The 72,089-nt window shown below is 37.6% G+C and overlaps 1 long non-coding RNA gene and 1 pseudogene across 1 annotated transcript; one reads left to right on the forward strand and one right to left on the reverse strand.

Moving 5' to 3' along the window:
* Positions 1-9,936: 9,936 nt before the first annotated feature.
* Positions 9,937-10,977, reverse strand: LOC140233648 (uncharacterized). Its single transcript, XR_011901557.1, has 3 exons — positions 10,737-10,977; positions 10,339-10,433; positions 9,937-10,030 (listed from the first exon to the last, which is right to left on the reverse strand). It is a non-coding gene; the product is annotated as an uncharacterized lncRNA (long non-coding RNA).
* A 4,654-nt stretch (positions 10,978-15,631) lies between these two features.
* On the forward strand, positions 15,632-52,262 carry LOC140233933 (uncharacterized; annotated as a pseudogene).
* The last annotated feature ends 19,827 nt before the right edge of the window (positions 52,263-72,089 follow it).

The following is a 72,089-nucleotide window of genomic DNA, read 5'->3' on the forward strand; positions in this document are numbered from 1 at the left end:
ACCTTATTTATGAGTCAGTGTGTTTTGTTTTGAATAAAAGTTCCAGTTCAATGCGATACATTGTTACATGTTGAGAGTTTCATTCTGGTGCAGTCTTTCATCCAAATATCCAAAGCTGTCTCATTTCCATAGCTTTCTTAACTACTTTCTTTTCCTGATAACTTCACAAAGTTATTGTTACAAATAGAATAACAAATAATATAAACAAATGAGTAACAGGGTGGACTATCTGTTACTCTAATAACTGCACTAGAGGATTATTCTGCCTCTGTAATAGTACAGTTATCCTACTGGTACATACTCTTATAACTTTGGCAAACATCAACTATTCTAAAAAACAACAACAACCATATAACAAATAAGGGTGAAGGGGTGGACTACCCAACACTCTTAACTGTACAAAGGGGATTATTCTGCCCCTATACCTTGCACAGTTACTATATGTACAAATTTAGCCTGTTTGGACGTCTTCGCTGTCTCAGTGGATAACGACGTTCGCGTTGAATCACTGGTTTGTCGTCACCTGAACTTTCCTGAGATGACGCGATGTTAGTTGCCTTCTCAGACGAGCCGTCGCTCTCCTCAAGGTCATCATAGTATCGACTTTGTTGCTGTCCTTGTCTCTTTTGGAGATGGCGTCTATTTCGTCGATACCATACTCCTCCTTCTCCCTCTATGATGTAAGAGCGTGGTGATTCACCTTTCTTGATGACAACAGCTCGTCGCCACACTTTGCCGTCCTGATACGCCACGCTGTCACCAGGTTTGAGCACAGACAGGTCTTTCGCGCCCTTGTCGTAGAACTGCTTTTGACGTCTTTGCAGCTCTATTCTCCTTTTCATGATGTCATCTCGGCTGACAGGGTTAGGCTGCAAGAGTTTGCTGGTTGTGGGAAGAGTTGTGTTCGTCCTTCTGCCCATCAGCATCTGTGCAGGCGAAGGTAGGCCATCTCCTGGCGTATTTCTGTATGCCAGAAGAGCTAGATGAACATCTTCACCATCCTCTGCCGACTTCTTCAACAGATTCTTGGCTATCTGCACAGCCTTTTCCGATTTCCCATTGGACTGTGGGTATCTGGGTGAAGAAGTCTTGTGTGTCACTCCATATTCGACACAGAATTGCTGAAATTCTGCACTGGCATATTGTGGTCCATTATCCGTCATCATCTCATCAGGAATGCCATGTCGTGCGAACTGCTGCTTACATATGGCAATGACTGCTCTGCTGGTTGTACTAGTCAGCTTGTTGATCTCAAAGTAGTTGGAATAGCAGTCTACCAAGATCATGTAAGTAGACCCATCAAACTCGAACAGATCACTTCCGACTTTCTGCCACGGTCTTTCTGGTAAGTCATGACCATGCATTGGCTCTTTCGGGTTGCTGGCTCTATGTCTGCTGCAAATTTCACACCTTTCAACCATCTCTGCAATTTCAGCGTTCATGCCTGGCCAGAAAAGCACATCTCTTGCCAATCTCTTGGTCTTTTCCACTCCTTGGTGACTCTGGTGGAGTTTCTCTAGCATCAGTCTCCTCATTTGGCTAGGGATTATCACTTTCTGCATCTTGAAGAGCAGGTCACCTTCAGTAGATATCTCATCTCTGTACTGCCAGTACTGTCTAATGTCTGCATCTACTTCCTGCTTACTCTCAGGCCAGCCTTCCTCAACTGTTGCTTTTAGCTTCCTGAGAACTGGATCAGCTAGAGTCTCTTTCTGCAGCTCATCAAGTCTAGCTGGAGACATTGGTAGATAATCTACCATGCAGACTGTTATCTCTTGGCTCTCCTCATCTTCTTCACTCTCTGGGATGAAGTCTCTGCTGAGGGCATCAGCAATGTACATTTCCTTGCCTCTCTTGTAGCTCAAAGTACAGTCGTACTTCTGTAGCTTCAGTAGCATTCTCTGTAGCCGTGGTGGAGTATCTGCTAGAGGCTTCTTCATGATAGTCTCCAACGGTTTATGATCAGACTCGATCACGAACTTTCTCATGAAGACATACTGGTGGAACTTCTCTACTCCGTATACCACTGCTGCCAATTCCTTCTCTATTTGTGCATACCTTTTTTCACAGTCCGTGAAGGCTTTTGAAGCATACGCAACTGGTTTTTCGTTCTGCAGAAGGACTGCGCCGACACCATTCTGTGATGCATCCACACTCACAACCACAGGTTGTTTCACGTCGTAAAACTGAAGAATGGGAGCTTCAGTTGCTAGCTGCTGGAGCTTCTCAAAGGCTGTAGTGTGCTCTTGGTGCCACTGCCAGTCATTCTCTTTCACCAAGAGTTTCCTCAGGGGTGCCGTGACTTCAGACAAGTTGGGAAGAAACTTGCCAAGATAGTTGATCATGCCTAAATACCTCTGAAGCTCTTTCTTGTTGGTAGGCTGCTTCATCTTCTTGACAGCTTCAACTTTCATCATATCAGGTTTCAGTCCATCAGCAGTCAGCAAGTGACCGATGTACTTCACTTCGTTCACAGCAATCTTGCACTTGCTCTCATTCAACCTGACATTGTTCTCTTGCAGTCTTTTGAACACTGCTTCAAGGCGTTCATCGTGTTCTTCCTTGTTTGTTCCCCATATCAGGATATCATCCATCACCACGTCAACGCCTTCTAGGTCTTCCAGCATCTGTGACATTGTCCGTTGGAAAATCTCTGGTGCCGAGTTAATGCCGAAAGGCATTCTGATGTACTTGTACCTGCCAAATGGAGTATTGAAGGTACACAAATCCGAGCTCGCCTTGTCAAGGCGAAGTTGCCAGTACCCGCAATTCGCGTCGAGAGTGCTGAACACTTTAGCGTTGGGGATACACGCTACAACCTCCTCAATGGTTCGCATGGGGTAATGTTCCCTCTCAATAGCTTGGTTCAGTTCCTTCGGGTCGAGGCAAATCCTCACTCTGTCACTGTTCTTTTTCGCTACTGTGACCATACTGTTCACCCAAGCTGTTGGTTTCGTCACCCTTTTAATGACGTTCAGGTCCTCCATTCTTTTGAGTTTCTCTCTGACCTTCTCTCTCAGAGCCACTGGAAGTCTGCGAGGAGCATGGACTTTGGGCACTGCATCTCGTAGCTTAATCTGATGCGTTCCTGGCATACATCCAAGTCCCTGGAAGAGGTGAGCATATTTGTCCTTGACTGCGCATGGCTCCTCACGCACAGCATAAGTTCTTTTCACCAATCCGAGCTGCTTACAAGATGGCAGACCAAGTATCGGTTGCGCCTTCTGTTCCACAACCTGGCACTCTAAATCGAAGAACCTCTCCTTGTGCTCACAAATAAGAAGAGTCTTGCCTAGAGGCTTCATCCTGTGTTCTGAATAGACCACCAGTCTTGAATTTGACTTCTGCATTGGGGACTGCAATTTCTTTTGCACAACCTCTGGTATGATGTTGCATTGCGAACCAGTATCTAACTTGAATCGCACCTTCCTCGAGTTCACTGTCAAGTCGATGAACCAGTCGTCAGAATCATCTGTTGACTTTATGACGTCTACAAAGAATTCCTCATCCTCTGTTTCGTCCTCGTCAATCGTATGCACAGACTTTTTGTCACGTCTGCCCTTCCCTGTTGATTTATCCTTCACAGCTTTGCAAACACTGGCGAAGTGATTCTCTTTCTGACATTTGTTGCACTTTTTTCCATATGCAGGGCACTTATTTTTGTCCAAAACATGCGTTTTTCCACAGAACTTGCACTTCTGTTTTGGTCGAGCACCACTCTTAGAACTGGCTTTCTGCACTGCATGGACATCCTGAGAATGTGTCTTGTCAAAAACTGTCATCCGTTCTTTTGACAGCTCAGCAGCCCTGCATATCTGGATTGCCTTGTCTAGTGTCAAATCAGACTCACGAAGCAGCCTTGCTCGTACAGAATCATCCTGAATTCCACCAATAATTCTGTCTCTCAGTAGGGAATCATGCAGGTCTTTGAAGTTGCAACTGCTCGCCAGTAGCTTCAGATCAGTCAGGTACTGCTCCAGTGTTTCTCCAGCAGCCTGTTGGCGGCTGAAAAATTTATACCTGTCAACAGTCTCGTTCTTTGGGGGGTTGCAGTGCTTCTCAAATGCATCTAGCACTGCCTTCAAGGTCACAACAGGTACAGCTGGTGTTGTTGAGTCAGTTGAATCAGTTGAAGGAGGTGAGGTAGACTCCGGCTTCAAGGTCTTGTAGAGCTCTCTGCCTTTGGATCCCACCAGGTAGAGAAAAAGTTTCACTTTTTTCCCTTCATCGCCAGTAACCGAAAGTTCCGTATAAAGCTCAAACTCTTCCCTCCACAGTTTCCATGCTTGTGGAAGATTTCTCGCCTCCAAATCCAACGGCGATGGAGGTTTCAATTGTTCCATAGCGACTATAGCTATATCGTATCACAGCCACTATACATGCACTAAACAAATGCAAGCTTTCTCGGCGGGTATATCCGGTCACTCGACGATCGTGGAGCCGTTCCCCTCAGACTGGGAACGCAAAATTCATGTCTTTAGGCATCGCAAATCAGACAATCCACAGTCACTTTCACTCCTGACACCATCTATTAATCTCTGATACGGTAATGACAATCATCTACTTCACCAGGTTTGCGTGTATGTCATCGACATCGGTGTTTATTAGACGTCTCCTCACATCGTGACTTTTACATGACGATCTCCATAGGCAATGCCTATAGGCAATCTCCCCATAATATAGGTGATCACATTACACACCTGCCACAAGGTGGCGCTATGTCACTTTCATGACTAGCTGTACCAAATCATCACATCATTACAGTATGGACTAGGTCTACATGACAAACTCACGTGCGTATAAGTACAGTGTATGTGATCAAAGTTCCGAATATGAATATGAGTTCCTGGCGAAGTCTTTGTTTGAACGCGATTTTGTCGTGCGCACGGAAGTTGTGGCTATTGCGATATGACGTGGACTGGAAAGGAAACTCGTGAAGTAGAAGATGATGTAGAGTAGAGATGAAAAGGGGGTCTCGACAGGCGGTGATGAAGTCGATAATGATGACGATGACCGCTGGAGATGCTTAAAGATGCGACGCTCCGTACATGGTGGGACTGAAAAGTCAAGACGGAGGTAGGAGAATGATGTTGATCTCAACCAGCGACGGTGGAGTCGTCGTGCCGGGAGATGTGATGTCTCAACGTTCGTAAAACAAAAGTGCTGAACGGAGAAGAGAAAGGAACGATGTCCCTGACGATAAACAGCAGACCCAAAACTGCAGTGAATGAAGTGTGAGAGCTTGATGCGCTCGACGAAGGTAATTGATGCGGGAGCGTAGAGATTGTGTCTTGACTCGAGCAGGATCGAGGTGCGAGTGATTTGAAATAGCGTGTCGAATGTGTTCAAGAACTGATGTTACAAACATGCACGTGTTGAGATGCGACGTCGGGTCGCCATTGGTTTAAAGTGAAATATGCAAATAGGTACTAAGAAACTTTACGCATAAACAATAACTGTGATTGGATTTATCACTACCATATGAATATTAAATACGCCTATCTACGCAATCTAGACCTGACCGTGAACTGGTCTAAACTGGAATGAGAGGTCAGCAATTAACTAGGTCGGCAAGCTGACATGGAATTTTCCACTCTCGCTATCTGAGGCTGGGGGAAATTTCAGTGAAAACTAACGATACATGTGGATACAAATACAAGAAGTAGCGATGCCGCTACAGTGGCTTGCAAAACCGTGCTGCTTTGTTATATTGACTATTGATGAAATTGTATTTAAGGCTTATTGAACTTCATGATATTTCATTATGTATTTTCTAGAAATGATAAGATAATGAGTGTATAATGCTTACTTTATATGTTTTACGTTGTTGTTTATTTTTGTGAACGAATGGAACTGCAGTGAATCTCAGTTCAGCTGAATTCAATCGAATGTAAAGTGTGTGTATATTCATATGTAGCAAAGATAATAATCTTACCAATTTGGATACTGCAAATGGTATTCTTGTGCTTCCGGATTTTCTGTAATACTTTCAAACTGAATAATGATATCCGGCGTAACCGCAACACTAAAAAAAAAAAAAAAAAATGATAGTTGTCAATACCCTAACACAATGACGTCGTTGTCAAAAAAATAAGGAATTCATTATTTTCCCACCATTTCCACGGTCCTGAGATATGGAGCAATTTACCTCCTGCAACAAAATCGTCTATATTTCACTGAATATTTCTGAACATGAATGAACAAATTAAAAAAAAAAATCTCATCGTTTTCATAAATTTTGAAGAATTAAGATTACGTTCAATGTGCTTTGTATGTATGTATGTAGGGACCATGTATGTATGTATGTATGTATGCATGTAAAATCAATTTGTATTACATCACTTTTTTTTAACTCTGTACTTTGTCTATGCGGGTGAACGTATGATAAGAAATCCGTATACTTTTCTTTGTCCATCCACTCTATTTTGTTTTCCTTCTGCTCATCGGTATCTTGTTTGTATATTGTATCATAATTTCCACTGTTTCGAAAATGATGAGTGTTGCATTAATGTAAAGTTGAAGTTCATCACAATCTATTCATGGAAAACTTGATTTTACATTCATTTGCACACGATGAAGTTCATACTATGTAGAAATTCTTTTAGTATTTTATATCATTATCACACCCACAAATGTATATTAGCATTCAAGTGTTTGTACTATCAGTTCCACTTACTTCCATTGATATCCTAGTTTCTTTCATAATGATGTTTTCTTAGCTAAAGATTAGTTTCGATCTTGAAGTCTAAGGTCAAATAAATTACTTTACTTTTACATTTAATGTAAAATGGTGAATCCAAATCGCATATGGATTGATAGAAATGAGTTTAGGAACACACCTCTAACCAGGAGTAACAAAGTGTCATAATATGGAGCTGTGTCTATGAATAGTAACATTACAATTTGTTTCTTTGTTTGATTTATTTTTCTTGTATTGTAACATTACATTTCGACGGGTTAACCACGAACCGTCCTATCTCAAATAATGACGTTTTGAGAAAATCGCTTCTAAACATTTGATCTCTCTTTATGCCTTACTTTTTCAGAAATGGCTTATTACTTATCTATAAAACGCAGGCCATAAGAGAGAAGAGTACCTAGGGATAGTTTGTGCCAAAGAACACGTCACAGAGCCGACAAAGTTTCTATCAAGAAATTTGTAAACTTACATATTAGTTAACGGTTTCATAAAAAAGCAGTATTCAGCAGTATTTATGTGAAGATTCTTTGCACGATCTGTCCTATCTTGCGCGCACTGCAGTACCGAGTCTTCGCACTTTACCACGATCTGTTCCATAGCTGCGCGCTCTGATGAGCTGGTCTCTATGTTCCACCACGATGTGACCTAGATGTCAAAAGCACCGGAGAATCGAGTGTCGATGCTTTAACACGAACTATCACATGTTCACGCACCGTATAATATGCATGGGGCGGAACCAGAGATGGATTTTTTTTTTTTTTTTTTTGGTGATCTTGATGCCCCACTTGGCCCTTATAAGTTAGGCTATGGAATCGCACTTTTTAAATACAAATATAATCAAATAGGCCAACATACCAATCAGGTTTTCATGGTTTGGGATAGGCCTATATTGGAGGGAAAATTCGTAGTTAGCAATGATTTTTCATCTATGTTAACTACACCGTTCATGCTGATTGTTTCTTTCACCGTATTAAATGAATCTTGAAGGAAGGGGGGGGGGGATGCTTCTCAACTTGTCCTTTCAAACATATTTTATAATGCAATGTCCTTATCGAGCAGTAGTGAAGTGAGCAATGCTTGAAGCATTTTCTGTAATAGATTTCACTGAATACCATCGGTTCCAACCTTCAGAAATTTAACGACCCTTAACCAAGAACTTGGATAATTATAAATAAACAAAAATGCGGGCACAACCGCACACACACTTAATTTCACACATACACACATATCCCTCACACGCTTACTCACACACACACACATACACACACACACTCACACACATATATATATTACATATACACATACACAAACAAATAAAGATATACACACATACATAATAACATCTAGATAGCAAAATTCTATACCCATATATAAACATACACCAACATGCATACAGCCAACGCACATACAGACACAACGCGTACACGCTGACAAAACCATACATGCACATACAAAAATCATGTGCCTAAAGTGCACGACGAAATATATTAAATGGGAAAGAAAAATGTACCCTAACTAAAACACGTATACAAACATCTGTAATCTTACATAGAGAAACATACAGAGAGACAGAGAATGACAAATAATTTGAAGCACAACTTTTTTTATTTGTTTACTGAGTCACACAATATCTTTTTGTAATTAGTCAATACATTGTATCGTCATCAAACAAAATAATTATAATGCATTAAACGTGAAATGAGAAAATAATTGCAACTCATGCAATGGGAAACTTTTACAACAGAATTCATATCTAACGAACTGCATGTTCTTTAAAACAATAATATTTCGATTCCTGTTAAGTTGCATTGTCGTATAGAATCACATAACATGGCATGAACAGTTAGTGTACAAGCATTAACAAGTGAGAATATATGAAAATTGTTGCACTGCAAGACTGTAATTTTTTAATCAAGAAACAGATTTATCATTATCGAAATTCGACAGTATATTCAATTTACCCCTTTTAATGTGATCCCATGCAAATACTAGTTAAGCATTAGTGAACAGAAGTTGCGGTTACGCTGTCAGCAAAACATTGAAACCATGAAGTCCTGCAATGCAATGAAATGAAATAACTGCATGCAGTGCATGTTCTGGTGATAACACATTTACATTTCCAGCTTAAGATGAAAACTACAAATCCTCACAGAAGGGATGATAATTCAGCAATCAATAATGGTGTACAAGTCAGATTATGTTGATCTCCTAGGATGTTATATTTAGGCTATCAAACATACATGAAAAACACTTTGCAACTGAAGCATCGTATGTACAGAAATCACTAATGTGCAAAGCTTTATTTTATTTTTTCAGAAATGAAAAACGATATTGCATGGTTTACTTTAAGTGTGAATGCATGATAAACAAGGACATATTACCATTGGCCTTAAAAATTCATGTATCAACCTGAAGCAAATGGTTACACAGTAGCTGCACAATTGCTGAACAATAACAAGCTCCTAAATTCTTCATGTCGCAAATACGTTGCTTTTCCTCAGGTATTGAGGAATAAGATTTTGCACGCTTTTAGCTTACTGCCCGCTAGAGGTAGAAGATAATGAATAGCACGTTTCTTCTTTAGTGCCATGTCATTTACTTTTGTTTCCGTGTGATTAGCGATCCATAGCCTTTCCTTCCCAAGTCCTCGAGGTCGAGGTACGTCTTCCGGATTTCTTCAGTTTGCTGTGCTGAATTTATGACAGCCATGATTGGCACGTCGACATGAGGTGGATAAACATAGATTTATCGGAATGAACTTTCTCGTACGGATTAACCTGTTTGTCTTTTCAATGTGGTATAACATTTCTTTTCTCTTGACAACTTTATACCGAGTTCCTGAGCGTTTTCTCTTACAAGCGGCTACCCTTCCATCCTCTGGATACCTTCTACATCAAAATCTTCGGGACGAATCGAACTTCGTGCAGAAATCTAATAGGCCTGCGTCCTACGCTACGTAGCTGCTCCTACTGTTATCAAAGATCAGTCATGGACGGCTTTACACTTCACCGCAGATCAATTCCAAGGAATGCGGGTGGTTTTCAGTTTATAATAAGACTAGACTAGGTCTGAGGACAAAAACCATAAATATTTGGAAAGAAAATTCATGAATTCGTCCCCCCCCCCCCTCCTGTTTCGGCCCTCCTTTCCAGTCCCCACCCAGCACCCTGCAGTCCGTGGCTAGACTAGCTAGGGCGTCAAGAGTGTCACTGTGTCACCACGTCCTCCGCCCTGATTCCGTAGTTCTTTGAAGTGCAGCTAAAGTGATGTCATCCTCTAGATCCAAAATTTCTGCCATCCCCATTGTTGAACTTGATTTTCGATCTGTATCTGAAAACAAAGAACGATCCCAGTGTTGACATGAATACTCCCAATCAATGCAGCAACAGATTTTGAACATCATCATCATTGATCCATTCATTTCAGGTTCTTTCCTTCAACCTAACTCTCTGTCATAACGGAATTTACTTTATTCAAGTAAGCTATTTTCTATACTGCCCCTATTTCTCCTACTTTTTCCTTTCTCTTGTTCCACAACTATAGTTTTCTTATACACGTTATTTATTCTCTACTTTAAAAAGAAATAAAATGTACAATTGTGTTGTGTCAAGTTATAAATAGGTGAAAATATGAAATACCTGCTTTTTTTTTTTTTGTTCTTTTTTTTTTTGCCATCCTCTGGATCCAACATTTCTGCCATCTCCCTCGTTGAACTTGATTTGTTGCTCTTTATCTGAAAACGAAGAACCTTCAAGAGTCAATATCAATACTCACAATTAATGTAGTGACAGCTTTGAACATCACAGCCATTGAACCATTCATTTCATGTTCTTTCCTTCAACCTAATTCTATGTTATAATTGCATTTACATTATTCAAGTAAGACCATTATCTATACTGCCCCTATTTCTCCTTTCTTCTTTCTCTTGTTTCCCTTACATAGTTTTCTCATATCGTTATTTATTCTCTACTTTAAAAAAGAAATGAAGTGTAAATTGTGTTGTGTCAAGTTATAAATCGGTGAAAATATGAAATACCTGCTGGTTTTTTGTCATCTGCCCCCGATTTCGTAGTTCTTTGAAGTGCACCTAAAGGGATGTCATCCTCTGGGTCCAACATTTCTGCCATCTCCAGTGGTGAACTTGATTTTTGGTCTTCATCTGAAAACGAACAGCTTCTCAAGGTTAATGCCAACACTCACATTGTGACGATTTTGAACATCAACCTCATTGACCCATTCATTTCATGATCTGTCCTTCAATTCAATTTTTTTTTTCTCATACTTACATTCATATGACTGAAAATTCATATCAACTCAAATACTTGCATTTTTAATGTTATAATTTGTCATGTATATAAGCAAATCATAAGGGATAAATTCTCAAGAAATAAAAGTTCGCAGAGTTTGTATTAAAGCCGAAGTTTCTCCAGCGTTTATTATGTATGTATTGAACGCAATTCCACCAAACACACAAAAAGACAAAAAAAAAAATCAGAAATAAGGAACGGAAAAAAATTGAAGGAAAAGTACATGCCAAATTCTGCAAGCATTGTTATTAATTGATTCCTTAATATTCCACTTAGCACAATTATTAATTATATTTCTATAATTACCAAGATTTTATTTTACTGTGTAGAGGCTGATTCATGCAAATTACTCATTTTATTTTGTTGAACTTGAAAATACCATGTACACAGTGCATTATACAGTATGTCCCTCCCCCCCCCCCCCAAAAAAAAAAAAGAAGAAATGAAAAAAGATCGGATTTTCGCATTGATAACACCCAATATGATTAAACCGTCGAAATGCTACTTCAGGTCTTACAGTACCATGGGATAACATTTTAACTCAATTTTGCAGAAAACCCCATTTAATTTTAAAGCAGAAAATAGACCCATCTATCAAGTTGCACATATGATCTGCCAGACTGATCGAGATTCCAGAGACTCCAACTCTCCCGTTGTCGACGGGAGATCTCCCGCCGAAAGCCCATTTTTGCAGAATCTCCCGTTCTCCCGCTGAAGATTTGATTTCTCCCGCCCTGGCTCTGTGTCTCCCGGTGGAAAGGATTTCTTACTTATTGCTATCGTATGTTGAAAAACTTGGCCTTAGAGAGCACCAGAGAACATCTAGAACCCTAGAAACTTCGCGCTTCGCACACGTCAACTTGGAGTCTCCCGTTTGCTTGGGGTTTCGGGCGGGAGAATCTCCAGATCAGAAGGTGCTTGGGGTTGGAGTCTCTGTAAGTAGAGGCAGAGCTGTATAACAAAGCATTGTTAGACATCAGTCAGATAATTCGATAGACTCTGACGTTTGACACTAGGCCTAGATATGGTCTATTCTAGAATAATTACATCAGCAGTAACTGTTAGACTGAGTTCCAACTTCTATGGCTAACTCGGTTAAGTGACCTCGTCTGGAGCAGTCCAGTCCGCAGTCGCGGTCCTACGAGTACGAGTAAACCGAAACAGAAACAGATTAATATCTATGTAAAGCATAATCGATCTAGGCCAAGGGCTAGGCCAAGTCCAGATATAGGTTCTAACAAAAACGAATGAGATTAAACTTTAATTTGAAGCACCTCCTTTTGCAGCGCCTGTAGGGCCTAGTCTTGATAGACACAGAGTCTAACGTTAGATGAAGAAAGATCTAGAGTTTGGTCTTTAGGCTCAAGTCTAACAATATTAGTTCACGTAGATCCCACTTAACGTCAGCAGTTAGGCCCTAACGTTAGACTGTACGGTTGTATTCAATTTTGATGTGTAACGTTGATGCCTAACGTTAGTAGTAGAATGTCTATCTAACCGTTAGTTTTTAGAATAACGCTAAGATAATTGGTCTATAGAGTCTAACAGGTTAGATCCTGTCTCCCTGGCACAGCACTAGCGTAAGCAAGGTTAGTGATATAGGCCTAGGTTCCATGAGTTCTACTAGAAACTCTACAGTAGGATTGGTTAGGCCTACCGTTAGGTCGTTAGATCTAAAACACACAAGCCGACAAGGCTTGGCCTATCTAACTGGACGTTAGCTAGATTCTAGACACAAGTTGTCTAACGTTAGATTTTATTGACATTAACTTAGAGTAGACCAAAGAGATCTTTTAACAACTGAGTTAGGGTCCAACTGAGATCTTCAAGTTCTAACGTTAACGTTAACAGTTAGGCCTAACGGTAGTAACATTGTTACTCCCGTAATGTTACGTCGTTAGAACTAACCAGTTAATGTTAGTGTTAGTAGCCTACTTCTAAGCTACGGTTACTGCTCGTTAGTGTTCACTTAGTATTAACGTCGTAACGTTAGAACTAACACTGAGTGACACTGAACAGTGTTATTATAATTGTTAGTGTTAGAACTAGCTAATCAGATAATATGATAGAATCTCTCTTCGGGGACTTGTTACAATTCTGACATGTTAAGAACAACTCGGATTTTTTTTTTCTGACGTTAGGCCTAACCAAGTTAGACTGTCTAACGTTAGATGAAATCAATCTGGGGCTAACGTCAAGCCAAACCATAACGACAACGTTAACGTTACAGGTGTAACGACTAACGGTATGGCTTAACTTCAAGGTTACACTACAGTGACACTATCTAACGTTAGTCTTGCCGCACTAACTCACAACTGTTTGTTATTTTGTTTTATTAGCTTTTCATGAATTCATGAATTGTCTTCCCAAATATCTAACGATTCTTATCCTTAGACCCAGAGTAGTCTTATAAAAAAACAGAAATTCACCTGTATTGATCTCCGGTGAGTGGAAAGCCGTCAATGACTGATCTTTGATGACAGTACAACTAGGCCTAACACCAATGTAGGAGCGCGTAGCTAGCTAGCTAGCTAGCTAGATCCCCACAATACAGCACGTAGGCCTGTCAGATTTCTGCACGCACGAAAGTCTGAATTGTATGTGCGCACGTACGTGCACGTAAGTTCTTGCGCGCGGACCGGCCGGGGACGTCCGCGGCAATGACGTAAAAAGTACCCGGATGTGGCTTTTTCGTCAAAATTTAGTGCACTTCGTAGCAAGGGCACTTCCAACGCGGGGCATAATTTGCACAGCGCTAGCGTGCGCGTACGTGTACCTTACCTATAGCGCCGCGCCGACCACGGATAATAGTACAGTACTAAGTATATGGGCGGCTGTACCGCCCGAGCCAGCGAGTGGCCAGGCCTGTCATACTCGTACACTGTAGTCCCCGCATGTATTGCCCTAGGCCGGCGGCCGGCCTTGCATTAGCATGCACCATACACCACTGCACGCATAAGCTAACACATACCGGTACAGCGTACTGCTTGATCATGCGATCGATGTGCACATCACAGATCAGTCATCTCTGCATACGCTGAAAATATGCTGGAAAATATTCACCCACCTGGATATTTGGTTTTTTTTTTTTTTTTTTATTTGTTCTCTGTTGAAATGTCGCGAACACAATCGGGAACGAACCGTGATCTCGAACTTATCCTGTCTCCGAAGCAACTTCTTCCACGTAAGTACCGGTACGTAGCCACAGATTACTTTTACGCAAACTTCAAATGTGGGGGGAGTACACGTGTACAAACGGTACAAACCACAATACCACGTGACTTCGATCCAGGACTTTGGCAGCTCTCCTTCATATATTATTCAAATGGAGACGCATTCCTGAACGTCACAAGTCACTGTCATGGAAGCGTGCCTGTGACCCTTGATCCTACCGAAGATGATTTCATTGGCCAAAAACTGGATCATTTCTGTTCGTCAAAATTTCGGGTCAGTCATATTTTACCAAGCGAACATTAAGAAGAACTTAGCAAAATGTTAATAACATACATTTTATAAGTCTACATTATACAGATCGCATTGAGAGAAACTTAAAGCAATATCAAGTTCAACACACACACACACACACGCACACACTATACGTTCATGATGATTAACCGACATTTTGTGCATGAAACCGACATCGTTAAATGTGTGTTGTGTGAAACACTTAGAAAAAATTCCAACAAAAGCAGCTAGTTGCAATTGTAGCCTTTATCAAGGCCCTTATGCTGCTGTCAGCACTGGCATTGAGTGTCGTGAACAAAGAACTATGAAGCCAAAGCCGGGAAGAAGATCATGACCGGATGAAACTTGAAACCACTCACTACTCCTTGAACAATAACAGTTAGTCACTTCGGTTGTGTGGTTGTGATTTTTGCTATGAAACACTGGAAACAAACTTCGGTAACTTGAGAAGGGTACGTTACGACATTTAATCAGATCTCAATTCGTTTTCAAATTGGTCCATGAATCTAGTCATTTCCTGGGTCAGTGGTCGTGGTTCTCTTTATCTCCTCGACTAGAATGTTTTGCTCCTTTTGCATTCACTAAAGCACCACGCGTACTGTTACTTATAAGCAGCATCAAATAAGATTTTTAAGTATTCGTTTCAGTGAAAGTCTTTACTAATTCAGATTGTAATTAGGAATATTTCTTCCCTACAGAGAAGCCTTATGTATCACCATAATCATTCTTACAACTTCCCCTTCCCCCAGATTTCATTTATTGCTGTGAGACGAACAGGAAAGACAGACATAGGAATTGATGACATCATCGTGGAAAGCCATTATGTTGCAACGTGTAAGTCTTAGTCGGTCTTATATATTGACATACCGTTCAATGACAAAGAGGTTTATCAATGTCATAATATTTGAGTGTATGAATGCGTTTAAAACTTATGGGTTACAAGGCTTTCAGGCCTTGCCTCTGCCATACTTGTGTATCTCTGCCATGTTGTGCATGTGTTGTACGTCTGTATGTAAGTGCTTTTATATTCTTTTTATGTGTAATGTTTTTATAGCCACACGATGGATACCTGCCAACCCCGACCCCGACCACACCCTTTACATGAACACCAACACTTTTCCCACCTCTCAAGCTTTCACGTTCATTTCATATCACGCACATGTCTTGCTGCTCCAGCCGAGAGCAACACAGAACACCACAGATCATCAGGCGGAGTCTCATCTTCCGTGGCCATGACAACCTCCTTGGTAACGAGAAATGCGTCGCTCGTTGAGAATTCAGCGATGAAAGGTGGTAGGCAATTATGTTACCTTCGTTTGATACTTTACCGTATATTTTCTTTCTCTCGCTGAAATTTGGAAAAATCAAATGAAAACTTGACGATCATTTTGTTAAATGTCATGTGATGTACTTAAGAAAAAGCGACAAAGGAATAAAAACTCTTAGAATGCGAAATAATACTGAGATGAATAACAATTTCGGTTAAAGTCGATGATGACTGATGCAAAACGCTTTTTTTTAACAATTTTATTAACCTTGAGAAGAAAACGACACTTTAAGTTAGAGAAATACAGATAAAGATCTTTAAAAAAGTTTCAATTGGAAGCAGCGTTGTAATTGCTTTTCTAACTTTATTCTATACTAAAATTAGACTGACATAACAACCTCTTTTGGTAGTAAGTAAACCAATCTTTACCCGAAAGACAGTATCCATAAGACTGGTGGTATGATAAGAAACAAGCAGCATGGCACCGAAATGTTGCCGTACCATGCTTCTTTTGACATAGTGTAAATATTCTATAGTTAACGGAAACGTCGATGTTTTAATTATAATTAAACAACAGCTAACAGCCGTGCATATAATCAAAATTAATATTCAGGTTGTCCTGGCTGCCCGGTTATCATCGCTGTGGTGAGCATCGTCGTAGTCATGGTTGTCGTTACTATGGTACCATTGTTACCTGTTTCACCGATGTCGAATGGGGTGAGTGTCATCTAGGCTATGCCTTCTTAGCTTGGAGGGGGGGGGGAGGGGAGAGGGGAGGGGCGGGGCGAATGGCAAATATCCAAAGCACAGATAGTATATGGATAATCCCCTTACTCTCTCAGTCCTGTATTAGCCATAAGGGGGGAATGCGGAATAAATAGTTTGGTGGAATTCTGATAAAAAGCATGAAAATATTCAAAAAATGGAAATATTTCTCTTTTTTGAAAAATAATGGATTGATATGGGCCCAATACAGAATTGAATTGACAATTAGAGCACAAAATGCATCTGAAATTACCACTAAATTCTGTATGTTAATAAAAAAGACAACTGTTTTAGAAAAAGCAGATATGTCTAAATTCCCTAAATGACCCGTTTTCTGAGCACATCCAATATACACCCTGATCCCTGCCAATCTCCCCTAAATTGTATAGATGGTTCAGTCCTCAATCTATACACACTATGTCATATCTGCCCTACTATGGAGTAGTCCTGAGGCTTCAGATCAATGATAATGCTTTGAAAAACATTGTCAAAACCTTAAGGGGAATAAAAAAAAAATCCCCTTTGGAACGAATTCCCTAGGATACCTCGTTTTGAGATGTATATTCACCCTTTCGACGATTTTATACTTATATGCAGTATATACGAACTCGCCTTCTCGTCGTGAATTAAGAGAGTGTATTTGACTGTCTGTACAAATGCCTCCGCGAGCCGTGTCAGGATGGCCGAGTAGGCGGGGTTCGTTTTGTTGCAGTTTACAACGATCCCTTTAAATTATTAAAACTACTAGTCTGTATGCTACCATGTATAATGCTGTGTCAGAAGCAGCTCACCAACACAAGCGGCACACATACCAAGTTCAGCATCACTTGGAGTATGTCACTCCCAAGCGTCACTTGTGGAGGATGTTAAATTGGTATACTTATTTTGTTACCAACTTTTGCTACCGACTCTTGCTACCAAGTTCTGCTACCAAGTTTTGTTACCAACTCAATCACGCTAACGTGGAACACCTTTCACAACCATATGGTGGCACAGGTATCGTTGATGGCACGGGGTAAAGTGCTGTATCGCATCGTTACCAACTTCCTCAGGCGACGACTGGAACTTGGATTGGGCACGGACTATGCGACAAGTCACATTACCATTATACCCGAAATCCAACGGCGAAGACTGGGACTTGGATTGGGCACGGACTATGCGACAAGTCACATTACCATTATACCCGAAATCCAATGACTTGCTAATTGGTCTTCTCAGGAACGGCGCTCCAACTCAGGAATATGTACCACTACTCTCCAAACTGTTGTATTATGGTAGAACCCTCAAGAAGACACATTGCAGGCAGCAATTCAGAAACACATGTGCAGTTTATTACATTAGAAGTGAACACTGACAACACATTAGAAATGTATCATACACGGGCTACTTGTTGCGGACTATGTCACACAACGGCCACTTTATATGCCTCTCCTCCTATCGCGGAATGAGGAGGCAATCCCGCACGGCCGTGAACGACGTGAAAAATACTCGCAGTACTCGTTCAAAATATTTACAATGTTGGCGTGGTTATTAAATTCGTACAACGACTATACATTTTAGCAGTATCTCTTGTACATGGTTACTTTAATTCGGCATGTATCATCGGTCTAAACCGGAGTTGGTATTAAAATAATTCAAACTTGCCCATGACAAACAAGTAACCACATATTTAATAATAAATGTTAAAACTCATAATAATGCACTACCACATTACAGCATCTGCCAAACGTTCCGATAATGCGCCCAATTCTATACTACCCGCACAATCGATTATGACAAATTATAATCGAACGGTTAAATCGAATTTCGTTACAATATATATATATATATATATTGATTAGGTTGCCCACGTGTTGGCAAGATAAAAAGATAAGTAACAAAACTGGAACAAAATTCATTTCCTTATTCATGCTGTGAAATAAACCGTTGGTGAATACAGCATGAACTTTGTTCCAGTTTTGTTACTTATTATGTATACAAACATACATACATATTTTATATTATATACAATTATATGATATATCACTAGATCCGACCAGAATCTGCGAACAGAGCAGGCGATAGGAGACAAGGCTACGGTCAATTTATCTGATGACAAGTATTATGACGTTCTTCAGAGAGATACTAAGATCGAAGAAACTCGTCTTCATATCATTGAACAGCCACGTCACCACGGCGACGACGATTCGTCGGATGCTGATACTGGTCACTTGTATTATGTGGTAAAGCCTGACAACTGCGGATTGGAAAACAGTGTTCCAATCCGGCATGAACCACTGTGTAGTAGTGACCAGCTTGATTCTTAAAGGGGAACTCATGAAGATCATGACATCACATATGGACTACCATACAAACAAAGAATATAGAAAATTCAACAAAATATCATTTCATTTGAAAAATACACATTCCTTGAACTTGTTACTGACATATGTCAAGGGTAATATTATTCCCCCTGCTTTCTAAAAGATATAAGTCTAGTGCTCCTTCATTATGCTAGAAGAGTGAAACAAATGTCTAATTTTCTTTATATATTCTTTATAGGGTAGTCCATATGGGATGTCATGATCCGAAGTAGTCTTCTGATCCAGCGGTCTCGTCACCAAAACTACTACATGATCATGCTAACACATTTTTTTTTTTTTTTTTATAAACTGAATATGAATGATCTTGGAAAATATAATGTTGTTTTGATCTGATATGAGCAGCTTCTACCTTTTCTCTGCTTCTTCCAACCTGAAAAACGTGATAACTGTCCTGATAACAACGCCAAAACTACTGGTAGTTGCCAATATCCTAGCGCGAGAGCGTCGTCTACAAGGATGTAATAATTATCAAAAGATCTTGAGAAATTGAATATTTTACCTTTAATAGAATTGTGCTGGTAACTAAATAGTTGTTAGTGTATGTAAACAAGTTTAAATGTTTTCTTTTCTATTATCTCCATATTATATGCTTTGAAGAATTCAGGGCTTTTTCAAAGCTCTATTCCGTACGCATGCATGTATGTATGTATTTATAAGTATTTGGGATTTTTTATTCTTGTGTCATGGTTTGCTATTTTTATGCTGTACTTAAAAAAATTATTGGTGAAAATACTAAAAGGGATTAATTTTTGTCTGTTGTCCAGTGTACTCTACTTTTTCTTCTAGTCACTTAAATTCTGTTTATATATATCTTATATATTATTGTCATTGCCATTTTTTTTCTATTATGTCGACTGTTGAATTAATCTAAATTTGGAATAGATCATAAAGTAAAGATCAATAGCCTGGATTCTCATTTTCTTGTTATGAATGTCGGAAATATTTGAAGTATCTTACACCACTGTTACAGCCATCATTCAAGTGTTTGAACTATATGGATCAGTTTCTATTTTCATGGATACCCTATAGTATCTTTCACAAGTTTATGCTTTCTTGGCAAAAGTTATGCTACAGTCTTACAATCTAGAGTCAAATAAATTCCTTTGATGACTCATATGATTTCCACATAAAAACCCCATATTTTGAAGCGGCCGTATAGTTTTGGTTGAGACCTAACTTCAGTTTTCACTTTTTTTTGCGAGGTAATAAGAACACCTCTTATGAAATATGAAAGAGCATGCATATAATCTCAAGAGGGATGCAACGTTTATTTGATGAAAATTGGTTCTGAAATGACTGAGATATCCAGGCGAGTGCAATCCTAATGAAAGGTGGGACCCTCCTTTTATTAGGATCGCTTTGTTTTACTTTATTTGTGGATGTCTCGGCCATTCTAACACCCATTAACTCCTCTTAGAATGATATGCTCTGTATTATTTCAAAAGTAGTTTCTTGATATCTCGCAAAAATTAAAAGCCCAATCTTTATCTCCAATACAGTACCATCCCTTTAACATTTTGACATCGTCACTCCAGATTGTCAAACATTTATTATAATAGGTTTAAGAGCACATCAAACCCGGACTAGCTTAGAATATTGAAGTATTGTATTATATAATGCTGTGACTTTGTACATGACAAATAATACGTTTGTTCCTTTAAATCCATTGAAATACCAACGACGAATATTACAGAGGTTTTCTTTTTTTTTTTATTTGTCATGATTTATTAGCGTGATCAGCAAACCCATATAAATTTGCACAGCAGAATTTTCTTTGTAAACAAAATAATGCATTCGCATTCATGCATATAGTGATACCAACTTTTGTTTGACAATTTGCATGTTATTATGCCTCTTTTTTTAATTTATGCTGTATTTAAAGTTATTCACGTAAGACTTTCTTGAAATTCTCCCATTCCTCCGACAATACCATTCCCAGATTGTAGCTGACATCTGCAAGAACAAAGCTCGAATATGCTGTATAAAATATTGCACGTTAGACAACTCCACATTTGCTACGTGTGTCAATGATATGCATATTAAGAATTTCATTGTAAGCACGACGTGTCTTGGAGAAAACGTATAATGACTGAAGGTTTAATTATTGCTTGTGATTGATTAATAGCTACGCTACGATTGTATTTATATATTATATCAGATTTCAATGTTTGCACGCAAGGCCACCTTCAGCAGTCGCTTACAATATCACAAGCCCATGCTACGTGTGTCAATGATATGCATATTAAGAATTTCATTGTAAGCACGACGTGTCTTGGAGAAAACGTATAATGACTGAAGGTTTAATTATTGCTTGTGATTGATTAATAGCTACGATTGTATTTATATATTATATCAGATTTCAATGTTTGCACGCAAGGCCACCTTCAGAAGTCGCTTACAATATCACAAGCCCATATTAAATGATCACACGTTCCCTAATTTGTACAATCATCGATGTAACTTGATGGTTAAATTTTCTTTCATAAAATGAATTTCTGTTTTTATCCCTTGCAGGCACAGATTTAATTACAATGATCTTTCGACGATATTATCTGAAACGCATATCAAAAATATTTTGTTCACAACTACCCAACGTGACATTGTCATTCTTTGAACGAATTAACCTTTAAATAAAACGTTGTCTGCTTTAAAAAAAAAAAATGACAATGTTAATATTCATCACCGTTTCGACTATTTTTGTACGTCACGAAAGGACGAAATGCTATTGATTGTAATAACAATTGCAATTCAGTTATGTTTGTTTCTTCATTTTTGTCAAGAAAGAGTGAACATAAATTTCAATCAACAAATCGATAGGTTTACACGATGATTTTCTTTGTATTTCGTGAATATGCATTTTTCTTTCGTTGTTGTTGATTTTGTTTGTTTATATTTATTCTTTCATGGTTATGTGTTCCCTCTTACTTTTTTTTTTTTCATTCAAAACAAAAAGTCAGGGATTTTCTGTGCGGGAGGATGTATGTGCGTGTTTGTTTGTGTGTATGTTTGCATTTCTTGCCATCTATACAGGCTTTCATAGACCTAGTTTGTTTCAAAGTTCCTCGACTCGCCAGAATTTTTTGCTTATCTTCTGACTTTTAATATCAGATGACAAACTGAATGATGTATTATCAGACTTTAACTAACATAAGTTGGTATCAGATGTGACCATTACAATAGTCACGACTGATGGAACGCTACCCCCCCCCCCCCAAAAAAAAAAAAAAAAACACCAAACAAACAAACAAACAAACAATAACAACAACAAAAACTAAAATGAGATTGCTAAACTCTGTCATCTGAAGTTAGAATAATTATACCAAACATAATAATCATCAATTTATTTTACATTAATTTTTCTTTTTTTTTTGGGGGGGGGGCGACTTCAGTGTTCTTCATCACATCGCTGCAAATGGCAAAATACACAGCTATCCTGTACGCTGAGAAAAACAGAACAAAACATCATTAAGTGTGTATTTATTTCTACCAAAAATTGAAACAGAGAATGGATACAACTTGTTCCTTTTTTCCCCTCTTTTACCTACGTCACCTTTTGTCTGTTGCTTAGGGTTTGGATGATATTTTACTCTTCTTGTTGATAATTCGCACCGAGTTTTGCAACGCTGTAGGATAGCAGTAAACAATACACTTTTTGTCTCTGCACTGTTATGAAGCACAAGCACATTTGGTGCAAACCCTATTTATTCTAGTTATACAGAATACAGTAAAATTTGAAATGCGTTTGATATTAGATTTATTATTATTAGATATTTGATATTAGGCCCACGAGTTTGACACCAAGTAAAAAAAAAAAAAAAAAAAAAAAAAAAAAAAAAAAAAAAAAAGCCCACGAGACCGATACATTCAAAGCCCCATTAATGTAATGTATGTCTCGTGTTTTGTTTTGTTTTTTATTATTATTTTTTAATCTATGGCCTTATTTGCCTCGTGGGCCGTATGACTCGTATTGTCGGTATCGAGCAATGACCCTTATGATCTTACACACCCTATACTAGGTTGGGAACATGTTTTTGATTGTATAGATATAAGAGGCAATTGGAATACCTAGTCCTGACTGGATTTGTAAAGGGAAAGAGATCACGTGGACCACAGCGACTCAATTTCCTTTCCGCAATGGCTGAGATAGTTGGCGAGAGAGCATCTACCTTGCTGCACTCGTGAGGCGATAGAGGGAGCTGGAGAAGGCTTACTGCATCATTGATCGCCAACGGCCAGTGACGTCCATGGCAGAACAGAGAGAGAGAGAGATAATTCACTGCTTTTGTCCATAACAATTGTGCCTAAGTTACACCTAAAGCATGATTTCCAGACAGTTAGATTTCAAAATTTACTCAAATTAAGGGGGGGGGGGACCCCAGTCAACAACATCCCACCATACTCCTCAATCCCCAAGTAAAATTGAGCTCATATAAACTCTCTAGTGAAACTTTCGTAAATAACGAGCCTGCAGCTCAACTAAGCCTACGACAAAGTGACTACGGGATCGTAAATGTCAGGCGAACTGCTATTGTTCCATCAACCTACTTCCTCCTTTTGTGATAGGCTGGTTACTTTCAGCTTTATTGTGTCCACTAAATATTCCCTTCTTATTCGATGATCAAGGAGGTTAGCTCAATTCCAGAGTGGACGAAGACCTAGCTGCAGTATAGTACACGCTTGTGCATGTAGACAACCGTTATCTGCATTCAAATTATCTGGATAGAAGGACATGAGGCTTCTCATTTCGCTGGCCCTATTGTACCTAGCCACAGCAAATGGTAAGGTTATACGTAGTATCTCTAGTACAGTACTTGTTAGCATGCTGTATAGCGTATAATGTTTGCTGTACATTAAACAAAGAAGTCACTGTATATGCGGTATGAGGTCAAAGCGCCAATACTTAGAGCACTTGATTTATGGGAATGATATGACCAACAAAGGAAGGGATGCGTAGTGCCGATTCGGTATACTACTTACAACTAGTGGCACAATTATGCCTGTACAGGAAACATTAAAATATTATGCCAGTCGTGTTTGAGAATAATGGTGATTAATCATTCTTTTGAATACATTTTAAAATAGTACATATAGTCTGAAAAACAGTTGCACAATCTCTATATCCTACAAAAGTCTAACATTATCTTCATTTCTCTTTCTTTTCTGGATAGGAGATTGGACATGCGATTTTGAATCTTCCACATGTGGTATGATAGACGACGAGGGAGATGGATGCTGGAGTCGTAGTCGGTTTCCTGTTGGTGACAGTATGTATAGGACCCTGGAGCGGTATTACCGCGAATTCAGAGAAACTTAACGCCACGCAGAGTCAATCAAGTTAATCAGAAATAGCATTGATATTGCCAGATGGAACGATTATTGTAATAAGTCCTTCTTCTATAAAAATCTGTCAATAGGACAACTTGAGAAAATCATGACACACAACACTGTAATGGCATTCATAGAAAGACCACCTTCCTGGAGGAGTGTCATAGAAGACATTTTGGATTTGAGCAGAGCCATCATAAACGTAGGAAGAAATATACGCCCTATTAAATTTGGGCATGTGTGTACGTAGATTAAACCGACAGAGAGTGTTAGGCCCTTTTTTGAATACTTGAATACAGACGGATACAATGAAAATAAATGTTTTTTCTTTGTGTAAAATGATATTCTGTGAATTGTTTACATTAATTTGTCTATTTGTCTATTTGTATTTGTGCACACATCGAATCAAATTCAACTCTGCTAGATCCTGGCTATTAAACACTAGCTATCAAATTAAAGACAACTGACCCTTGGGTAAAGGCAGAAACTGATCAAGTAAATATGATACGATGGCTACTGGCCACTTTACTGGCTGACTGTTGTTAATAAATACAATGCGATTGCAGATAAATGGTTATCAGTATCATTGCTAAATAGTATCATTTGCAAAAGAAAACTTTCCACTTGCGTCTTTTCGAAATATATTTGGATTTCCTGCATTGACTATTTCGGAATTCTGGCTTCCTCTTTCGTTGTTACGACCAATGAATATTGAAAATAACAGCTGAGACTGATGGGTAAATTTAACATTTACATTTCAGTCATTGTCTATTTACTCTGCCACAGTTAACTAAAAACATATTTACATTAAAAACACGTTTATAAAATTGAGAGGAATCTTTTTCATATTTGTAAGGGTCATTTAGAAAAATGTATGCTATACTTGAACCAAACAGACTACTTGACAAAGTAACATAGCTTACCAAATCTTACCAAATGCCTTGCTATGATGATAACATTCTTTATCGCCACTATTTGACAATCGTCACCACTGCAATAATAATGTCATTTGTCTCAGATTTTTTCTACGCAGACTACAATTGTTGGTATGGTAAACATGAACACACGGTACAAACCACAATACCACGTGACTTCGGCCCTGGACGATGGCGGCTCTCCTGCAGCTATCTTTCGAGCGGTGACGGATTCCTGAACGTCACAAGTCACTGTAGTGATAGTCTTTCTGTGACCCTCGACAATACCAGAGGATATTTTGTGAAACAAATATTGCATCTATTTTGTTCTTCCAGCTTTCAGGTCAGTCATATTTACCAAGCAAAAAAAAAAAAAAAAGAAAAAGGAAAATGACAAGGACATATCTGATAGCATTGAGAGGAACATAATGTCAACACGCACGCACACACACACACACACACGTGTGTGTGTGTATATATATATATATATATATATATATAGATATAGATATTTACATTATTATTATTTACATTATTCAGTTACTGAATGAGGTATAAGTTTACAGCCTATGATAATTAAGGTATCAGTCTTATTCATTGTTAAAACATTGAGCCATTAAGTTTATGTATAATCCTAGTCAAACCAGAGCATGAATCCATCTACACATATAACATCAAAGGCTGAGTTGTAAAATTTCTATTTTCAAAGCGTGCTTTTCCACTATGCTCATTATCTGCATTATCAAAGTTAAGATAACGACGCCAGTCGTTTTACTATTTGCATGTTATTATATCCGACATAATTTCCTTTAACGCAAAGATAAACATAAAATAAAAGCAACTCCTTTGTAGTAGTCTTTTTTTCAGGGTCTCCATGCTGGATTGTACTAATCATAAGTAAATAAACAAACAACCAAAACCGAGCGCGTCAGAGTGATCTTACGACCCGGAGAAAACTTAAACCACACACCACCCATCCTATTGAATACAGTATTTCAATCACCATAAATAATGTTACGACCATAATCACTCTGAGAATGATCGCACAAAAGAAACAATCAACTAATGTTCAGGCGGTTTATTAACAGTGATATTGTGGGTACAGACTCGTAATCGGTTTTTACATCAGTACAATAATGATCAACAAAAACAATTATAAATCAGTAATTGAATCACTTACACGCATTACATGCAATATCCCTGGAAATGTCCAGATACGATGTTCGATGCACAAATGAATGATCCGCGATGCACCGATGAATGATACCTCCGACGTAAATCCAGAGGCGCAGGTTACAATACTCCACGGTATAGATCCAGAGCAGAGATGTCGGGTACTCTGCCTACTGCAGAATTTCTCCGGCTTTTATATCCATTCACCCTTTTCTAATACATTCTGTAATTTTCTCCAACCTGGGGCCACACACTTGAACATACTAGCATTAGTAGCAAGTCTAAGTTCCAGGAATCCTGGATGACTCACTGCCTAACTATGTCCATATCATCATTGCCCAAAAAAAAAAAACCTACCAATCACATTGGGTTACAGGGACAGTGCCTCACTCAGCCAAATATGTTAGCACTTCCTAGAACATTCTGGAATGGGTGAAATCATTCGAGATTGAGTGAGCTATAAATTCTCCACTGATCTAGTCAGCCTGTATGTACTATATCTATATCATATAGAATGTTCTCCATTAATCTGGTCAACCTGTGTACATACTCATCAAAACAACCATGCATAGACATGTACATAACTACTAGTGTGTACATTTGTGACAATAATGACAGTAAGTCACTTCGAGTGGTGCTCGGCTGAGTGGGTGTGATACTTATCAAACGCTGGGAATCCATTACTTCACTCAAGGTACGTTAAAGAATATTATTTTAACTCATATCATACGTATTTACATTGGGAGTGAGTATGTGTATTTTTCTCTAATCTTATTTAACATCTGGGTCTTTTATTCATTGGTCTTGACTCTCCCTGGTGGCTTGACCAGAAAATTGTTCTCCTTTTGCAATCACTACACAATCAGCATGAGGGCGTTTGACAAAGACAACTGCCTAAGTGTTTTAGTCACGAAAGTTGCCTTTATCATTAATTAGGGACATTTCTTGGGTAAAAATCTTGGTATATAAACCTTGGTATTATCATTATCTCTTGTTTTCCCCCTTCAGATGTCATTTATTGCTGTGAGACAGACAGGAAATCCAGATATAGGAAGTGACGACATCATCATGGAAAGACAGTATCATGTTACCACATCATGTAAGTCTTGGTTGGTCCCTTCTTTGTTGACATACCGTTCAATGGTAAAAAGGTACTTTGGTTTATTTCATGATCTTTGTATATATGAATGCATTCACATTTTTGTGTATGTGTATGTGTACCTGCATTTGCATCTACCCTCAACCCCGACCACACCCTTTCCCATCACCCGAACACTTTCTCCACCTCTAAAGCTATCATGACTTCTTTCATATCACGCACATTCCTTGATACTTCAGCTGAAAGCAATACAGAACACCATAAATCTTCAGGCGGAATATCATCTTTCGTTTCCATGACGACGCCCTTGATGACGAGGAATGCGTCGCTCGTGGTTGGGAATTCCGCGATGCAAGGTAGTAGACAACCACGTAAACTTGACCTTAACGTTAAGATGAAATGAAGTTTCAGTTGATAATTTCAAATGATAGTTTAAATTGAAATAGATTTCATGTGACGAAGAAACAGTTTCGAGTCTAATCAGTGATGAATTGGAAACAAAAAGTTTGCACTAGAAAAAATGGTAATTCTTTCTAACTTGATTCTTTTCATGCAAAAATTGAATGAGTAACCATGAAAACTCTTTGGATGGAACGTAAATCCACCTCTATATTAAAAGAAAGAGATTATCAAAGGCTGATGCTGATGGTAATAAAATAGCTGCACCATGACCAACGATATGACAGCAAGATATAACCATTTACAGTATAGCCTAATCATGTTTCTTTTGAAATGATGGTGACAGTTAACGGAAAGTTCGATTTTACATACGCTGTACAATCAACCAACAACTCAATATTCAAATCAATATTCAGATGGTCCTAGTTGCCCTGTTATCGTGGCTGTGGTGATCATCGTTGAAGTGATGGCTGTCGTTGCCATGGTAGCAATTGTTGTCCTGTTTCACCGACATCGCAAGAGGTAAGCTTCATCATGAGATGCTCTGCCGAATTCAGCGGGAAGGGTAGTTAATGCCAAATCGCTCCACAAACAAACATAAGCAGTGGCCCGAGACCGCTTAGAATTGATGCCGTCCCGCCAAACTTCCAAAAAGGTTGACTTTCGGAAGAACGATCGTACAACGAAGATTCGAAATTGACTTTGATGTTTCATTTCATTTCGATCCGCTGTATTCATTACCGCCAAAATTTCAAATCTAAAGACTTTCGTGGCCCGAATGGGCCTTCGGAGAGGAAAAAAAAAAGTTAGAGTGAAATCATGCATTATTATATGATTTCATATATCAAATATACCTATTTGTCCTCTATCATATATGTCATATCACTAGATCCCAGCAGCATGGCCAAGGAAAGGTTGATACAATCAATGGGGGAGATGGACCAACGGACACTGATGACTACTACGAAATTGTCCCACAACCGGACAAGCCTGGCGTCAAGGCTCATGCGAAGACGCCTGGGAACGATGTAATATCGAAGATTGCACGATACCATGGCAAAGAGGATGAATCTGCCACTGTATATCCTCTGTATCAGAATTTGCAAGCACAGCAGGCGATGGGAGACAACCCTTCGATGGACGAGTTCCTTGATGACGATTATGATGACGTATGTCGGAGGGGAACGTCAATGGGAAACGAATATCATGATATGGAACGCCCCCTCAACATGGCGACGACCATTCATTGTATGTTGAAACAGGTGACTATTATTCGATAGTGATGTCTGACGTTGGTGGCTTGGAAAACAGTGCTCCAACCGGGTATCGATCACTGTTTATCAGTATTATGTGCGGAGAGAACTAGCTTGACTCTGTGATCATTGTTGATTAGCACAAATCGTCGTGCGCATGGCAGATTGTCGTTATCGCGCTTCCATGCGCATGGCAGATTGTTGTTAGAGCACTTCCGTGCGCATGGCAGAATGTTGTTAACCCTACGCGCACTCCCACACCCTAACGACAATCTGCCATGCGCACTCCCACGCTGTAACGACAATCTGCCAGGCGCAGGGAAGCGCGCTAACGACAATCTGCCATGCGCACGACGAAATGATAATTTTCATCCCGAAATGTACTTCACATTCCCCATATATTATCGTAAATATTATGTGACTTCTTCGCCAAATTCCAAGAAGAAAAAGCGAGATGTCGGGGAGGGAGAGATAAAATATTTGAGACTGTTTAAACGTTTACAGAAAGCACGTTGTACCATTACGCATTCATTAAATCATGCTTATAGACTTTTTTTCATGATCATACCAATTTGGATATTGCAAATGATATGTTTTTCAGCTTCCAGGTTTTCTCCAATTTTTTTTTTCAACCTGAATAGTGATATCCGGCGTAATCACAATGCTAGAAAAACTGCTAGTTGTCAATATCCTAAAATTAGTAAAAATTTATATTAACGAAAATTCATTATTTTTCTACCGTGTCCACGGTCCTCAGATTTAGTTTACTTCCAAGAACAAAATCATGTTTAGGTCACTGAATATTTCTGAACACGAATAAAAAAAACTGTAAGCATTTTGTTCGTTATCTTCATAAATTTAGAAGAATTAAGGTTATTTCAAAGTACCAAGTTTGTATATATGCATGCATGTATATGTATCTATGTATAATTATTTTCTATTCTTGTGTCCCAGTTTGGTAGGGTGTTTTATGTTGTATTTTGTCTATGCACTATCTATCCACTCTATTTTTTTTTAATCATCAACACCTTTTTGTATATTGTGTTGTATTTAATAGTGTTTGAAAATAATGAGTGTTGGATTAATTTGAGTTTGAAGTTGATTAAAATCTATTTTATAGAAGACTTGATTTTACATTTTCTCGCCATGAAGTTCATGCTATGTAGAAATTCTTTGAGTATTTTACATCATTATCACACCCACAGATGTATATCATCATGCAAGTATTTGGACTATCAGCTTCTATTGCCATTGATATCCAAGTTTCTTTCAAAATGATGTTTCTTAGCGAAAGATTGCTTTCAATCTTGAAGTCTAAAGTCAAATAAATTACTTTAGTGACTGGTAATGATTTTCCCAAACTCCTTTCACATTTAATGTAAAATTGTGTAGCCAAAGAGTAATATGGATTGATAGAAATTCGTTTAAGAACACAGGAAAACACCTCTAGCCAGGAGTAATAAAGTTTCATAATGATAAAATAGTGCTGTGTCTATAAATAGTAACATTACAATTGGTCATTGATATCCATTTCAATGCCTACAACGTATATCAAAGAACAAATCAATGTCTTGTGATTTATAACAATTTTCCAGCAAGCCAATACATTTGCACAGTAGAATTTTGTTTTAAACAAAATAATTTATACAAAATTTACAAATTGTTGCCATCAGCATAGATTCATTATGTAAATTACAGGGCAGAATTACATCATTTTTTTTTAATTAGATTTCACTACCCTGGTCACATGAGAGATTTTCTCTTAACAATAATCTTTATTCGTAGCTGAAAAACGAAACGCACGTCACAGTACATAATACATGATTAATGAAAATTAGATACGAAAGGACCTACACCAGAATATCTCGAGTCAGAGGTAATAGTCCTAGTGGTACAACTTTTTGTATGTCAATTTGCATATAACTCTGCATATCTTAATCTAATATATTTAAGTTATTCAGATAACATGCATAAGACAGGCTGGCCTTGATTACTCTAATCTGAACATGGCATTGCCAGATTGCAGCCAGAGAAAACAAATCTCAAGTATGCTGCATGATATGCCGCATGTTCAACAACTACAAATTCGCGTAGTGTGTCAATGATTTGCATATAAAATTTTCATGAGGAATATCGTGTGCGAAATATGCGCTCTCCCCATTTTCTGTCATGGAGGGGAATTTCACTGCAAGCTTGTATCATGGAGAAAAGTTTTGGAGTGAAGGTCTTTGTATGTTAGATATTATCATTGACACATGCAGAAGTCGCTAACAATGTTATGAGCCCATATTAAACCATCACCACTTCCGTAAGTCGTATGATCTTGGATGTCAATTGATGTTTAGATTTTCTTTCATCAAATAAATTTCTGTTTCGATCACTTGCAGGCATCACAAAAGCCTAACAAACCAACACCCCATGGGAGGGAGGGAGAGAGAGAGAGAAAGAGAAAATGAACTTTCAGGAAGTAGAAAGTATATCATTCTTGTTATTGTGCCTTAGCATAATACTTGCCCCCCCCCCCCCCCAAAAAAAAAAAAAAATTAAGAGTGAAGAATACTTCTTCACTCTCCTTTTTTCTAAGGTCTTCTTTCGCCAACATTAGTTCTTTTATGGACTTTTATACTCAAATCGTTACCTCTCTCTCTCTCTCTCTCTCATTTATACATCATTATGCAAACTTTCAAATAGTAGCACATAAGAATACATCATATTGTATGTAGGAACAATATACACACAGAATATGATATGTCTTATACATACCTACATTTAGGACCTGAATTCAGGGTGCTCATCACAAGTTCGACACCCACGAATTATGCAGCCCTTGAGAAATACAGCCCATGAGCTCGACACCAGGCAAATAAGGCATATGAGTCCGACAGCAGGCAAACAAGGCCCATGAATCTGACACTAAGCCAAATAGGCCCATGAGTCCGACAATAGGCAAACGATGTCCTCGAGTTCTACACTTATTACATCACAGGGCCTTAAATGTACACAAAGAACTTGTAGGTTTAGCAATTGATGATAAGTCATTATGGAAAATTATAAGAAAATTCAGGTAAACTTTTATCTATTACAAAAAAGGTTTAGCCTGTAATCTGTAACACTGATTTTAATTCACACACCAATCCTAATTTGTTTAATGAACATAACATTCTTAAAATTCGGGTGTACATGATTTTTATTTATGACAACATATGCACAAATGTAGTTTCAATAATCTTCCAGTGAAATTATCTGAATTGTTTAACGAAAACAGTTCTGTTCAAAACAACTCAGTGAGACAGACTAATTCATTGTATCTACTTTTAGATTTTCATATTCACCGGGCCTATACAAAACTCTAGAATTCATAGGAGCCAAGCTTTTTGGGGGATCTGTCAGGGATAGATTACTTCAAGTATTTTTTTCTTGATATCTATCGATCTCAGCACCATTGTTACAATCAAGAGCAGTGGGGTCTCTCTCTTTAAATATCCCGGCAAGATGGGACATATTTTCACTTTTATTCTATGTTATATAACCTTGCCCAAATAGTTTGATAAGGGCAACAAAATAAGATAAAAAATACAGACCCCAATGTAAGAAAATATTCCAAAGTGTACAAATTCTTTTCATTTTAGTCAACATATTGTCATAGTCAAGACGCTGTCTCTCTCTCTCTCTCTCTCTCTCTCTCTCTCTGTGTGTGTGTGTGTGTGTGTGTGTTTGCATTTCATTGCGTTCAACACAGGGCTTATTTCGCAGGCCTAGTTTGTTTTAAAGTCCCTGGACTCGCCTGCAATTTATGCAAAGCAAAAAATACTCGATTCTTCAAATCAGATGTACACAAACGGAATGGTATCGTTGTCAGAAAATTAGTTGGTATCTTACGTGATCATTAAGATGATCGTCTGATATCATCGATACGTATAAAACGAGATCCCTTAACTCTATCCTTTGTTGTTAGGGAAATGAGAGCAAACAATACCAAGAGTTCTCCGAGAGAAGAGACCTTCGCCAAGCATCCGTGATTAAAATATTGACATTTCGTAGGCAGTATCTTCAAAAGAATAAAAACAGAGGTATAGTGACATCTATACACACAAAAAGATCTGACCATCCATTTGTTATGTTACTGGGAGATAAAGGTCATTTCATGTCCTTTATAACCTTATTAGCTTTGTTCTTTGACCTCATATGACCCCGAATTTCATTGTTTCCTTCTCACCCTAAACACATCCTGCAAATTTGGTGAAAATCCGATCATCCGTTCTTGAATTATTGGAAGATTAAGTTTATTTATGTCATCTATGACCTATGAGCTATAACCTCTCGATCCCTAAATTACATAATTTCTCACTTTCTTACTTCGCTCTATAAAGACACCCTATAGGGGATCATTCTTGAATTATTGTGAGATTAAGATTACGGTACATCCTTTACGATCATATGACCTTTGACTTTATGATCCCCAGATTCAATCGTTTCTTTCCCTCCTCATTATGAATACAACTTGCCAGTGTGGTGAAAATTCATACAGTGTTCTCAAGTTATCTTGAAAAATAAAGACAGACTAATAGACAGACAAACAGATATACCGAACCGAAAACATAACCTCCGCCGACTGTAGTTTTTACCTACACTGCATGGTGGAGGTAATTGTCATCAGTATAAATGTATTTCACATTTCATTTTCTTTTTCTACTTCCGTGTTCTTCATGTGGTCGTAAATGGCAGATGTCACGGATAGAACGCTAAGGAAGGACATCATCATTTGTTTCTATAAAAAACAAACAAACACATAATAAGACTTAAAACAGAGCATGCAGGGGACTTGTTCCTAGTGTCCTTTCTTCACTTACTTCATTTCTCGTCTGATGCTAAGGTTTAGATGATTTTCCTTTTGTATTTGTTGATAATTCACACCGGATTTGCAGCTATATGGTAGCAGTAAACAATACGTTCCAGCTCTTCAAATTCTGCATATTATTCAGGCAGGTTCATGGAACAGATTTTGGAATGCATAGGTATAACAAACTGTTTTTGTCCACAAAATCGTTTCTATGGCACAGCTAAAACCTCATTTTCAGACGATTAAATTCAAAGTTCATTCGATCCCTCAGTCGAGCTCATTGTTAAGTCTGCTTCTACCCCTCTATGGTGAAACTCTCCTTACGGGCCTGATGTTTGTAGTTCAAGTTCGACAAACTCACTGTGGGAACGTGCGTAAGATGAACTGCAATTTTTCCATTCACTTACTTCCTTCTTTCTCTCTTTGGTAGGATGTTAGCTTTCAATGTTATTCATGGTTTCCACTTAATATTTCCTACTTGAACAAAGTGGTTGCATGGCCCAAACTCTCAGAGTGGACGAACTCTTGTAGCTGCAGCAAACTACACACTTGTTTAGACAACAGATGTTTAGTGGAAATAATGGACGTGTGGTTTGTCATCTTGACGCTGGCCCTCTTACACCATGCTACAGCAAATGGAGAAGGTTGCCTTTCGCATGGTATACTTCTCCACGTGCAGTAGGGGCCAATTGCGCATGATGTTTACTGTATATTTAACGGAGAAGTCACTGTATCAGTAGTCAAACGCCACTACTGGCTATATACTGCGATCACTCAGTATGAGAATGATGTAGAACCATCAAATGAAATGATGCAGTGCTGCAAACAAGATTCTGTACAAACTTACAACTAGTGACATGATTATGTCTGTGCAGGATGTATTAAAAAAAAGTTGCACAGTCTCAATATCCTGCCAAAGATATGTAAATATAAAGCTAAATCAAGATATAATATAAAATGTTCGTCACTATTCGTAAGTATTAAAGTGAAAACGATTTAGCTATTCCGAAGGCTCGTAAATCCGAATATGGTATATCTGAATATCGTTCGTGATTCCAAGGATTCGTCATTAGTACACATACACCTTCTTTTCATCTTTGAACTAATGAATATCTTCTTAAATCACTAAAACTTTTTTTTTTATCTTTTTCTGTTTAACGATCTTATGATTAACGATTGTTGCGACACGGATTGTCGCCCCTACACGGATTGTCGCCCCCGGTTCGGGGCGACAATCCGTGACGGAGTTGGCGGCACGCATTGTCGCCCCCGTCACGGATTGTCACCTGGCGACAATCCGTGACGCTTGTGCAGTTCCCAGTTTTTGACCTCGAAGGCGACAATCCGTGATGGCAAAAAATTTGTTGCGACACGGATTGTCGCCCCGTCACGGATTGTCGCCCCAGGCTCGGGGTGGTTCCTCCGGTGTTAAGCTTTGGTGGGATGGGTATGACTGGTAAGTTATGCGTATGTGTGTGTGTGTGTGTGTGTGTGTGTGTGTGTGTATTGTGAGCTGCATGATATGTGATATGTATGATTTGTAGGTGCGCACAATAAGTGACTTGTGCATGGGTTTCCGTATTGTTGTGTGTGTGTGTGTGTGTGTGTGTGTGTGTGTGTGTGTGTGTGTGTGTGTGTGTGTTTGGAGTATAATAATACAATATGTAGAAACTGTGCATGTGTGGTGGTTGTATAGTGGTAGTGTTTGTTTGTCTGTGTGAATACGTGTGCCTGTATGCTTACGTGTGTATGTGGTATAATAGTGGCGTTTATATGTGTATATCAAAGGGTATGCGATGGTGCGTGTTTGTGGGCGCAGTTTTGTGCCTGCATGAGTATCTGAGGGGTTTGGTGTTCATGGGCTACGTAGGCCCTACGTGTGTGTGTTGTGTGTGAGCGTTCGTGTGTCTACGTAAGGCCCCAGTCACATAATGCTCTGCGTCCGGCGTTACGTCCAAATACGTCTTCTTCTTTTTTTTTTTCTGCGGACACCCGGGGATCTCTTGCTGTCACCAGAGCATTTTTAAAAAAACATACGGGAAAAAATATGCGGGGCGATACGGAGAGATAGATAACTCGATTATAGACCAACCCTACTAATAATTTCTTCACGAGAAAGTTTTCACATGTAGGACCCTACCAAACCTATACATTCCTTGAATATATTGGTTTGGATCATGTAGCACCTTCTTACATACAAGGGCATATACATAAAAAAAACACACAAATACATTACACAAATCTAGAATGAAATCAGTCATACAAAAACCCGACCACCACCCGCTCCCCAACCGAAACAAACCTAGGGCCTACATATATCCTAAATATCAAATCTATACCAACATCTGTCATACCATTAACTATCCTTCTTCAAATCCAATCCCCAACCCACCAACCCATGATTAAACAAAACCTAAATCATCCCACAACCACATTCACCAACCCAAATACATACACACACACACACACACACACACACGAAGGTTCGTTATTCCGAAGTTTCGTTTTTTTTTTGTTTTTTTTTTTCCGAAGCTTCATTTATCCGAAACACACAATTCCCTATACCTAGATGTTCGTTGATCCAAAAATGAAATTCGAAATAACGAACCTTTGGAATAAAGAGCCTTCGGACGAATGAGCCTTCACAAATAACAAACTTTTGCAATAACGAAATGTAACCCCCTTCCCACATACACACGCACACCCGAACCGATACCACATTCCTTCCTGATGAAACGACTTCCCAATGTTGATAAATAAGACATAATGGACCGTATGCAGAAAAGCAGCATCCGCCCGCACGCAAGCTCGGCTCCGAATTCATATACAAATCCGCCAAACTCATCACATTCAAAGCTGCTGATAAAATCAATATCAACGTTTATGCCAGCAACAGCTTACTAGGTATCCCTCCCCACGCGCAGCTGAAAAACACATACGCAAAAAACTGACATAATAAACACATTCTTCCATCATACACACACACACACACACACACACAAACGGACACTAAATTATCATGTGCACGCGCACATTGACACTTCCTTGAAACCTCACCATGACTTTTTACAGGGCATGTTTGCATGGATGTAGCCATGTAAGTTATGTGTCAGTATTTCAATGATTATGTCTAGAACGATATTACCCAGTAAAATGTGCTTCGAGGGCGGGCGACAATCCGTGCCGCCAACGACCGTCACGGATTGTCGCCCCGAGCAGGATGCGACAATCCGTGTATAGGGGCGACAATCCGTGTCGCAACAAACGATGCTAACTTAATTTTCACATTACCATGTAATCTTCAGGATAACGAACCTCATTTTATTTTCGGAGTAACGAACATCGGGGAATAAAGAACCTCCGGAAACGAACTTAAATCATTATGCTGATGTATCCTATCTCCATTTTCACGTTTCTTCATTTCAAGTCATGAAAAATATTAGCCTTTTTTAAATGGATTTGTCTATAGGGGCTTAAATATAAACTATACTGCTTGTATTACCACCAAGCGTATAGTACACAATGCTTATCTTGCAGTTTCATAGGAATGTAAAAAATAAAAACAGCACATATCTTTATTTCTCTTTCCTCTCTGGATAGGAGATTGGACATGCGATTTTACGTCTTCTGACTGTGGTGTGATAGGCGACGAAGGACGTGGATGCTGGCGTCGTCCTCTTCTGTTTAACCCGCGAATTTACAGAAAGTATAAGCGTTACGCAGAGTTAATCAAGTTAATCAGAAATAGCTTTGACATTGTCAATGGTAACGATAATAATTTGTAATAAGTCCTGTTTATAAATCTGTTGAAAGGGCAACTCAAGAAAATCCTGACACATACTTGCAATGGCCTTTATAGAAATATTAGACATTCCTATGCAATATCATAACATTCATGCTGAATTTTAGCAGAACCATCATGATATTGTACGAAGAAGTATAGATTCTTCGTCAATACATTAATTTTTATAGAAACCGATACTATGAAAATAAATGCTTCTTTTGTTTATGGGATATGAAATTTTGTGAATTGTTTGCATTCATTTGTTATTTATTCTACGTGTATTTGTGCACCCATTTTGCCATATATTTCACTAAAGACAATTGGCCCTTGTGTGAAGGCAAAAACTCGTCAAGGAAATAAAATTTAATATCTGCTGGCCACTTTAGACTGATGAATGTTGGTACTGAATATGATGCAATTATTGTTAAGTGTTTATCAATACCATTGACAACTAGTATCATTTGCCTAGGTGGTACAGAGAGAGTGAAAAATAAAGAAAGGCCATTAAACTTGCGTCTGTTGATTGGAAATGCATTTAGATTTCCTCCTTTGACGAGTTTAGAAACGTGTCTTCCTTTCTACTACGTTGTTACGACCGCTGATTATGAAAATTAACAGCTGAAACAAATGGGTGTCAGCGTTCAGTTTCCGTTTCAGTCATTGCGTATTTACTCTGCCACGTTACAGTAAACTCTTTTGCTAGCGGTCTCTAAACTGATATTTCTCACTTAAAAACGTTAACAATTTAGAGGAATCTTTATCAAAGTTGCTATGGCAATTTAGAAAAACGTAGTTAATGTCAGGCAGATGTTGCTTTTAGAGTAATGTCATCCTATTTTACATATTAAAAAAAAAATCTTCAGTATGATTATTATCAATATCTTCGTCGCCTTTTGCCATCGCCACAACAGATCAATACTAAGCAAACTTTAGTTGTTTCGGAAGTGAACGTGAGCAAACAGTACGAACCATAATACCACGTGACTTCGGCCCTGGACTATGGCAGCTCTCCTTCAGATATCAATTAACTGCAGACGGATTCTTGAACGTGATAAGTCACTGTGACGGAAGCGTGCTTGTGATCCTTGATCCTACCGGAGATGATTTCATGGAACGAAATCTGGATCTGTTCTGTTTCTCAAACTTCCGGGTTAGTCATATACCACGCACACATTAAGAATGAATTTAGGAAAATACTAATAACATGCATTGTATAAGTCTACATTATACTAACTGATCGCATTGAGAGGAGCTTAAAACAATATCAAGTTCAACACACACAAACATTTTTTTTTATTTTATTATATTCTTTATTTGAATTTCATTGACACAAACCCTATCTTTGAAATGAAATACTAATACGAACAGAAATAAGCAGCTGTATTCTTCTCTCTTATGATGCTAAATCATTTTAACACACGCACACACGTACACACACACACACGCTATACATTCATTATATTTTGCTCATGAAACCGACATCCTTTGTGTGTGTGTGTGTGTGTGTGTGTGTGTGTGTTGTGTGAATCACTTTAGAGAATCTTGCAATAAAAGCAGCTGCTGCTGTAGCCTTTTTCAAGATGTTCATTTCCAACTGATTTTTCCCTCCAAATTTACTTTCCTTGTCGCCTCTAATGTAACTCCACCCTTTACAGCGCTTAAACTGGTTCCAACTAGCTTTCCCCTCTTTATTACCAGTCCCTTTTCTTTCCACTAATTCTACCTTTTTGCTTTAAACCTATCTATCCCAACTATCTCCCCCTAGCAAAATACCTATTCTTTTCTACCAACTCTCCCTTTCTAAGTTAGCTATTCTACCCTGGCTCCACTGAGCCTCCCTCTTTCTTCCACACTGTCCTTTCTTCCTAACCACTTCTCTCCACCTGGCTTGCCCGATTCTGAATTTCTATGCTGTTTACGCCTGATGTCCCCATTTCCCACCTGATGGCTTGCATGAACAAAGGAGTCTCACACATTCCACACTCGCACTCTCGGTCACATCGTGACAGCCGTTATAATCTTATATGCTGTTATCGGCACTGACAGTGTAGTGAGTAAAGAACTATGGAGCGAAAGCCGGGAAAAAGATCACGACCGGCTAAAACTTGAAACCACTCACTACCCCTATCAAATATTTCAGTCAATGAACACTAACAGTAAGTCACTTCGGCTGAGTGGTTGTGACATTTGCTATGAAACACTGGAAACAAACTTCGGTAACTTAAGAAGGGTACGTTACGTAATTTGATCAGATCTCCTATCTCATTCATATTGGTCCTTGAATCTAGTCATTTCCTGGGTCAGTGGTCTTGGTTCTCCTTATTTCCTCGACTAGAATATTTTGCTCCTTTTGCATTCATCAAATCACCACACGTACTGTCGCTTTGAAAAAGCTATCAGCAGCATCAAATAAGATTTTTTTTTACTTATTTGTTTCCGTGCAAATTGTTGTCTTGACTGATTAGGAATATTTCTTCCCTTCAGAGAAGTCTTATGTATCATCATAATCATTCTTACAACTCTCCTCTCCCAGATTTCATTCATTGCTGTAAGGCGAACAGGAGATCCAACCATACGAATGGACGACATCAGCGTGGAAAGCCAATATGTTATAACAGGTAAATCTTAGTCGGCCCTTATGATGACATACCTTTCAGTGACAAAAAAATAGATAAATGAATTCAACGTGTTATAATCTTTGCATGTTGTGCGTGTGTTGTACGTCGATATGTACGTGCTCGAGAGTGTATCATGATTATTTTTTGGTATGTAATTATTTTTCTTAGCCACAGATAATTATGTCGTCTGAAGCAAGCTCAAATATGCTGCATGATATGCCACATGTTCAACAACTCAAAATTTGCATATTTGATTAGGAATATCGTGTCTCCCCTATCTCCATTTCCTGACATAGAGGAGAATTCCACTGTGCAATTGCATCATGGAAAAAAAAAATTAGATATCATAATCATTGACATAATTATGCTATATCACATTTCAATATCTGCACGCAACGCCACAGGCAAAGGTAACTATGAGTCCGTATCAAACTATCACCACTTCCCTAATTCGTATGATCCTGGATGTCAACTGATGTTTAGATTTTCTTTCATGAAATGAATTTCTGTTTCGGTCCTTTGCCGGGATCATGGGAGCCTAACAAAACAGAACATTTAAGTGAGGGAAAGAGAGCTAGAGAGAGAGAGAGAGAGAGAGAAATAGAAAGGAAGAGAAAACGTACTTTCAGAAAGTATAAGCTCTCATGCTTGTTATTGTGCCTTTATAAGAATACTTAAAAAAAAAAAACCATGAAGAGTATTCTTTACTCTCGTCTTCTTTTGCCAATAGCAATAGTACTTTTATGGACTTTTATACACAATGTCACCGAAAGTGTTATCTCTCTTCGTCATTTACGTCAGTATGCAAACTTTCAAACAATTACAAATAAAAATACATCATATTATATGCAGGATGTACCCAATGTACCCACTGATGTATAGAATAATATATATATATATATATATATATATATATATATATCGTACATATTTTGGGGGCCTTAATTAAGGGTGTTCGTCACGATTTCGTCACCCACGAATCACGCAGCCCATCAGTCCGACAGCAGACAAACAAGCCCCACGAGTCTGACACTAAGCAAAATATGTCCATGAGTCCGACACTGTATAGGCAAAAAGGCCCACACGCATTACATCACAAGACCTATAATGTACACAAAGATTTTTTATTGATGATAAGGTAATATGGATAATTATTGGGAAATTGAGGCAAACTTTACGTTTTTTTTAATTTATTTATTTTTTTAATTTACGAAAAGGATTGCCATGTAATTTGTAACATTGTTTTTTATTCATTCATCAATCCTTTGTTTCATGAACATAATTCTTAAAATTCGGGATTGATATGATTTTTGTTTATAACAGCTTATGCGCAATTCTAATTTTATTGATCTTCCCATAAAATTATCTTAAAAAGTTTATGGAAAACAGTTCTGCTCACAACAACCCAAAGAGACAGTCAAATCATTGAATTTACTTCAAGAAAGAACGTTGTCTGTTAACAAAGCTTTCATATCACGGGGCCTATACAAAACTCTGGAATTCATAGCGGCCAAGATTTATTTTTATTTGTATTGATTAACTTTAAGAGAATGAATATGTTACTTGAAAATATTTTCTTTGATGTTGATCTATCCTCTTCGATATTCTTCGATTATCTCTCTATCTCTTTCCCCTTTCATCTCATTTTGGCCTATCTATTCGTACTATTCTTACTTTCTCTATTCTCCGTTTTCTTATAAGTAAAAATTCAATCATCTCATTTGGACCATTTTGATAGAAGTTTTGCTATTTGTTCGATTTTTGGAATCTTACAAGCTGTCATACAAGCAGTGCTTTTAATTCTAGCAGCCCCTCCCCCACTTCTGTTCCCATAATGCTGTTTTGTATTATCACTTGGTCTTAAATCATTTTCAGTCAAAGTGTACGTGTTGACTCTTTTTCTACGTCACGAACTGACTATAGAAGATGTTAATACATAATAATTATAATAGTGATTGTAATTAAGTTAATTTTGGTCATTATGTTGTTTTTGTGAAAAGAACGTTGCAATAAATTCAAATCAATTAATCAACGAGTCTGCTTGATGATTATTTGTTTACTTTGTGAATGTGCGTGTTTTCCGTTGTTGGCATTAATTTTGAGTGGTAAAACAGTAAACACACTTATATTACCCCATGCACTGATTTATTCACACTTCAATCAGCTTATATAGATGTACTGTTTTGTAACAGGTGAATCCGATTATTTCATGAGTAGATACCATTATCGATCAACTTCTGAAAAAATGGATATGTTCCCGTTTTCTCGCTTGATCTCAGAACCATTGTTACTATCGACAGCAGTCTGTGGGTACCTCTCTTTTAATATTGTGGCAAGATTGGACATTGAGCATATTTTCGTTATCATTCTTTGTTATATCACGTTACTCATTTTTTTTTTTTCATAAGGGGCAACAGATACAAAAATATTCTTTAAAAAGTATTAGAAAAAAAAAACCCATATGTGAGAAAATATTCCAAAGTATGCAAGAATTCATTTCATAGACGTACTCAAGACATTGTCATAGTCACGACGTTGTCTGTGTGTGCATGTTGGGGGTTTGCATATCATTGCCTTCTATACAGGGCATTAAGAAGCCTAGTTTGTTTTAAAGTCCCTAGACACACCAGCAATCAACACAATGCTCAATGTAAAGAAAAATATTCGACTCTTCAAATCAGATATATACAAACAAAATGAGGTATTATTGTGAGAATATGGTGGGAATCGGATGTGACCATCTGATTTGTAAATAAGTTATGTTAAGTCAAGGGCATTAAGTAGATCACACGTGTTAAGACGAACACGTGCATTCATTGACCTAGATACCGCGATCTTGTTGTACAAAAGCATGATACAACTCCCATTTTGACTACTGCAATACAATGTGGATGCATTCAAATTCTACAGCCACACGGAAACTCCAGGTCGTTCAGAACAGGGCACTGAGAATAAACCTACAAGTAGATGGTATGTGTAGTCGAAAGCTACTGTATGAAACAGTACATATAGACTGTCTGAATATGAAGTTAGAAAAAGACCTGGCCATATCGGTTTTCAAACTACTACGCAAACTTGTTCCTAGGGAGATTTCTGCTATTTAACAACAAAATTGTCACACTACCAACTGATAAATAACGTATCCAAAGTTTCCCTCCCAAAGCCAAACACAAATTTCAAGAGAAACAGCGCATTGTACGTAGCGTCAAAAGTCTATAACAGCCTCCCAATCAATCTCAGATGTGAAACCCAGGTAAATAGATTTCTGTCAAACATTTGTATCATTTTCCAAACTCTGTTTTAATAAGGTAATTCTCAGATTTTTATAATTCTTTTTTTCTTTTTATTTTGTCTAGATTACTTTTTTTTTTCTCCTCGGCTCTGCCTACTTTTGTTTGTATTATATTTTGTTGATATATACGACTCACTGAAAAACAGCCCTGAGGCTGATAGTGGGTTTTTTTTCAACCGTATTGAAATAAATAAAACAAAGAAACAAACAAACCATTAAGATGATCTCGTCTCATATCACCGATACGTAGAAAAACGAGATCAATTAACTCTATCCTTTGTTGTTAGGGAAATAATAGCAAACATACATATCACGAGCGCTCCTAGAGAACAGACCTTGGACAGGCATCCGTGATTAAAGTATTGACATTTCGTAGGCAGTATCTTCAATAAAAAAAAAAACAAACAAACAAACAAACAGAGGTATAGTGACATCTATACACACAAAAACATCTGGTCCTTTCAAGATAAAGGTCATTTCATATTTATAATCTTATGACCTTTATTCTTTGACCTCATATGAACACGAATTTTATTGTTTCCTTCTCACCATAGTAAAACACATTCTGCAAGTTTGATAAAAATCCAATCATCCGTTCTTGAGTTATTGGGAGATTAAGCTTATTTTATGTCCTCTATGACCCCTAATGGCTTTGACTTTGACCTCTCAATCCCTAAACTACATCATTTCTTACTTTTCTTTCTTTCTTACTACGTACAATAAACACACCCTATAGGGGAAATTTGTGAAAATCCGATCATACATTCTTGAATTATTGTGAGATTAGATTACACTATATCATTTACTATGATCTTGATTATGACCTTTGTGTTCATGACCTTCAAATTTAATCGTTTCTCTCTTGTCTCATTATGAACTCAGCTTGCCAGTGTGGTGAAAATTAATACACTGGTTCTCAAGTTATCTTACAAAATAAAGACAGACTAACAAACAGACAGACAGACAGACAGACAGACAGACAGACGAAACCGAAAACATAACCTCCGCCGGTTGTAGATTTTACATACTGGTGGAAGTAATCCTTATCAGTTTGAATATAATTATGTCACATTTGATTTTCATTCCCTACTTCAGTGTGTTATTCATGTGGTCGCAAATGGCATATGTACACGGATATAATGAATGCTGGGGAAGGATCATAATTACGCGTTTCTAGAAAAAGAAGAAGCTTGAAACAGAGCGTGCAGGCGACTTGTTCCTATTTCCCCCTTTTTTATGATCTACTTCAATTCTCGCCTGATTCAAAAATGTAGATGATTTTCCTACAAAGTGTTGATAATTCACACCGTCTTTGCAGCTCTACACAGGGTAGCAGTAAACAATGCGTTTTACCACTGCACTGTTTTTGAGTTATGAATCATATTGTGTGAAAGTCATTATCATCCTATTAACACAGGATATATTTAATATTAAATACATTCGACATTTACAGGTGCATGAAAACAGTCTGCATAATTATACTGGCCGATTTAGGATGATAGAATGTTGATTTAAGGACGATTCAAAATGACTTCGCGCTCCTTCATGAGGTTGGAAACAGATTTTTGAATGCATAAATGTAATAGACTGTTTTTGTCCTCAAAATCGTTTCTAAGGTACAGCTAAAACCTTATTTTCAGGCGATTATATTCAAAGTCAATTCGATCCCTCAGTAAGATCGAGATCAAATATTTTTTTTTTTCAATCCAATTCAATAATGTCTGCTTCTACCGCTCTACTGTGTAGTGAAACTCAGAGAGTGAAACTATGATGTTTGTAGTTCAAGTTCGACAAACTCACTGTCGAGTGGGAAGGTACGTACGGTGACCTGCTCTTTTTCCACTCACTTACTTCCTCCTTTCTCTCTCGGTAGGCTGTTAGCTTTCAGCATTATTCATGGTTTCCACTTAGTATTTCCTATGTTGGATGATCAAGGAGGTTGCATGGAACAACTCTCACAGTGGATGAACGCCTAGCTGCAGTAAACTACACACTTGTGTAGACAAAAGTTGTCTTTACATTTAAAATATCTGGATGGAAGTAATGGACGTGTTGCTTGTCATGACGCTGGCCCTCTTGCACCAAGTCACAGCAAATGGTAAGGAAACCTCTAACATACTATACTTTTCTACGTGCAGTAGGGGCCAATAGCGCATCATGTTGACTGTACATTCAACGGAGAGGTCACTGTATCGGTAGTCAAAGCGCCACTACTGACTCCTGCGATCACTCCGTATGAAAGTGATACAGATCCATCAAATGAAATGATGCACGATGTTGGAAATATGATTTGGTATAAATTTACATCTGTTGACATAATAATAGTATGCCTGTGCAAGATGTTTTCAAATTGTATGCATATCATGTGCAAAATTGATGATAGTGAAGAATAGTTCTTATAAAGGCATCAAAACAGTTATTTTAAAGTATATTTCTGAGTAAAAACCTGCATCAGCAAAAAAACAAAAAAAAAACAAAAAAAAAAACAATAGGCCTATGTCTAAATGAATATGAGATATATTATTCAAATATAAAAAGGATTTAAAATATCTTTCTACTTATCATAGTACACGGTAGAATCATGACTAGATTTAGAAAACTATGCTAAATAGTACCTTATAATATCGATGGGAAGCAGGGCAGATGACATCATAGTAATAATCTGACACAAGAAAGTGCAGCAGATGTGGGGATGAGCAAAATCTTTTGACCTCTCAGTGCTAATACTTGTTTACCATTGTCTAAAGAGCTACAAAAATACTTGGACGAATAACATGCAGTCGATTAAACATACACATCGGGTATCATTATTTCGGCTATAAACATGATTTATACTTCCTTTTGGTATTGCTAAAAGCGGGACTCTGTTTAACTGAAGTGATGGCTACTCCAAATTACAGGACCTTAGTAAGAAATTACAATTCTTGAAAACTTGAGTGTATTGACTGATACATTTGATTGGAATTCTTAGATTGATATAGGAGGTTAAATGTTAGGATAAGAAATATGTTCATTAAAATTGTCAAGTTCTAATTCATTTGTGAAAGAATGCGTGAAAAAAATTGAAACGTGTTTAAACAATATATTTCTAATATTCAGTTTTAACCTCCAATTCTTTCCTATGTGAAAAAAAAACTGTTGGTAGAAAAATTTTTAACAAGGTTTGGCATTATGACGGGTCGAAATCTGAAAATGAAATGAAGTTCATTCATGAAAACAAGGTGAATGCGTATAGTAAAGAATCTTCGGCACCACTGCAAACCATATTTCTTTTTCTGATTTACGAACCTCCGAAATAAGTAACCTTTTCTCATTTTCGGATTAATGAACTTTCGGAATCACGAAACTCATTTCATTTTCGGGTTACCAACCTTCGGAACTGCGAAAGTTATTTCCTTTATAGATTAACGAGTCTTCGGAATAACGAAAATTTATTTATTTATTCTTTTGATTTATACGAAACATGAGGAATAACAATCACTCGGAACAACGAATAGCATATTATAATAAACTAACTGTATGATAATGCCTCCTTTCGCCCATTCTCTTTTCCAATCTCAAATCATGATTGTATCAAAACTTTGAAATGGATTTGGCAACACGTACAAACTGCTATATGCTGCTGTTTTACCACCAATAGTACATCTACCACTACCAACACTAGTTATTACATAGTTTTGCAGAATTGTTGCAAAAATAACACATAATATCTTTATTTCTCTTTTCTTTTCTTAATAGGAGACTGGGCATGCAGTTTTACGTATACTGCGTGTGGCATGGTAGACGACGAAGGAGGTGGATGTTGGAGTCATTGGGCGATCCCTGGTATATAGTAGGACACCGCGGAATTGGGTTTTTACTATTCAAGTAGAGACGACGTTATCTTATTTGAATAGGGAGCATTGATATTCCCAAATCCCAATGATAACAATAAATTTGGGTCATGCTGCTAAATCTGTAACGAAGGCCACTCGATAAAAAGGTGATAAAGATTTGTAAATCCTTTTTTAGAAAGATTAGCTACGAGGACAGAATAATAACTCATTCAAATGTGAGCAGAATCATTATATAACCCATATGGTTATACACAATGAAAGAAAGTGAAGGTCCGCTACATTTATGTATGCATGGTCATGTGTGCATATGAATAAGTTACGATACATAGTGTTATGTTTGGTAAATTCATGAAAACCTTATACAAAGACAATTTTATGTTTATGTTGTATTTCTATGTTAATTCAAGGTGTTTTGTGACATGAAATGTAAAATTTATTGTATTCGTTTGTAGACTACGTGTAGTTGTGCACCCACATTGCCTCAAATCTAACGATGCTAGACCTAGGCTATACTGACGAACTGATTCCTGTGTGAACGCAATCGGTGAAAAGAACGTGATCAAGGTAATACGATTAGAATTGTGCTTTCCTTTTTAGACTGCCGCTGTCGTGCATTAATATCATGGGATTGATTAATGATTATCATTACCATGTAGTAATCGTTAACATCAACAAAGTGGGGGGGGGGGTACAGCAAGCACAACAGAAAGAAATACCAGGACATTTGTTTTTTGTTGGAAATGCATCTTTATTTCCTGCATTGACTATTTAATATTCTGACTTCCTGTATTTATTATTTATTCGACCAATGACTTCAGTAAAACAGATATTATCAATATACAAAGTGAATCTACATTGTTTACCTTTTACAATGCCTTGTTTATGATTACTATGGGCGTCACCAACATCATAACCGTCATGATAATGTCATTTGTCACAGATTATTATCTCTATGCAGACTACAATTGTTGGTATGGCAGACATGAAAAAACGGTACGAACTACAATACCACGTGACTTCGACCCTGGACGATGGCAGCTCTCCTTCAGATATTATTTAACAGGAGACGGATTTCTGAATGTTACGAGTGACTGTCATGGAAGCCTACATGTGACCCTTGACAATACCACAAATGATTTCACGGAGCAAAAATTGGATGTGTTCTGTTTCTCAAACTTTCGGGTTAGTCATATTTACCAAGCAAAAAATTAAGAATTTAGGAAAATGATAATAACATACATTGTCCTACATAATTTACTAATCGCATGGAGAGAAACTTAAAACGTTCAAAACACATAACAAACACACAAACACATAAACACACACACACACACACACACACACATATATATATATATACATACAAGAAACACACACACACGCATACATACAACAAACACACTTACTCACACACGCACACTGTACGCGCATAATATCCGACATTTTGTGCATGATACCGACATCATTTTTTGTGTATTGTGAGAAACACTTTGAGAGAAGGTTGCAATAAAAGCAGCTGCCATTGTAGCCTTTTTCAAGGCCCTTATGCTCCTGTCAGTACTGGCATTGAGTGTCGTGAGCAAAGATCTATGGAGCCAAAGCCGAGTACGTCAGATAAGATTTTGATCATTGAGTATGACCTGGAAAAAAACTCGAAACCACTCACTACCGCTACTAAATATTTCAGTCAATGAACAATAACAGTAAGTGACTTCGGCCGAGTGGTTGTTATTTTTGCTATTAAACACTGGGAACAAAAAATTAGGTAATTTAAGAAGGATGCGTCACGAAATTCGAGAAGATCTCACATTGCATTCATTGGTCCTTGAATCTATATAATAGCTATTTTTCTGGGACGGTGGTCTTGGCTCTCCCTATAAATTGCTTTGACTGGAATGTTTTGCTCCTTTTGCATTTAGCAGATCAGCACACGTCAAATAACATTTTATTGAAATATTTGTTTTCCATAAAAGTTGTTGTCTTCACTGATGAGAAATATTTCTTCCGTACAGAGGAGCCTTGTATGTATCATCGATATATATATATTTTTTTTTTTATAATCCCCCCCCCCCAGATTTCATTTATTGCTGTGAGACGAACAGGAAAACCAGACATAAGAATTGATGACGTCAGCGTGGAAAGCCAATATGTTACAACGTGTGAGTCTTGGTTGGCATTTTCACACATACCGTTCAATCACAAAGAGGTACATTCAATGATATCATAATCTTTGAGTGTATGATTGCGTTATTACTTATAGTATCTCTACCATGATGTGTGTGTGTGTTATACGTCTGTGTGTAAGTGCTTGCGAGTGTATCATAGTTTTTGTTTGTATTGTTTTCATGGCCACAGATAGCTCGTCTGAAGCACAAACAAGCACAATGGATACCACCCCAGACCCTTATCACACTCTTTACCATAACGCCAACACCTTTCCCAAATCTCCAGCTTTCACAACTCCTTTTACATCACGCACATTTGTAGCTAATCCAGCCGAGAACACTACAGAAGACTACATATCTTCAGGCGGATCAGTCTCATCTTCCGTTTCCATGACGACGCCCTTGATGACGAGGAATGCTTCGCTCCAGGAGGGAAATTCTCCGATGCAAAGTGGTAATCAATTATGCTACATTTGATTAAACTCTAGTGTATTTTGTTTTTCATTGCCGAAAGAGATTAAATGAAGTTTTAATAAATTTGACGATCATTGTTATAAATGTTATGTGAATGCACTGATAAAACTCCACAAACAAGAAAAAAAAAACCTGTTATTACTTAGATTTCGATGTACAATTAACTCCGAGATAAAATGGTATTTTCAGTTTGAATCAATGTAGTTCAAGCATTATACATTTCAGTTAGAATCAATATAGAGAGACAAAACTGCAGTTTCATCTATAAGTTTAGATAAATAGACAGCGATAAAATCAGTATCAATTTGAATCCACTTCGAATGATGTAATAGTAGTTTTGACACAAATAAATGTATTAGAAGAAACAAAAGTTTAATTAGAAACAGTGGTAAATTTCTCGACCTTGATTCTTTGTTACAGTATAAAATTTCATAAGCAAACGATGGAACCTCTTTGGGTCCATACGTAAATTCACATTAGATTACTAAAAGAAATTACCAGGATGCTGACAGTGGTGGTAAGAAAGAAAAAGTAGCCTGACATTAAGATATTGCCATTATAATATTTTGTTTTTTGAAGTGAGTCGATTTTACATACGCTCTACAAGCAATCATCAACCTGAGAGTCATGCATTTACTCGCAATCGATATTCAGATGGTCCTTGGCCGGTCATCATCGTTGTTGTTAGCATCGTCATAGTGATAGTTGTCGTTGCCCTGTTAGCAGTTGTCTTGTTTCACCGACATCGCAAGGGGTGAGTGTCATCTATGCTGCGCACATTGGCGGGGGGGGGGGGGGGGGAGGTGAATACCAAGGAGCTCCCCTAATATCCGAGTCACATGCATGGATATCCCCCCTAAGCAAGTTCCTAAGAGCGGTTTTGCAGATTATTGTTCAATGAAATAACATTTAAATGGCACTTTCCCTCCGTCAGTCCTATCGGCAACATGTGCTATTGATGTACAATGTAAATACATTGTAGCACGATAAGATGGTTAAAGGTCAAACCCCTAACCATTCAGACATTGTGTAGACAGAAAGAGGTGACATAAACAGACTCTTCCAGTCTTTTGGTTATGTACAGAAAGATTCCGCTTCAGTTATTCACAGCAAAGAGCAGGATGTAGGCCTATATGAAACCTAGTAAAATGGTCCGCCCCTGGAATGAATGGATCCTACACTGTCCTAAGGAAGAGCAAGTATAGTGCAGCTGAATATGGGCATTCCATCTTCTCAGATGGAAAATGAAACAAACAAGCATTAGTAGTGACCGGAGACCACTAAAAGGGCCTGTTTACCTTTGGGAGCATTGATTTAAAAAATGTTCAAGATATCACATTTGATGCATATGTTTAGGTCACTTGTATTACAAAACATCCTACCATTTTTTTTTTTTGCAATAAAGCCTATATTATAAGGAGATATCACCATTTTTCTCAATAAACCATAACTGTAGACGGTTTAGTCTGAAAAGATTTCTATTATAACTATTGTTCATATTTCAAATATAACAATACTTAATCGATTATACTGGTTCAAATTTTTACATTGGTTGCTTCTATCCCTAACTCACATTTAAAAACTATTTTGAAGCATTTATGCTGGGTTTTTTTTTTTCTTCCGCAAATGGTCAATTATGCCTTTGAAATTGATGCCCTGCCACTAAACTTCCGAATCGGTTATTAGAAAAAAAAAATGTGTAATATCTGTAATGTATGATACAGGCTGTATATCACTAGACCCGGGCAGCAGGGCCAAGGAAAAGCTGACACAATCAAGCTTGGTGATGTACCAACGGACGCTGGTGACGCCTACGAAACTCTCGCACAAACCAACAAGTCTGACGCTAAGACTCATCCGAAGACACCTGGGAACGATGCGATATCAAAGACTGCACAAAACCAGGACTTCAAGGATGGATCAGCCAGAGAACAACCTCCAGACCAGCGCAATCAGCGAGCAGAGCAGGCGATGGGAGACAGATCTTCGGTGGAGGATTTGTTCGATGACGATAATTATGATGTTCTTCATAGCAATAGTAAGAACGGAAAAGCCCGTCATCATAATGGAGAGCGACGTCGCCATGGCAACGATGATTCGTCAGATGTTGATACTAGTCACTACTATTCGGTGGTGATGCCTAGCATGGATGGCGAGCAAAGCAGTGCTCCGACACGGCATGAACCACTTTGTAGCAGTGATGTATATGGAGAACTAGCTTGACTCTTGTTATTATCATGGTAATGGTCATTTCCATTCTGCGAAGATTTTCTCCACACTTTACATCACACTTTGATAACTCCCTGCCACAAATTACAGTTTAACTGCTTTGGCAAAATCTAGCAAGACAAAGAGGATGCTCACTCAATATTTTCATGAAGTGGATTTAAATAATCTTGCCACGCTTGATATTTGATTCGATGAGCAACTTCCACATTTTCTCGAATTCTTTCAACCTGAATATCTAATGTAATCACAATATCATAAAGAATACTTGTATGTTGATATCGTAACACAAGAACATTACGGTGTGTTGATAAGGAATTCATGGTCTTGAAGTACACTCTGTGAAAGAAAAAATAGATTCAGCTTTGCACGTTTACCAGTGTCACACTGGGAGCACCTTTAACCAGAAAGGAGCAGAGCTTCTCCTTTAAAGAAGCTCACTACTGTGAAAGGTGCAAAATAGCATCCCTAAATGTGGTCCCAGTGTTACACTAGTAAAGATGCTATGTTGAACCTAGATTGTATGGAATAGTTTATCTCCTAAGATAAAATTGTGTAGGTCACTGAATATTTCCATACATGTATAAACAAGTGTGAACAGTTTTTGTTTTCATTATTTCTTTTATTCTTAGTTATTTCATGTATGTATAATTATTTGATATCGTTCTTGAGTCATAGTTTGCTATTTTTATGCTGTATTATGTCTATATACAGGTGAACAAACAAAAAGGAATTCATATACTGATGGTATAATTCGGTTTCCCTTGTCCTTCAAATATTATCGTGCCAAAGATAGGACCAGTGCGCTTAGAAACGCCTTTATAAAGCGCCACGTAAATACAGTTATTATTCTTTCTTTTTTTCTATACTGACAAGTGCTAAATATAAAATTGAATTTAATCACATTGTCATTGTATTGTATTGCCTTGTATGGTATTGCACTGTATTGTATTGTATTGTATTGTATTGTATTGTATTGTATTGTATCTTATTATTTTTTACCTTTTATTTCTTCTATTTTCTTTAAAATTGTCATGGGAGAGAACAGCAAGCGCTCTTAGTAGTTTGTAACTAGGTATAGCGCTATATAAGACATTATTTATTATAATTATTTGTTATAATTGTTATGTTAAGTATTGATTTTTCATTTTTCTGGCATAAATTTCAAACTCCATAGAAATGATTGAAGTATCTTGCATCATTGTTACAGGCAAAATAGTACATCATTCAAGTGTTCGAACTATCAGCTGATACCCTATTGTTTCTGTCACTAAATGATGCTTTCGTGTATCCAAATCGCCATACGGGTTAGCAAACATGAGAGTAAGGACACACCAAAATTCTCTCTCTACCCTCCCTTTTGTTTTGCCGTGAGCGTCTTGTGCATGTGTTCGTGCTTTTGTTCCAATATATATGTATATATATATATATATATATATATATATATATATATATTCTTTTTTTTTCTGTATTGCGAGTTTGATTTTCTGAGTGGCCCACATTCCTACAAGCTTGTCTTTACGTGGGCATCTCTTTTCCAATAACGCAATTATTTTAAACCTTAGTTTCATATGTACATACTATGTATATATCTAGTATTGTTGCATACATTGTATTTTTTTTTCTCGTGAACTTGTATCGACAAAAATGTGATATCGAAAATAAAATCTCATTTACCTTAGTTTCATATGTACATGTAATATCTAGTATTGTTGCATACATTGTATTTTTTTTTTGTTCTCGTGACTTGTATCGACAAAAATGTGATATCGAAAATAAAATCTCATATGAATTGAATTGAATTGAAATCAGGGCTAGCTTTAATAGAGAATTTAAGTGTTGTATTTAATGCTGTCACTTTGTATATACGAATTGTAATTGTTTGTTCATTGATATCAGTTCAATGCCTAGACGTATTCCTCAGAACACATGTTTTGTAATTTGTCACAATTTTTTTAGCAAGCCCATATACATTTGCACATCCGAATTTTCTCCTTAACCCACAATGTGCACCGTTTATTTCCTTCGATACGTATATGTGTGAAATTTGTGCATATTTGACTCATTGGCACAGAAACGTTTAAACAAAATAATGCATATATGAAATGGACACATTGTTATCTAAAAGTTGATTAACTATGCAAATTAGATTGCAAAATAAAATTCATATTTAATTTACCGATATACTATTAACCCTATTTATATGTATCGCTGATATGTTTTGCTGTACATTGTAAAGGCAATGAAAAAAAAAAATACGTTGTTAACAACGTTGGCACCAATAATGTATACACATGTATAGGCCAATGTATCTGCATGCACAATGATGATGCATGAACCAATAAATCAAATTAAATCAAATCAAATTAATTTGGATAGGATTTCACTGCAATGACATCGCATTAGTGATTTTCGTTCTAATTGTTCACTCGTTGTTTAAAACGCAAAGCATCTCGCGGTACATAATGCATGATTACTTAAAAGGACCTAAGACACCAAAAGTGAAACCTAGTGAAACCGTTTGTATGGCAATTTGCATATAACTCTGCATTTTATCGTCTTTGAAGTTATTCATTCAAGTGTCCGGCCTTAATTCCTCCGACTCTGAAAATGTACCATTACCAGATTGCAGTTTATTTATCTCTGCAAGAACAAAGATCGAATACGCGGTTGGCCTATAATATGGCGCGTGCTCGGCAACACCAAACTTGCTTAGTATGTCAATGATTTGCATATTGAGGAATAGTGTGTGCAATTTATGCCCTAATCCTCGTTTCTGACATTATCGTGGAGTGGAAATTAACTGTAAGGTCGTGTGAAGAAAATTCAAGATTAAATTACTGCGTGTGAGATTCTATATTGAAATGCTACATCAGATTTCAATATTTGCACGCCAAGCCAAATTGAGATATCGCTAACGTATGAGCCCATATTAAATGATCCCTTCTTCCCTAATTTGTACGATCCTAGATGTCAGTTGATGTTTAGATTTTCTTTCGTCTGATCAATTTCTGTTTCGATCCGTTCGAGGCATCACGAAAGCGACCTTCCTACTTCCTTAGTTCGTACGATCCTATACAAGAGGTCAGTTGATGTTTAGATTTTCTTTCGTCTGATCAATTTCTGTTTCGATCCGTTCGAGGCATCACGAAAGCGACCTTCCTACTTCCTTAGTTCGTACGATCCTATACAAGAGGTCAGTTGATGTTTAGATTTTCTTTCATCAAATCAATTTCTGTTTCGATCCCTTCGAGGCATCACGAAAGCGCAACAAAGCAACAACTCTAGGGAGGAAAGAGAGAGAGAGAGAGAGAGAGTCAGACAGACAGAGAGATAGAGAGAAAGAGATAATGAACTGTTGGGAAGTAAGATTACATCTTTTTTTTTTATTGTACCGAATAAGAATACTTGCAAGAAAAAAAAAAGTAAGGAATGAAGAGTAAAGAACAATATTCTTCACTCTTCTTTTATTATTTTCAAGATCTTTCAACAAACGATGGTCCTTTCAAGGACTATTGTACATATCTATAGTGTTACCACAAGCCTATCATCCTCATTTACGTCATCATGCAAGCTTTCAAACACACAAACACAGACACTTGCACATGCATATGTTATATAATTATAATTATATATATATATATATATATATATATATATATATATATATATATATATACATACTGAAAGAAATTAGACTGAGGCGGACGTTGCTCTCGATCTTGAGTCTCCCTTTTATTCAGTCAAGCTTTCGGCCAGGGAGACTCAAATCGAGAGCAACGTCCGCCTCAGTCTAATTTCTTTCAGTATATATGCAACCAACAATGATGCACCGCGCACGTTTGGGAAGGGAACTATCTCTCGCACTATATATATATATATATATATATATATATATATATATATATATATATATATATATATATATATTTATATATATATATATATATATATAAGTCTAACCCCCAAACCCCTTGAAACTGTCTTAAGGGGCGACCAATGTTGTACAGAGGCGGATAAATGTTGATCTGCTCTGTTAGCTTCTCTCTGTACACTGGTCGGGGGTGAGGTAATCACATAGACACCAATCATCATCAAATTTCCAATGTTAGAAAAAGACTAACTATTGCTTCACAACAACAGTGAATATAAAATGCGGGAGAAGGATAAAATTTACATGGATAATGTCAATGCTGCTAACAGCATATTAAATTCACCGACCTGCCTTCTCGTAGGTCTGAAACAGAGACTTAAACACAAACAAATTTCTTTTCTTACACAATGGAACACAATCATCACTCATCACTTAACTCTTCTACAGCTTTCGGAGACCATTACTTCTTTAACACTTCTTAAGGGAAGGGGAGGGGTTTTGTTAGTAGGGATAAATGATGTTAGTGGGTGTGGCCACTTATCTCGACGACGAATGAGGTCCTCGTCTGCATGTCATTGTCGATCTCGTCAGCGGGGCTGGGGCGTCCATTGAGCGGTCTGCTTTCACTGGTTCATTTAACAATTCATCACCATCATTGTCCACTTCGTGTCAGTCTGACAGGGCGCTTCAACATCTCCGATGATACCAGTTGACTATTTGGAGTTCGTTACACCCCAGATTGGTGTAAACCAAAGTTCTGTACTCTCTCTCGTGATGCGCAGTTTCTCATTCTCCTGTCGTTGTTCATCGGTTAACTAATTAACTCTTCGGCAGTCCAACCAAGATCCTCTTCACATTCACAGCGTCGATAGAGTTTAGTTGATTAATATGGGGGGAGGGGGCATGATGTACAAGGAAGGGGATCTCCTGACTCTATCTCTGTGGTGTCCAACTATTCAAAGTTCTTCAAAGTTCCGAAATACTCTGCAGCCTTTGCTTCGCTACAGTGTGAAGCCGCTCCCATCGTGCTTGCAATTCTCCAACTCTCACTCCTCTCTCTATTTACTCAAACTTGGTCTTTTATAACAAATTTTCTATTGGTATTCTTTCCCTTAAAAAGTATTTCATTGGCTAACTCTTATTTTGGGGTGTGTTGTTCACTGGAAATTAATTTCCCATTGGTCAGATGTTGGGAGAGGAGAATTGACCCAAAAAAAAAAAGGAAATCTATAGCTGGAAGCAAAATAAAGGGTTTCATATACTCCAAGAAGGGGAAAAGACTGATTCATATTGACGTCACAAGGTGACTTGGAAAACGACTGCAATGTTCTGGTTTTTTTTTTTTTACTTTCTATCCTATTCTTTTCTGTTCTACATTATATGTTCTAGTAGCCATCTGGGCTATATATATATATATATATATATATATATATATATATATACATGTATATATATATATATATATGTGTGTGTGTGTGTGTGTGTGTGTGTGTGTGTGTGTGTGTGTCAATTGCAATCACAAGTACTCAACTGCATAATTATTTTAAAAGATGATTGGGAACATAAGACTCGTACCCATAGATAGAATACAGAATTAGGTTCTTCCTCTTCTTTTTTCCTGCACTATGCAAAAACCACGTCTGGAAAGCACACATGTATACTTGCGTAAAACACCCCAAAACAACAACAGCAAAACAAACAAACAAACAAACAAAAACTCACTATGATCCATTTTTACAGGGCAGGAAAAGAACTGTAAAAAGCATAGAAGACAGGAAGAAATACGGTACCATCACTGTAATTGGAATTGTATGTTTTTGTATAACCTTTTCACTTTTGAGCGTATAAGGACATCATCACTTTGTCTTATGTGCTATTTTATTATAAGCACTGTCAATCATTATTATTATTATTATTGACTGGTGCTATAATCTCATCAGGAATTTCACCCACGTATTGCAGGAGTAGTATTCAATTTCAATTTTTTCAATTCAATCATAGTTTATTTCCAATCAACGAAAATCCAAAAAAAAAAACCAAAAAAAAAAACATAGTACAAAGTATACATGTGATGAAATATTGTTCAAACGTTTGCAAAAGATTCATGTAATATATATACGAGACAAGTTATAGAACAACATATAACATGTACAATATTTAGGAAAACACTGTATAAATACTTCGTGGGAGAGCGGAAAATGAATTCGATTATGGAAAATAGTGATCCACTAAAAAGCATAGCTTCTCGGACGTGGATCGCTAGACAAATAATGAGTAAATTATATACTATTCTATAACAATATACATGTAATTATTTTGAGATACACCGGTTGGGAAAAAAAATATAGAATACCAATGCTAGTGCCCGGACACTGCTCACTGAACCACGTGTACCGGGAAAATATGACAAGGACAACACGTTCGTACACATTCGATTACCCACACGTATACACTGTAAGACGCGAGACAGTACCGAGAGGAGAGAAGACAGTAACAATACAAGTCTACGAGGAACAAAAGACAGGAAAGGAAGAGGAGAGAAGAAAGAAGAGAAGTCTGCACACAGAACACGCCAAGTGCAGCGACATCAGGACAGGTGAAGGCTCAAGCATGAATCAAAACAATTTAAATTATCTAAGATTATAAGTAGAAAGTAAATATTTTCTGAGTTTGTATTTAAATGTAACAAATTTGGGGGAATCTTTTAAACTATTATCTAAGTTATTCCAAAGTCTGGGTCCGGTATAAAGAAATGTATTTTGGGCATGTTGGGTTCTCATTAGTGGAAGATGAAATTCGTCGGATCGTCGCGTGGGATAGTTATGAACATGACTATTTCGATGAAATGAATCATAGAATATTTTAGGTAAAAAGTTACTGTTGTAATTAAACATAAACTGGCCAAGTTGAAACACATACAAATCATTTACTTTTAATATTTTATGGTCAGAAAACAAAGCATCTTTATGTTCTCGGGTATGTAAATTAAAAACAATTCTAAGCGCTTTCTTTTGCAGTAAAACAAGTTTATCAAGTAACATCTGATATGTATTACCCCAAGCAAGAATCCCGTAGTTTAAATAAGGTAGTATCAAACCAGAATAAAGAGTTAATAATGCAGATGAAGGAAGATAATATTTTAATCTATTCATTACGCCAATGTTACGTGATATAATTGTACATATGTTATCAATATGATTCCTCCATGAAAGCTTGTTATCGACGCAAACACCGAAAAATTTAAAGGAAGAAACTTCTTCTAAGGGAGTAGTATCAAATGTTATTTTGGCTGGGAGGCTATCTAAAGAATTACTTAAAAGCATAACTTTTGTTTTTTGAATATTTAATGACAATTTATTTGCGTATATCCATTGTATAACCTTTTTCAGTTCTTCATTGACTGTTCTTATTAAAATGTTTGGGTCAGGGTGAGAAAAAAAAAAGGTTAGAGTCATCCGCGAATAATATGAATGATAGTTTCTCCGAGGATCTATGAAAATCATTAATATAAATAATGAATAACAATGGGCCTAATAAACTCCCTTGTGGAACACCAGATGCAATTGTTTTACTTTGAGAGTCAAAGCCGTTAACATATACAAATTGGGATCTTTCTGATAGGTAACTCGTGAACCACTCCAAGGCCTTTCCACGTATTCCATAATGAGACAGTTTGACGAGAAGTATTCCGTGGTTAATCGTGTCAAAGGCCTTGGAGAAGTCCAAGAAGATACCTATTGTATGTGAATGTGTGTCGAGTGCTTGTGTGACTTTGTCGATGAGGGCAAGTAGTGCGTGTGTTGTGCTGTGATTTTCCCTGAATCCAAATTGAAAGTTTGAGAATATGTCGCAGGTTTTAAAAAAACGTACTGTCCTGATATAAACTATTCTTTCAAGAATCTTAGAAATAGAAGATAATAGAGACATGGGTCTATAGTTATTGACATCATCCTTCTCCCCTTTCTTGTAAATAGGAATTACTTTCGCAATTTTCATGCTATTTGGCACATGGCCAGTTGTAAGTGATGAGTTGATAATGTGTACTAAGGGATCCACTATTTGAGGAATTATGTTTTTTTATCAAATAGTTGTCAATTCCGTCATGGCCAGGACTTTTTCCTTCTTTCAAATTAGCAACAATATTTATTATTTCTTCTTTATATGTTGGGTCAAAAAATATAGTTTTGGAGTTAGGTGTATCTAAAAAATCATTCAAAGATTTACTAGAAAGAGGAATATTTTGAGAAAGATTTTTTCCAATTGAAGAGAAAAGTCATTGAAAATTTCCGCCATGCCAGCGGGAGTGTTGCTGGAGGCATTGCCCCACCGAATTTCAGAAATATTAGATGAATTGTTAAATGTATTCATAGCATTCTTTAATGTTTTCCATGTGTTTTTAATATCATTTTTGTATTTGCTTATCTGATTCACATAAAACATTTTCTTCTGCGTACGTAATAATTTGGTGAGTGTGTTTTTGTATGAAACATATTTTTTCTTATTTTTTCAGTGGGATAACATCTATATTTATAAAACAAATTATTTTTCCTGTTTATAGATCGTAACATAGACTGGGTTATCCACGGGAGTCTTGGAATTTGCTTATATCTATTTTTTTATATTACGCAGGGAAATATGGTTATCGATTTCGGAGGTAAGAGTAGATAAGAAATAGTCGTAAGACAAGTTGACATCTGTAGTGTTGTATACAGAAGACCAGTCGATTTCTTTTAAACTGTTTTGAAGACTTATAAGATTATCTGCAGTAATCTTACGACGCCTATAATAATTATTTTGTTTATTCAGTTTAATTGGTACCTGAGTAAATATAGGAAAATGGTCAGTGATGTCTGAGAGGACGATACCAGACTCAGGAAGTGGAAAAACATTACAAAAAATGTTGTCTATGAGGGTTGCCGATTGGCTGGCGACACGGGTAGGCTTGGAGATTAATGGTAAAAATGAAGCAGACATTAATGTTTCTTCAAATTCTTTTGAAGTGTTTTGGGAGTTACATTTCATGAGATCGATATTAAAATCGCCCATCAAAAATGTATCTTTATTAAGTATCATGGGATTTTGTACTAAATCCCGCAAAACAGTCAAAAAAAATCATTTAAATTCGAACGAGGGGGCCTGTAAATTACGCCAATCATAATATTTTTTCCATGTGGATTTATCAATTCAATAAAAAGGGATTCAAGTACATCGCTCATAACACTAATCTCCTCATGTATAATATATTTCAATTTTTTCGAGATGTACAAACCAACTCCACCACCAACTCTCTCGCTTCTATTTCTAAATACAAATTCGAATCCGGGTAAAGAAAATAAATGACTGATATTAGAGCTCAGCCATGTTTCTGTTGACCCTATGATGGAGCAAGATTTATGATCTGGGTTTTCTAAGAGTAAGCGCAACTTACCAAAATTTTTGTTGATACTGCGTATGTTAAAGTGAGCTATCAAAAATTTTTCACCAACTGTATTCGTGATCCGATTTTTATACTGATTTTCGGTCAAATAAACACACGATGGACTCTGGACTGGATCATTTCAGTCAAAGTTATATTCAAATTCTTGTGCTGAGGTATTGTATTTATCGGATATGTAATCTTCATATACACTGGAAATAACATTTACATAATCAGATTCAGAGTGCCTTACTGTGTTATAGAATTCATCACTATTCAAAGAATTAAAAGCAAAATTTGTTGCGTTAGCCATGGGTTAAAATATAAAACATTCGGGAATTAATAGCTGGCTTCCCGTCTGGTCCTAGCTCAGCAGCTACGTGGGGGTATGCAGACCTAAAAGAAGAAAGGAAACCGAAATGCGTACAGAGAAACATGAAACACACACAAAACAGGGAAACGAACATGAACACAGATGACATTATTAAATGCTGACCTACAGTATTGAATGCTGACCTACAATAAAAAGTCATTTAACTGCAGACAAGCTTAAGACTCTATCTTAATCATCATGATCGCATTGTCATAGGGTTTTATTTTTGTCATTAACTATTGTGAATTCAGCGACAAATTCACAAATGCAAATTTCACTAAATATTTCCTATTATTCAATGATTAATTGAGGTTGGCCAAACTCTCAGAGTGGATGGACGCCTAGCTGCAGTGAACTTCACATTTGTGTAGACAACAGTAACATCGTCTTCACGTATAGTTATCTGAATGGAATATGGACATGAGGTTTAATTGTCAATATTAATCCTGTGCATCTTGCACCAAGCCACTGTATCCAGCGGTAAGCTTTCTGTACCTTCTTGCATACGATTGCTTCACTCGCAGCAGTGCAGGTAATATTTGTTGTAGGACAGTCAACGCAGAAGTCTCTGCATCTGTAGTAAAAGAGCCACTACTCTACTACTCGGACGAGAAACGCGTCGCCACATCAGGTGGATGAAGTCCGCGATGCAAGGTAATAGACGTAAAAGTTACCTTCCTTTTAACTTTGCCGTAAATTTTCAGTTTTGAAAAATGCCATGTGATGTACTATAAAGTCACAGACAGACAGACGCGCGCACACACACACACACACACACACACGTACACAATGTCTTGTAATTTCATCACGATTTTTCCAGTAAGCATGATACATTTGTACACGGCAGGATTTTTATCAAATTGATCCAGACATAATTAGCAAATTGTTACCATGACTACATGTAAATTCATTACACAAATTGAATTGCATGAATAAATACATTTTTGTTTGCAATTTCACTACACTGGTCACATGAGAGATTCTCCTTATAAACTTTATTCGTTGCTCAAAAACAAACGCACGTCACAGTACGTAATACATAATTACTGAAAATCAAATCCGGGAGGACCTCAGACACCAGAAGATCTCGATAAAGAAATAGCACTATAGGCCTAAAGATAAACGATTTTTTGTACGCCATTTTGCATATAACTCTACATATCTTTATCTATTGTATTTGAAGTTATTCGCAAAAGAGAGGCTGGCTTTAATTTCTCTAATCTGACATTGCCAGATTGAAGCCTAAGAAAACAAAGCTCAATTATGTTGCATGATATGCTGTATGTTCAACAACCACAACTTTGCATAGTGTGTCAATAATTTGAATATTTCATGTGGAATATTGAATGCAAATACTACGCTATCCCCGTATTCTGTCATGGAGCGGAACTTCGCTGTAAATTTGTATCAGAAGAAAAGTTCTCAAGTGAAGGTAATTGCATGTTACATATAATATTGACGTATGTTATATCACATTTCAATATTTGCACGGCAGAAGTCGCTACAATATCACGAGCCCATACTGAATGATCACAGTTTCCCTTATACTTTCCTTGATGTCAGTTGATGTCTAGATTTTCTTTCATTAAATCAATTTCTGTTCCGATCCTTTGCAGGCATAAAAAAAGCCTAACAAATCAACATACTCAAAGGAAGGAGAGAGTTGGGTAGTGAGAGAGCGAAAGAGAGAGAGAGAGTGAGAGAAAGAGAATGAACTTTCGGAAAGTATAGAAACTATTTCATTCTTGTTATTGTGTCTTAGAAGAATACTTGCAAAATAAAATGAAGAGTGAAGAATACTTCTTCACTCTTCATTTTTTAAGGTCTTCTTTTGCCAAACAATAGTCATATCAAGGATTATTTGAACTGAATTCTCTGATGATTTGTATCACTGATTTTTCTTCATATACCAAGCATTTGATTTTGTTTCATGAAGATGAAATTCTTAAAATTCAGTTTGTAGGCCTGTATGGTTTTCATTCAGAAAAACTCATGCACAATCTTTTTTCTGACATCCATCTATATCTTGCTCTGTTTATCTAATCTATCTATCTATCTATCTATATATCTATCTATCTATCTGTATATATCTGAATCTGTATCCAACTGTCTTTCTGTGTGACGACTTGTCTCTACATCCACATTTTATTGTCTCCTATTTCTTATTTGCCATTATACCGTAGATGATTAAGAGTGTAACCCCTATAGGCATATTTGTTCATCGCGAAGGAGCTATAGCATGTTAAACGTAATCGAAGTGCATCATATATCGTAACAGGTAAATCGTAAATATGTTCACCATATGTTCACCATATCAAAATTGAAGTAACTATCAACTTTGAAAAAAAGAAAGAAAGAAAAAAAAATATTAATTTGTTCCCGTTTTCCTTGGATCGCACACCGTTATAACAATACCGAGCAGCGATGTTTCTCCTTTTTTGACATCCTGGCAAGACTTGATGTGGTGCTTGTTTTCCATTTAATTATCACCAAATCCCAATAGTTTCATACAGAGTATCACACACACATACAAAAGAAACCCACTTTGAAATTCATTGAGACTATAGGCACAAGCTTCGACACAATGAATGAAAATAGTCTGCATATAAATACATGATGTAGGCACTTTTTGGATATTTAGAATTCTTTCATTCAACGAGCGACTTCAGGTCCCCCTGCAAGGTTGGGAGCATAATTTTACATGCATGGATATGCACAGCTTTTTTCCTCAAAATCATTTATAAAGCAAAGCTGAAACCTTATTTTCAGACAGTCAGATTTAGAATTAGAGTTTCCCTAACGAAGGGAGGGCGGGAGAGAAACCCCAAACAGCAACCTCCCCCATGGTCAGTTACTTCGATCTCATAGTATCAAGATCGAGCTCAATGTTTGCTCCCCCTCTCTGCAATATCTATACAATATAGTGAAACTCTCGTTTCGAGTTTTACAGTTGCAGTTCAAGTACGACAAACTCTTAACTGTGGGAACGTGTGCCAGTGCTATTTTTCTATCCTGCTACTTCCTCCTTTCTCTTTTGTGCCGGCTGTTAACTTTCAACGTTGTCGTGTCCAGTGAATATTTCCTAATTAATCGATGATCAAGGAGGTTACAACTCTCGGAGTGGATGAACGCCTAGCTGCAGTAAACTACACACTATTGTAGGCAACAGTATAAAATCATCTCCCGTTAAATTACTAGGTGGAAGTATGGAATTGCGGCTTTTCATTATCATGATTGCTCTCTTGCACCAAGCCACAGCCAAAGGTAAGGTTCCTATACCTTCTTGCATAGTTCTTCGTCACGTGCATATAACTTTTAATGTCTGCTATACATTTAACACAGAGCAGGTGTCACCGTACACGGTTTCTGTATTTTAAGAGCTACTTCTGCGATCACTCAGTATCGGAATGATGTTGGACCAAGAAAAAGAAAATGATGGACAATGCTGGAAGCAGGTTTTAGTATACCACCTACCTACAATTGGTGACATAATTATGCCTGTACTGTGTAAATTCAACTTTTATGCATGAGCTTGAGAATGATATCTTATTATTAATGATGATAGTAATTCTTGTAAAGACACTGTATAATTGGAGTTTTAGGTATGTTAGGAATCCAAGATGCACGTGCCGTCTCAACATCCTGCCATTCTTTGATACTATGCAAATATGAACATCATGGTGGGTCGAAAATTAATGCAAAATATATTACACGAGCTAGAAATTGTCTAACGAGTATCGGGGTTTTTAACAATCACATAGTTCCCATAAAGAACGTGGCGTTAAAATACACAATAATCTTGAAATATAGGTTTCAGAAACTTAGTTGCTGAAGTTTTTTTTTTTCACATTGGAAGACATCATAGTCGCTATCTCGATCAGCAAAATTTCAATCATACATTCTATTTTTCTTTTGACCCATGACAGTGTTGAAATGTGTCTCTAATATTAAATCATAACACGTTTGTGGACAATAATTGATTATGTTATTTATACGCTTTTGTTTCCACAAAATTCTACAATAAATTTGTGTGTAAGTAACCTTATGTCAGTGTATTCATTAACAATAATCTTTGATGTGTAACTTAACTATTACTTTTATAAAGAAATGTATATGATACTTAAATCATATCAGTCATGTGAGAATTCATTCGTTTTCAAACTTGACTATGTTATAGCAACGCTATGTTATAGTGACTCCATTTCCTGTATGATATTTCCATTTTCAAGTCATGAATACATTTACATTTTCTGAATGGATTTTACAATATATTGTATGACTGCTTTTACTGCCACCACCAATACGAATGGATAATCATAATGCTTTAGCGTTAATGGGAAGGACCAAATTATCGACAAAGCGTGGCCATGTTTAATGTTGTGTACCATAAAAGGTTAGAAGAAACCCTAAACACGCACATGCAGTCGTGCAGGCTGGCCTGATGATTTGACCACTTTCATTGACAGATCTCATCCATGCGGTGAGATAATATGCATTGTTCCTTTACAAGAAAACGCAGACTTGGAAAAAGTCCTAATAATGCGATTTACCGCGGGGAGCTGAAACGAGGCCACGCAAGTTCGTCGACGATATTTTTGCACTGAAACTTCGAATCAAAAAGGGAACAACGGCATTTGATAGAGCTGGATTTTCTCAATCACGTAGGTCAGGTTTTTTACGTGAATTTTAGTGTTAAATATTCTTATCAAGCAAATAAACATTAGGCGGTCGATAAGTAGATACTCACCGTCCGCCTAATGTTTATTTGCTTGATAAGAATATTTAACACTGAAATTCACGTAAAAAACTTGACCTACGTGATTGAGAAAATCCAGCTCTATCAAATGCCGTTGTTCCCTTTTCGATTCGAAGTTTCAGTGCAAAAATATCGCCGACGAACTTGCATGGCCTCGTTTCAGCTCCCCGCGGTAAATCGCGTTATTAGGATCGACCGCTGTTTTTGCATTGACAATGCACGCAAACCGAGTTGTATTGAACACCGTGTTGTACGAAGCTTTTTAGAAGCCTTTTAGAAACTTCCATAGACATTACATTGTGCTGTCATTACGATTCGGTGAAAATATTCATTCGAAATTTTGTCCTTGATTAAAACCATTACTGAACAGTGAATTATCGCGTTTTCCCACACCATCCTCATCTACATTCAAAGCCAATCCATTTTTATGTGCTTTGCGCGCAGAGAAGTGCGTACTAAGTGTTCAGTGCGCGAATTATACGCGGTCGGTTTAAAAGAAGGTGGTCGATATGTAGTACCTTAAATTTCATCTTCCATCATTTGTTGGCAATATATCAAAAGGGTCTACCAAGAAACCTTGTCTGGCTGACGTGATTTGCCAGGATAATGAGCGTATATAGGGCTACTATACACGTAAATCGTCTGTGCTGTCTGCGGCCGGCAGTCGCTCGCTGATATGTTCTGTAATACCAAAGAGTATAGAAGCTATTCTCTTTGCTCTGTACTGTACATGTACTGTACCGCACTGTGCGTAGATACACGTCCGTATACAAGTTGAAGGGTTAGATTTTGTAAACAATATAATGGTGAGTGAAACCCTTTTTCATTTTTTTTTTTTTTTTGGTGGGGGGGAATTGTCGTGGAAAGTGGTTTGTATAAATGTATAATATATAATAATAATACTGGATTTCTTTCGTGGTATATCAGATATATTGCATTTATCAACATGAATATTATAAAATGGGTTCAAGAATGTAGCCAATTGGAAGCGCTGAAATGAGTCACGTGTGCGTGCATTAATTTCTTAGTAAATGCACTAAGAAGAGTCTCTCTTCCACCTCCCTGGCCTGACGTATGTCACAATGTTTACTCTAGCAGTGCGCACTCAATCAGTTGTTACAAGTGCGTCACGCGCTACTATACGCGCTGTCAATGCTGTAAACAACTTCTAGTTCGGGCCGCGGGCTGCCACAACTCCGGCGGCCTTTCTTATGCATAACACGTGGCGTACGTATATTCTTATACGTACGTACAGTACTTATGTGCGGGACTTCCGAGTGCGACGTGCGTAAATGTTTGGGACGAACATCTTCGGACATCTTGACTTTTGAGCGAGTGCTACATGTAGCTGACTGGTATTGACCCACAAAGGTACGTGAATAATGCTGTTAGTTTTCGACCCATTTTATAAAACAAATGATGCACAGGATTATTTCGTGGCGTTAGTGAAGGTGCGGCGCACTCTCGAGTATTCAGGCGCGGTGGAGCACCCCAATTTGCATCTCATTATCGCCCCGTTCTATTTGAATTTCCAACGGGCATCCACGGCTGCCCGAAACTGTGTGCATGAAAAAGTCAAATCTTTACCTTCTCCTTGTGCCGCTATGCGTGCCGCTAGTAAACTCAAACTTCCTACACTATCTAAGTTTTTAAAAACCTTCCTTTTGATGAAAAAATTATGAAATTTGCTGCACTAGAACTTGAGATATTAAAGCGTTTTGAAATTCACCTCTCGCAAAACATGCTCTCTGTTGTTGTTTTTTTCCGACTGGACTATGGCCGGGCTCCAATGTGTCCAAAATTAGCAACATAAGTTCATCAGGCCTCAATCCATATATGGTGAAAGTTATCGCTTGGTTCCACCTGTACTTTTTGAGAAATCAACTTGTTTCTACAGGGTTTGGAATAGAAAATTGTAGTCAGCGAAACAATTGAAAATGACGTCATTTCTTTTCCCGTAATATTGGGCATTCAGGATTTCGTGCTCATTGTTGGTTTGCATGTGACGCAGTCAATTTTGCTGAGTGTCGCACGGCGGTGACTGCTGAGCTGCTGCCGCGCACGCTGCAGGCAGCAAAGCGTTGTGTGTGCTGTGACATGCAACGCTACAGTGACGCGATTATATATACATGGGACCAACCTGTACGCTTTGCGTTCGTATCATTTTTGACATCACCTTCTGGTTTTTTCCGACACAACCATGGCCGGGAATATTACGGTATGACATTTAAAATGCAAGCAGATAAATAAATGTCGGTGTACTTTGTTCGAATGGCGCTTTGGTTCCGCAATCACACTTCGTGAATTTTAGGATGATTTTCGAGGCATATTTTTGGTAATTTTGCTCGCCAGGTTTTCGCTAAAATTTCACATTTTATCATTGTCAAATCCTTGAATATGTTATATGTGCATATTCAGACATGTTTTCAAATTCAAACGAACTCAATTTTAATCCGAAAATAGGTTTCTTTAAATTGTTATTAGCTTGAGAAGTTGTTTACTTTTTCTCAACTACGCGAGTACATGATAATTGGGGTGCTCCACCGCGCCTGTATTGACAACGGTTGCAAACATGCAACCGTTGTCAATACTCTCGAGCGCGCCGCACCTTCACTAACACACTCTATCCTGTGCATCATTTGTATATTATAAAATGGGTTCAAGAATGTAGCCAATTGGAAGCGCTGAAATGAGTCACCTGTGCGTGCATTAATTTCTTCAGGTATGCACTAAGAAGAGTCTCTCTTCCACCTCCCTGGCCTGACGTACGTCACAATGTTTACACTAGCAGTGCGCACTCAATCAGTTGTTACAAGTGCGTCACGCGCTACAATACGCGCTGTCAATCCTGTAAACAACTTCTAGTTCGGGCCGCGGGCTGCTACAACAGCCGGCGGCCTTTCTTGTGCCTAACAGTACGTATACTCTTATACGTACGTACAGTACTTGTGCGGGATTTCCGAGTGCGACGTGCGTAAATGTTTGGGACGAACATCTTCGGACATCTTGACTTTTGAGCGAGTGCTACAACATGTAGCTGACTGGTATTGACCCACAAAGGTACGTGAATAATGCTGTTAGTTTTCGACCCATTTTATAAAACAAATGATGCACAGGATTATTTCGTGGCGTTAGTGAAGGTGCGGCGAGCTCTCGAGTATTGACAACGGTTGCAAACATGCACTCGGCTGCGCCTCGTGCATGTCGCACCATTGTCAATACTCTCGAACGCGCCGCACCTTCACTAACACACTCTATCCTGTGCATCATTTGTATAATATACCACTCAAGTGCATCCAATATTATATAATTATACAGGCTACAATTCTACGCTAAAAAATTTGTCTTTAATCATGTTTGCCTAGAAATCGTTTGTCAGTGTTTTCGTTTGCGAAACGGTACGTCTGTTTGTATCAGTGTGTACTCGGATTGCTTGTGTATCTGTATCTGTGGTTCTGTGTGTGTGTGTGGGGGGGGGGGGGGGGGGAGCGCACTTGTGTGTATGTTAACTCCTGAATGTAAAATGTGAACGGTTACAGAAAAAAAAAAATACATGAATGACTGGGAAATCACACCGGATAGAGATGAGAGACAAATATGAATGAAAATTTGACGAAAATGATTGACAAAAGACGAAATCGATCCTGCTGTTTTGAAAGCTGCGAGTGAGACCGACGAATTTTAACTGTAAATGACGAAAATGTATGCTAAATGACTAAATTGAATGGACTTTATTTGAAAATGAACGACGAAAGACGAATTTGAAAGTAAGATTGGCCTATTCCCGACATCCCGCGACGAAATTGGCGTAAACATTTGTGAAATTGAATGAAAAAAGTTTGAAAATGAATGGGAAAACCTATATTATCATTCCTTGAACTCTGTCTATGTAAAATTTTATACTCAAAGCATTGCATTTACTGTTACATTTTTAGCTAAAAATAATAAAAATGTAAATGCCAAATTTTCAATGTTACAGTTAAAGGGACATTCCAGACGATTTTCATAATTTCACACGATGTAGTACATAAATCGACAACATCATGCATTAATTTGTGGAATTTATTGTGGTTCTTGAGCAGAGAAACAATACTTTGAAAAACCTTAAACAAATAACACTGAGCAAGGATGATGACATAGGAGGTTCATATATTTCAGAGATGTAGCAGTGTATAAATTCCATTACAATACCGCTTGCATGCGAGTTCACCGTGTATAATCTATATGCATGCCTTCTTCTTTTGTTCTGCTTCCTTGAGCCCCAACTCATGCATAGTGACTTTGCCATGTCATCATCCTTGTTCATTCCAATTTGTTATAAATACTGAAAATATTGTTATTCTTCATCCCAATGACCATATATTCTGAAACTCTGTCCTCAGTACAACTAATTTATAGTTGTTCAAATGTAAAAATCTGAAAATTTTCCGGAGGTCTCCTTTAACATTTGCAAAAGGTCAGAGAAGAGACAACATTTAAAATGTTTATTTAAAATTTCATTTTGTTTAGATTGTAGGTCCACTACTACTGCCGCTACTACTATTACTACTACAACTCTATCGACGATACTTTTACCGAAACATTGTTAGAATATCATAATATTTCTCTTTTTCTCTCTGAATAGGAAATTGGAATTGCAATTTTGAATCTTCCACATGTGACATGATATACGACGAAGGAGGAGGATGTTGGATTCGTTCTCAACTGACATTGGGATTTCTACGCAACGGTGTGTGCATCACAGACAGATAACATAAACAGCAAGTAGAGATATCATGATATCATTTGGACAAAAATAACATTGATGACAACAACTGGAGAGGGTCCTCCATGCTGACAAATCTGTTAAAAAATAGCCCCTATACAGGAAAAAGCATAATTCAGATCATAATGAATTTTAGTGAGAGATTATCTTCCTGTGCAAAGTCATGGCGACCATATGGAATTCGAGAGGAATCATTCGTGCAACATGATAAAACACATGGAAAAAAAAGGACATTATATGCCCCATTACCATGATTACTAGATCTGGATTGGTTTGAGTGTACGTACTGTATACATACAGCAAACACCATGCGTTATGTACATAAAATGAAAAATGTTGGATCCGGTCTAGACTAACGAATTAGACAAATGGTCATCAGGTGGAAGGCGGCCAAATTAGACAATTAGGGGAAAATGCAGATTGTAATGACCTAGGGAGATATTACAAAGTCGATCATGGCTATCAAAGCTAACAGTTAATTTAAGCAGAACCATTCATTTGTAATATACAATGGGAAGAAGTGGCCAACAGGCCTTAATAGGGCTCCCTTACTACAGATCTGGCATGGTTTGCGTGTACGTAGGGCTTGCATTAACTACTATAGCAAACACCGAGCGTTACGCAATGGTTGTATTGTACC

This window comes from Diadema setosum, chromosome 10 (assembly GCF_964275005.1).
Source record: "Diadema setosum chromosome 10, eeDiaSeto1, whole genome shotgun sequence".
Classification (NCBI taxonomy): domain Eukaryota; kingdom Metazoa; phylum Echinodermata; class Echinoidea; order Diadematoida; family Diadematidae; genus Diadema; species Diadema setosum.